Raw genomic sequence first — 72089 nt, forward strand, 5'->3', positions numbered from 1 at the left:
GCTGTATCACCCAAGAGACTTCTGTAAAATCCAGATTTTCTCATCTACAGCACTGCATTTGCACATAAGGAAACTGAAGCTAAGTGTCTTAACTTGTGATCATGTAATCAGTTAAGAGTTGACAGTTAGTTAACAGTATAAAAAGCGGTAGAACTTAGATCTCCTGACATCTATTTATCAATAGAATGGAAGATGTAAAAAAACAAACAGGGATTTTTGGCCTCAGATTTTGCCATGACTCTAAACTTTGTTACTGGTTGTATGCTCTTAAGTACCATGTTTAACAACTCAGATATCAGTATACCTATCTGATAAATCAAAAATAATGTCCGGTACTGTTTGAAAGCAACATAGAAAGAGTTCCAAAATTATTGTAAAAGGCCCCTGAATTTAAACAATCTCTATTCCACATGTGAACACTAACATGACTAAATTTTTCTTAAATGAATGAGGGTATTATATATCAGTTAATAAACACACATTTTCCCATATAATATAAATTCAGTTTGGCAGGGACACAAAACTCTGCACCACAGATGATTTGTGTTATCATTTGAATATTGTGTTAAATCTTGTCATTTTTTTTAAAAGGAAATTGATTAAAGATTGAAGAGAGCTGAAACTAATGACAGTACAATTGGGAGCTGACTTGGGATAATTAGGCATGCTGAAAGTAGTGATTTCCTAGCTGTAATCAAAGACTGACAGATGTAAAGCTGGCCATATGTTCCAATTAAAGAAAATACATGAAATTCCAGAAAGCAATATGAAAGAGAATATCTCGAAGTAATATGAAGTGATAGAAAAATCAAAGAAATCTGTATAAGGATGTGAAAAATGATGATCACAAAAAAATACATTGTCTCCAAATGTAAAGAAAGGTGATCAGGTATACAGAGTGATGGTTCAAGAGAGCGTTACACAGATTTCTCTATGTAAGAAAAAATTAGTTTTCATATTTATCTTGATAAATTTTCCAAAATATAAGTGAGATTCTATCAAATTTCTCCTCAAAATTCTCCTAAAATATTATTTTCAGTCCTTACATGATAAGAATATGCATCTACAAATATCAACATCCATTATGAAATATTACTTTAAGCAAGAAGAACTAAAATTTGAAAATATAGGTTAATTTAGAAACCTAAATAAGCATTCAAATATCTTATTTAATCATATATACATTACTGTCTTGGATTGAACCTGCTTACACACCCACACACGCAGATATACACACTTGCACATGCATTTATACTTACATCCACACTTATAAGATAGGTGTTCCTTTATCAATTTTTATAATTTCAGTATTTATACATATGCCCAGGAAATATTTAAGTATGAAAGTGGAAGATAGCTTCTTTACCTCTCTAAAAATCATGATTAATATGCAATAATTTGGTTCCCCTAAAATGCTACCACAGCAAATCATCTAATGAAGCTAGAAAAGAAATATACCTTGAACATCTTATTCTAGTTATTGAATGGGGACCCACAGAGGATAATTCCATGAAGACAAGTTGAGTGATTTTTTCATTCTGAGAAAGAATTTATTTTGAACATTTGTTGATTCATGCTTTTAGGCAGATGCTCTGCTGCCTGAGAAGAGAGATGACCAAAGGTTCTGGGATATACATAGTATTAGTCTCACCTTCAGCAAGGCTGGACAAATCTTGTAGTGTAATGACTTTAGTTAATCTTTCACCTGTCACTTATATGAAATATAATCATTTCTTCTTGAGGGTACAGCTGAGGAACAGTATCTCTTCACCATCCTGTCTTTACATTTGATGGAAAAGAGATGGAAAAAAAGTCAAAACAACTCAAAACAAAACAAAAGAGTAGCCTGGGACTCAGAAATTTCTAATAGTCTGGTAGTGATTCCTAATTTTTCTCGGTCTAAATTGACCTTTCATTAAAAGGATATGAAGAAGTGCTCAACCCTACTTTAGGGAATTGGCATTAGAATCATGTGAGTTTATATGTGGGGACATTTTGAAGAGTATAAAGTGCCATACAAATGCACTTAATACCTCTAAGTAAGAGATCCAGCACACAATAGGCTACTCCAAGAGAACTGCTTTCTGTTTTAAGAGGTACACAGGCTAGAACATATTCTGAGGTTAAAAACTTGAGGTAGAGAGGATCTACTAACCAAGCCACAAGATAGTGAAGATTTAATGTGTTTAGTGAAAGGTGTTAGAAAGGTTTATGATAGTGGACTATAGAGAGAGATGGAACTAATGAGCAAGGACAGGAAAGAGATCTAAAAGATGAATCAACTGGTTTAACAAGTGGTGAGTTTACTGACATATTTGGAGCTTAAGTAGAGGCTAAATTGCCACCTGATAGTCAATAAGATCTCAGATGGGTAATGAGACTGTATGGCTGCTATGGTCCCTGCCATTCTGATTTTGAAAGGCTGTTATGAAAGACTATTATGATCACTGCATGGTTCAGTATTTTGATTATTTATTGCTATATAACAAACTATCCCCAAACTTAATGGTCTACTATGATAATTTCTTCTCACAATTCTGTGAGTTGACTGCTGCTGGGAAGGCTGATGTTAACACATATCGGCCAGTTGGTGGTGGTCAACAGCTGGGAGGTCAGCTGCAGCTCAGTTCACCTTCATGGATGCCTTTCCACATGACCACTTGGGCTTCCCTACACACTATGATGACCAAGTTTCAAGAAAGTGTGTTCCAACAGGACAAAGTGAAAGTTCAGATCTCTTAAAACTGAGACACCAGAGTTACACAGCACTGCTTCCAGATCATTCTTTGTCAGATGAGTCACAGGGAAAGCCCAGATTCAGTGTGCCAGGAAAATGCACAAGGGCTTAAATGCCTGGAGCAAGGATTATTGGAAACCATCTTGGAAAGTGGCAAAGAGAATGTAGTAACAGACACAATTTTAAACAGAGGTTTTGGAAAGCAAGAAAGGAGCCTAGAAATTATTGAAATTAATTAAAAGATTGAAAGGTAAGTTAAAACATGGATATCAGAGTTTCACTGTGTTAACATCTAGATTTTAGTCAAACATAGGATGTGAGTGAAAGCAGTTTAGTCCAATTTAACAATTAATGAGGATTTATTAGGTGACAAATATGGGACTAGTTACTGAGGTAACAAGATGTGCCTTATATAATCTCTGCATTTGAGACACTTCCTGAATAATTGGGAAGCAGACTGGAAAGTAGGTACCAATAACACAATATAAATGATATTAAAAAAAAAGATTTATACAGTACTGGAGAGAAAACATTTGAAGTGACCACAGAGATGAGAAAAGACATGAACTCTTCTTTGAAAGATTAGTTAATTTATTCCAGCAGTCAAATAGAAGGATAAGCAAAGGAACTAACTTTTATTATGTGCCTACTTTGTGCCAGGTGCTATGCTAGGTGTTATTTGTCAATTACCTATTTTGTTTTTTAAATGATTCCCTTGAAGCAGATATTCCAATGCCCATTTTATACAAAGAAGAAACTGAGGCTCAGAGAGGTTAAATAACTCACCCAAGGTTAAACGTATCAAGGAGCTCTGATTCCAAAATCCATTCTCTGCTTATTGCCCCACACAGCTTTACAGTAACAAAAGGAAACCCAGTCAGTATTGACTTGGGGCACACTGAACTTGAAACATTCTCAGAATGTTAGTACCCATGCCATGAAACTGTCTGGGCACATATCATATAAAAAGTCACAATTGCATCTATACATCATCTCAAGAATTCCTCAGATCACCTCCCATGTGATTCTGTAAAAATTCCCCGTGGAAGGCTAAATTAGTCCTGTCCCTTCCTGGGTTATTTCTTCCACGTGGAAGTATCTACTACATAGGAAGTTGGAAATGCTCAAGATTTTGATATGGGTTAGAGTTAAAAGCAGAAATCATAAGCATTTAGCTAGTAGTAGCAACAGTTGAGGTAGAAAGGGCAGTAGTAGCAATATAATAATAATAGTAATAGTAAAATTAAAAATATCATTATAGTGCACCCGGATGATACAGTGGCATTACACATGCTATTCTATTGCTGGGATATTCTTCTGTACTCCTCTAACCTTTTATCTAAGTTAATTCTATACTATTGAATTCATTTGTATTTTAGCTTATACAAAATATCTGTTCAGTATATCATCCCTAATTTCTCCAGCCTAGGTACAATTCTTTTATATTCTCTTAAAGCATCATATTTCTTTCTTTTATAGAACCAACTATAGTTTACTTGTATGAACACTTGATTTATTCCTGTATCATCTTCTATTGCAAAAGGTTTATTAAGTCATTTGGGGGGGGAGCATTTTATGCCCAGCCTGAATTCAGTACCCAACATATAGTAGATATTTAGACATTTCTGAATGAATGAAGGGTCAACTACACTCTGGGCATGTACAGTGTGAACAGGATGCTGAGCAGTATCAACTTTCAAGTAGTGAATTCAGAAAGAGGTGCCCTTGAAGGAGGAAAAATAAAATATTGTCCCCTATAGTTAGAAACCTTTCTCCACAAATGTGTCAGCTTAATGTATCTGCATTTGCATGCCCATAAATTTACTAAATTGCTCTTAATCATGCACACAGGCATACACACACACACACACACACACACACACACACTCACAAAACTATTACATCATTACCAGTAGTAATCTCAGGTACTTTTTGCTACTAAATATGTTCCTAAGAAAAATTTTTTATTCAAAAGTGTAAAAAGACCATTTCACTAGCCAAAGAGACAGGTGTTAGAAGTTGAAAGAGCCAGATTTAAAAATCCAATTGAAATTGGCATTTTTTTAAGCTATGAGATGCTTTCTATAAGTTTCAAAATCTAGAAGTTGTGATGAATAATTACATGTGTCAAGTTGGGGATTGTTTGGGGATGAGATTAACACTTAAGTTGGTGAACAATGACTAAAGCTGACCATCCCCCCATAAAGTGGGTGGGCTTCATACAGTTAGTTGAAGACTTGGATAGAACAAAAAGGATGGTGTCCCAGAGCAAGAAGGAATTGTCCAGCATACTGCCTTCAGAATTCATCTGTACCATCAGCTCTCCTGAGTCTTTAGCCTTCCAGTCTTCAGACTACAGCTCGATGATTGGCTCTGCAGCGTCTTCAGCCTGCTGGGCCGCATTGTAGATTTTGGAATGCCAGCTTCCATAATGGTGTGAGCCAAGTCTTTATAGTATACATAGTATTTATATATATATATATTTAGTATTTATATATATATATACATATATATAAACTCTTATATATATGTGTGTGTATATATATATATATATATATATATATATATATATATATATATATATATAGTATTGTTCTATTTCTCTGGAAAACTCTAATACAGGTGTTGGTACCAAGAGTGGTTCTAGAGAATGCAATCTTAAGAATAAATTTTCTGAATTGCTTCTGAATTGGTTTCTGCAATTGTCTTTCTAATTTGATTAGATTTAAAGATACTAATGACTCTATTTTCAGTATTAAAAAAGCATTGATAGCCCATGGCACGATCTGGCAAGAGAGTTACATAAAATATTACTAATGGATACTCCTAATCAAACACTTATAAGAAGCAAGGGTTGAGTGATAGTGTTTATGATACTTTAGAACATTTTTGTCAAACAAATGGGTGTAATGAGATTGGTGGGTTACGCCTAGTGTTAATGGAGAAAATGGGGAAAGACAAAAGATGAGCTCAGGGATTGAGATTCTCAGCTCAAATAACACATAAATAATCTAAAAGCTTCTATGTCTGCCCTGAAAGTGACCCTTTTCTCCTGTAGCCGCAGGGCTGAGATTGCTAAAAGCCAAACTCAGAATCTCATCCTGTTAGTAGCTAACAATGCAAACTGAATTCCCAGCCTCACAGGGTGTCTACTATTAAAGTGAGGACATTTATTGGGAAGGAATGGTGATGTGTGGGAAGACACTGATGAAGGTGGGGCAATGTCCAAAGGCAGGAGTAGATGGATGTCCCGGCTCAGAGAGACCAAATTTGCCCTTCCTCCACCTTTTTGTTCTATTCAGCCTTTCAACAAATTCGATGATGCCCACCCACATTGAGGAGAAAAATTTACTTTATTCAGTTCAACAATTCAAATGCTAATCTCTTCCAGAAACAACCTCACAAACACATTCAGAAAAAAATATTTTACCAGCTATGTTAGCATCCCTTAGCTCAGTAAAGCTGACACATAACATTAACCATCACACCAGGAGACTGTGTATGATGGAAAAGGAAATAATCAGACCTCTCAGGGACTACTGGACACTGGCTCTGTACTGACACTAATTTCAGAAGACCCAAAGCATCATTATGGTCCACCACTCAGCATAGAGGCTTATGGAGGTCAGGTGAACAATGGAGTTTTAGCTCAGGTCCATCTGACAGTGGGTCCCAGCCCCAGTGGGTCCCAGTCTCAGTGGGTCCCTGAATCCTTCCTATGGTTATTTCTCCAGTTCCAGAATGCATAATTGGAATAGATATACTTAGCAACTGGCATAATCCTCACACTGATTCCCTGACCTGTGGAGTGAGGGTTATTATGGTGAGAAAGGCCAAGTGGAAGCTACTAGAACTGCAATATATCGATACCATATTCCTGGAGGCATTGCAGAAATTAGCGTCCCCATCAAGAACTTGAAGGATGCAAGGATGGTGATTCCCACCACATCCCTATTCAACTCTCCTATTTGGCCTTTGCAGAAGATAGATGAATCTTGGAGAAGGATAATGGATTATACTAAGCTTAACCAGGTGGTGACTCCAAATGCAGCTGCTATATCAGATGTGGTTTCATTGCTTGATCAATTAATACATCTCCTGGTACCTAGCATGCAGTTTTTGATTTGACAAATGCTCTTTTTCTTAATGCTTGTTAGTAAAGACCACAACAAGCAGTTTGCTTTCAGATAGCAAGGCTATCAGTATACCTTCATTGCCCTACCTTAGGGGTGTATCAACGTTCCAGATCTATGTCATAATTTAGTTCACAGGGATCTTATTCACCTTTCCCTCTACAAGGTATCATACTGGTCCATTACATTGATGACATCATGCTGATTAGAACCAATGAGGAAGAAGTAGAAAATATTCTAGAATTACTGGTAAGATATTTAGGCGTCAGAGGGTAAGAAATAAACTCAACAAATTCAGGAGTCTTTACCTTAGTAAAATTTCTAAGGGTCCAATTGTGTGTGGAGCATGTTGACATATCCCTTGTAAGGTGAAGAATAAGTTGTTGCATCTGGCCCCTTCAGAAAAAGAGGCACAATACCTAGTGGGATTCTTTGGATTTTGGAGGCAACACAATTCTCATTACTCCTAACCAGTTACTAAGTAACCTAAAAAGCTGCTAATTTTGAAAGGAGCCCAGAACAAGAGAAGGCTCTGGAAGAGGTCTGACTGCCATGCAAGATGTTCTGTCACTTGGGTCATATGAACCAGCAGATCCAATGGTGTTTGAAGTGGCAGTGGCAGACAGGGGTACTGTTTGGAGTCTGTGGTTGGCTCCTATAAATGAATCACAGTGTATGCCCTTAGGACTGTGGACCAAAGCCTTGCCATCCTCTGTGGATAATAATCAGTCTTCTGAAAAACAGTGTTTGGGGTGCTAATGGGCCTTAGTAGAGACTGAATGCTTAACCATGGGCCACCAAATTATCATGCCACCTGAGCATCCCTCATGTTTTCTGACTCATCAAGTTATAAAGTTGGCGTGCAAAGCAGAATTCCATCATCAAATGTAAATAATAATTATAAGATCAGTCCCAAATAGGCACTGAAGGCACAAGTAAGTTACATGAAGACTTGGCCCAAATGTCCATGATCTTCCCTCCTGCCATACTCTCTGTCTTTCCCAGCCTGCACCTATGGCCTCATGGGGAGTTCTCTACAATTAATTGATAAAGGAAGAGAAAACTCAGGCCTGGTTTACAGATGATTCTGCATTATATGAAGGCACCTGAAAGTGGACAGCCACAGCACTACAGCCCCTCTCTGGGATACCCCTGAAGGACAGTGGTGAAGGGAATTTCTCTCAATGGGCAGAATATCAAGCAGTGCACCTGGTTGTTCATTTTGCCTGAAAGGATAAATGGCCAGGCATGTAATTATATACTGATTCATGGACTATCTGCAATGGTTTGGCTAGAAGGTCAGAGACTTGGAAGGACCATTCTTGGAAAATTAGTGAGAAAGAAATTTGGGGAAGAGGTTTGTGGGTAGACCTCTCTGAGTGGACAAAGAACATGAAGATATTTGTTTCCCACATGAATGCTCACCAAAGGATGACCTCAGCAGATTAGGATTTTAATAATCAAGGAGATAGGATGGCTCATTCTGCAGTAACAGTCAGATTCTTTCCCCAGACACCCCTGTCATCACCCAATGGGCTCCATGAACAAAGTGACTACGGTGGCAGGGATGAAGGTTGTGCCTTAGCTCAGCTACATGGAAGTCCAACTCCATGCCAACTCCAGCCACTGCTCATGCTCAATCTGCCTGCAGCAGAGACCAACACTGAGTCCCCCATAAGGGACCATTCTCCAGGGTGATCAGCCAGCTAGCTGGTGACAGGTTGGTTACTTTGGACCCCTTAATCATGGAAGAGGCAGAGGTTTGTTCTTATTGGAATAAATATTCATGCTGGATAAGGATTTGCCTCTCATGTATTCATTGCCTCTGACAAAACTACTGTCCACAGACATAATGTTTTAATACCATCAAGATATTCCACACAGTATTGCTTCTGAGCAAGGGCCTCTCTTCACACCAAAGGAAGTGCAGCAATTGGGTTTATGCTAATAGGATTCACTGGTCTTACCGTGTTCACCACCATCCTGAAGCAAGTAGCTTGGTAGAAGAGTAGAATGGCCTTTTGAAGACTCAGCCAGCGAGGTGGCAATATCTTGCAAGGTTGGAGCAACATTCCCAGAAGGATGTGTATGCTTTGAATCAGCATCCGATATATGGTGTTGTTTCTCCCATAGCCAGAATTTATGGATCTAGGAATAAAGGGGTAGAAATGAGAGTAGCACCACTCGTTAATATCCCTAGTGACCCACTAGAAAAAAATTTCCTTCCTATTCTCACAAGCTATGCTCTGTTGCCCTAGAGATCTTAGTTCCAAAGTGAGGAATACTTCATATTAATAATTTATTGAACTGGAAGTTAAGACTGTCACCTGGTCACTTTGGACTCCTCATGCCTCCGAATCAACATACAGGAAGGGAGTTATTGTGCTAGCTGGAGTGATTGATCCTGACTACCAAAGGAAAATTGCACTGGTGCTCTACATTAGAGGTAAGAAATGTAGGAATACAGGAGATCTCGTAGGTCATGTCTTACTGTTACCATGCCCTGTGATTAAAGTTAATGGAAAATTATAACAACTGAATTCAGGCAGAACTACTCTGGCTCAGACCCTTCAGGAATAAAGGTTTGGGTCACTCCACCATGTAAAGAACCACAACCAGCTTAGGCAGTTCCTGAAGGCAAAGGGAATATAGAATGGTTAGTGGAAGGAAGTAGTTATGCATACCAGCTATGACTATTTGACTAGTTATACAAATGAGGACTGTAATTGTCATGAGTATTCCCTTGTTATTTTGTTATGAGTATGCTGTATGTGGAGAATATATACATTTGTTTTCTTCCCTCTCTTACCCCTTTATCATATAGGATAGATGTACTGACTTTATAACACAGTATTTAAGTATTTTATCTTTACATCATAGTATTTAAGTTACAGGATATCAGGAAGAATTTACAACAACCCAGGATTTTGCATTCTTTTCTGGGGAAAGGGTTAGTGCGTTTTCAGTGGTACACATAATAGTTGTATTATGTTAGGTGGAAGTATGACCTTGTTATTGTCTTTATCTGGTAATTAAGTATGATTTAAGGAGATGTGTATGGGTGCCATTTATAAGCAATGGACTCATGATAGCTAATTTTATGTATCAACTTGGAGGGTGTTTTTTGATGTTTATTGGTTTAATATGTACTAAGCCAATAAACTTTGGGTAAAGTATATTGTTCTCCATATGTGGGTGAGCTCACCTAATCAGTCAAAGATTTGAACAGGAAAAAAAAAAAAAGCCTAACTTTCCTGAGCAGGAGAGAATTCTCCAGCTGACCGTCTTCAGACTTCATCTGTACTGTCAGCAACCTGGGTCTTCAGGGTTCTGGGCTTTGGCTTGGAGCCACACTTCATGCTCTTTTGGGTCTCTAGCTTATCAGTGTGTACTGCAGATTTTGAAGTAGTCAGCCTCCATGATTATGTGAGCCAATTCCTTATAGTATATATCTTTCTATATATACACATCCTATTGGTTCTATTTACCTAGAGAACCCTAAGTAACACAAAAGCATACGCTTTTATTTTTTAGTTTATTCATCAAATAAGACAAAGAAGAAATGCTGGAGGAAGTGCCAGGCTTGGACCATAACTATATGTTGGGTTATAATTCTTGCCAACTCTATGATGAATCTATTTACAATATCACTGCTTCACTCACCAAAGCCCAAGAATACATGTTTTTGTTCTGAAATACAAGAAATCTGTTTAGTCTCTTCAAATTCTCAATGTGATTTTTGAAAACTGTGGATAAAAATGGAAGGTTACAGGATAAGAAGCCTCACTGGAACTTTATTCTGATGTATTGTTCCAGAAAGTATAAGGAGCAAGAATTTGATTGCCCATTTCTGGAAAAGAGGTTTCTACATATTGAGAAACTTCTTGCCAAATGTTGGCCTAATTAAGCCTGAGAAAGCCCATTTCTCTGCAGGCCTGGAGCTGCTGGATAAAGGCGAGCAGTGCTGCAGCATCATGAGATTTCATTACTATGTTGGCAAGATTCCTTTATTAGCAGTAGTTGGGAGGACACCTGGCTAACTGGGGCTTACAGGATATATGATTTCTGCAACATTACAGTTGGAATGGTAAAGAGCATAATGCAATTTCTGGAGGAAGATGCTCTGCAGTTGGCCAAGAGCCTTTATATTTCATAAGGATGCCAAAACCAATAACCCTCTTCTTCATGTTTGGAAGCATTCTGCAAAGTACATGAAGCATCTGAGGTGGTGGAGATGGGCTAATTCCTCAAGCTAGTAACAGCAGTTAATAGAATCAAGCCATCAAACTTCCCAGACTGATCTCCATGTATTTACTAAAATAAACAAACAAAAATCTCAAGGTACATACAGCATGATCACACTCTATAAATAACCAAGGCCAATAAAAATCCTTCCTCTCTACTCCAATGCTCAAATTAAATTTGGACCAGTTTCAATTTGAACCTTGAAACTAGCTTTGTTTGTCTCTTTGTAAAACACAATAATAATTTTGTTTCAGCATTCTCTAATCAGAGGATATCATCAGCGTGGCTCCTGGATTATTCACTTACTTACAAAGAATTTCATTTCTACTATGCAGATTATCTGGGTCAGTTTCTTATTTTTTTAAAAAGCGAATTTAAACTTTGTTGTTAACCTAAATGAAAAAAAAACCCCTGAAATTAATTATATGATTGCTATTATTCTAGAACACAAGTTTTATCCTATTTATATTAAATCTTAGCAGTTTTATACACATAAAAATCATAATCTTCTAAGAATCCTGAAAGCAAATCAGTTGTGATTTCTCAGATATTCCTTTGTTTTTCTCTCTATAAATTCTAGTATGTTCTTCTATAATTTTAAACTAAAGGACTTTTTGAAATGTTCATATTTCATAGGTTAGATTGTGTTTTTGCCACTATATATAGCCCATCCAAGTTAGAAAGCAATGGTACTTGAATTTCTCTTTAAAGGATAACTTTTATCTGCATTTCATACATCTACTTCATTCCTTATATATGTTTCCTGATCCATCATACCCAGAGGTCAATGCTTTTCTATGTCTCCATTCAATGTAGCTTTTTAAGTAAGAGCAGTGGATGAGTATATTATTACTCTATTTATAAAATGAAAATCTTTTCAGTGGGAACCTAGCCTCATAAGAGATATTAAGATATGTGTGCTTATAAAAAATATCACTTTGTTCATATATATATAATTACTTTTAGTGTATCCCATATCCACAATTTTAAGAGAAATCACTCGTAATAAATACAGTCCCTTATCATGATAAAGATTGTTTAAAATTTCTTTGCTAGCTCCTCAGTTACTTCTGAACTTTTGACATTTTATCTTTCTCCTTCAATGTTCTTTCTTGCTCATCAATCACTGTTTTCTTTCTGTTCAATGTCAGTGAGAAAAGTAGTGATGCAGTCACAAATAATGAATCTTGTACAAGCTTTTGCCATTTATATCATAAATATGACAGTGCAATACCTGCAGACAACGTTATTTCCGGTCTGCATTCCTATACACTGAAGTCAGTAAAATTGCTACTAGTCATAAAGCATGGACATGAGACATACTTGTGTGCAGTGAATCTTCTGACTGGAGAATGAATTACTGTTTCAAGAAGAGAGAATCAAGGCATCACAGCCTTTGGGTAGTAATCTGATTCTACTATATTTTGAGTTTGTTCCTCACACATCCTCTTCATGATTTCGTCTAACCCCCTAAGATTTGGATTAGTTACTCTATAAATAAAGCTTTGTCTGGATTTTTATACTCCCTTGATTCATAATGGGTTTCCTAGTCAACTTCACCCCTTTGACCACTCTCAGAAGCAAGCATAGCCCATGATCTATTTAATCCTCTTTTAAGTCTTATACTGATGTAATATAAGAAATAGCCAGTGGTTATCACTGACAAAGATTCTCTTCTTGACCAAATTCTACTCAGAGTCCTCTAAGTTATCTTCTCAGTTAGGCCCTAATTTTCAGCTTCTGTGTTTCTCTCTACGTTGTCCAATTCTGGCTAAGTCAAGTAAGCCAGAATCCCCCATCATTAATAACGAATCACCCTCCGTATCTGATTGGGTATCATCTTTCAGCATCCCCTAGGATGAACATCCTGGCCGGCCTTCAGCAAAAATCTTATCAGCCAGAAACCCCACCCCCATCCTTATCACTGATGCTTCTTCTACGAAGTTTTCTAACTACTAATCTCCATTCTGCTCCTTGAATATAAATTCCCACTTTTTCTTGTTGTATTTGAAGTTGAACCCAATCTCTCTCCCTCACTGCAAAACTCCACTGCAGTGCTTCCCTAAACTTATTCTAATAGTCTCCCTGAATAAAGTTTGTCTTACCATCTTTAACACATCATAAATAACTTTAACAGTTAGAATAATATTTTTGCCTTAACAGAACCAATAAACATTGAAAAATCATTATAAAATCATTGAATCTAAAATCCCAGCTTCCCCAAATTTTTACATAGTCTTTTCTCTCAATTCCTTTCTAAAGCTTATTCAATATCTATATTGACTGTACAAATAGAAATAGCGTGTGAAAAAAAAAAATTTTTGAGGCTTACACATTTTTAAGCGATACACTTCATATTTCTCCGCCTAAACTTTTTAGAACGCTGGACAGCAAGAAAGAGTAGGCATTTAGCATGTTTTATGCACCCCAAGATCAAATGGAATTTATTCTTTTATTCTTTCATTCTTGGTTCTCTCTGTATATGTCATTCCATGTGACTGATGTTCTGGTTATCCTTCAGTTGCTCCCACCCTGACTCACTAGCAGGATATTGTAGGGATGTAAGGAGATCCTCACCCTTTCCTCTCTGCCATGCCACAGTTTTTCTGATCCTGTTCAATCAATTATAACTTCTCTCTAGGGCTTTTCCCATGGCTCCAGATACACTGGTTTGGACGATACCTTCACCACTCCGTGTCAGGACAAAAAATTGCAAGGACTTCATGCTTATTCTACTTCCTTTGTGCTTCATCATTACCCTGTTGATTCTTTTAACCCTTGCCTTAAGTTATTTTCAGTTAAATTCTTTTGAATGTGCAATCTGTATCTAAATAGAACCCACATTGAATTATCTGAAGTGTTCCTCTGCCTACCTTGCACCCCTTCATATAATTAAATCTTCTTTTGAGTTTAATTTTAGCCCAATCATTACTTTCTCAGGAAAGTTTTGTCCCACCTCTCAGACTAAATATCTTCACTACTAATGCTCCCATGAAACACAGTAGCTTTTCTTATAAAGTATTATATTCCTTTCCATAATTATGTTACTGTCTACCTCATTTAACTCTGTTCTCTATGAGAGCTGGGTCCAGGTCTGCCTTGCTCATCTTTCTATTTGCAGGGCCTAGCCATGCCTCCTGGCATATTGTGGGTACTCAATATATAAGTTGAAAGATAACCGAATAAGCAAATAAATTGCTATTGTGATTCAAGTTAACACGTACTGTACTGTTTTCTCTCATATCAGCAACTCCCCAGGCATTATTCCTTCTTTTTGAATTAGTTAACTTGGGCCATTTGCTTACTTCCCTTTGATTATGTTTCAGTACAAGATATTTCTCAAAATAAAATAAAATTATTTTGAGGGAAAAAATAGGTTTAGGCGAGCAAAGAAATCTTTAACATGATAACTGTACTCATTTGAGTGTGGTAGTTTTGCTGATCAAAATATTTGTCAATATACAAGCATCATTACTTAAAATGGCTAAGGGCAAGTCTTGACAAGCCTCAAGAAATTTCTGCCACAGGAGACTGATCTGGCTTCCAGATCACTTGACTTTTCCAGATCCTTGTAAAGGTCAGGATGCAATTCCCTTGCAATTCACGCTTAGCTTAGCTCTACCAAAAGTTTTATCTCTGATTTTGAATTTAGCTAGAATGCTTTCTTCCTTTCTCTTTCATTATTCTAACAAGAGGAACCTGTTTTTGTCTTGACCGCTCACTTTGCTAAAATTTAAAAATTCAGTAAATTTCTGAATAGGTATTTACAGTCACAGCAAACATAGGAAATTCTTAGTAATATCAACATGTTGTAGATGCTTACGTATTACATTACTTATTAGCATATTCAAAATCACAGTCCTTATATTGTATTTTATTTCCTCTTCAGTTTCCAAAACACCATTCCTAAATCAATTTTATACCAAAAATAATGAGATGATATTATAGCCTTTCAATAGTTATATATTAACATTAAAATGATATGTTTTTAAGATAGTAACTATGATTACTAATACCAATTTTTATCTTTCCTCAGACTAAATATTGACTAAACAACAAAATTTAAAAAATTAACTTACACACCATCAATATCAGCAACAATAGTTACATACGAGTAATCTCTATATACTAGAACTTATATTCACATTTTTTAAATAAAAATAACAATATCTAGGGCTTATTGTATGTTGGTCATTTTCCATGAATTGAGACAGGTACTTTACATTTTTACTCTCTGTTTTTCATTAAAAAATATATAGGAGGGCTTCCCTGGTGGCACAGTGGTTGAGAGTCCGCCTGTGGATGCAGGGAACACGGGTTCGTACCCCGGTCCGGTAAGATCCCACATGCCGCGGAGCGGCTGGGCCTGTGAGCCATGACCACTGAGCCTGCATGTCTGGAGCTTGTGCTCCGCAACGGGAGAGGCCACAACAGTGAGAGGCCCACGTACCGCAAAAAAAAAAAAAAAAAAAAAAAAAAAAAAAAATATATATATATATATATATATATATATATATATATATATATGTTTATCTCCACTTTATAGATACAGGAGTAGAGCTTAGAAAACTTAACAATTTGTCCAAGACACACAGCCATAATTAAAATACAGGTTTTCCTCAATCCACAGCCTCTTATGCTGCCTTAGAAGAGTTTGAAGAGCAGAACAAAAAGGTGACTAGACAGCATGGAGGCTAAATAGGTCCTACAGGTTATAGGCCTGTGTTTCAATTGCATCTCTATCAATACTTCGTAAAGTGTTCTTGGATACATTGCTTAAGTGTTGAGTCAGATTCTTTTGCTGTGGGGTAGGCACAATATAATTTTTTAAATAGATTGCAATGAAAATGAAATACACACAAAAATGAAAAGGTACCTGGTATGTAGTAGGACCTCAATATGCTAGTTATCATTATTATTGTTATTATTATTTCATACTCCTTTCCCCAACCCATATCATTGAGCTATTAAAAACAGCTGCTGTTCAAATGTCAGAAATTTCCCCCATAAGATATCTTGGCTTTAGACTAGATGGAGTAAGCACACTTCAACCTGATTCTCCTGTTGATTACAACTAAAATTCTCTAGACAAGATATACAAAGCAACTACCTGAAGACTCTGAAAAGTACAAAAAAAAAAAAAAAAAGATGAATTTTGGAAGGGGAAAACTATGAAAAAGCAACTTATACATGGGTGAGTTTTCCATTTTCTCTTTTTTCTCTTGCAAATTTTCCCCCAAGGGTGGGCCCAGTCACAGAGTTAAGCAGCAGTGGTAGTGCCAACGGCTAAAAACTTAGAGAAACCTTGCCTTTTTGGCCAGATTCAGAGAGATACCATTAGAAATATTCTGTTGAGGGTTTTATAATTCATATACACAATGGATACTGTTTTAATTCATTTATTAACTTTGGGATTCCTCAGATTAACACAGTTCATAACCATTTTTGGTTCCTGTTATTTATTTTAAAGCAATTGACTACAGTGTGTGTGAGAATACTGGAGTGTGCAACTGCCCTATAAAGGAATTTCCCATTGTTTTAAGGTTATCAAGAGAAACTATCATCATCATCATAAAATGTGATTGTGTATTATTATTATGTTATAGGCCTTGATCTAAGCACTTCAGAAATTTTAACTCACTGAATTCATACAAAAGGAAGTAAGTTTTATTATTTTCCCCAATTTACAGAAGACAAAACACAGACATAGAGAAGTTAATTTAGTTGCTCAGTGTAACCCAGGTAAGTACATGGTGAATGAAGCCAAGATTCAGAACTGCATTTGGAATCCAGAGTTCATCATCTTATCTACTACACCAGATTGACTTAAGACAAGTCCTGAGGTGAAGTCCAGTGTAGCTAAAATGCATTTGTTCTGCCCCTAACATCAGTGTGATCTCAGACAAATTAAGTGACCACTCTCAGCCAAGTTTCATTTTCTATAAAATGTGAAATTGAACCGCAGCAAAATTGATGGCTTTTTTAGCTATTCCTTTTACTTCTATGATTCAGTTTACTGTGTATTGAAAGTTTCTTATGAGCAGGTCATGATACATATACCTTATCCACTTTATCTTGCAAATGAGTTGTTAAGCACTTAGTAAATATTTCTTTTCTCAGAACCAGGGGGATGAAATATAGGGCAAGTACACAGAAATCTTGATGATCCTCACTTATCCAATGATGAAATTATGTAGTTGATCTGGTGGAATAAGAAAACAGATCTGACTCCCCCTCAATACTATCCTCTCCATCATTCTATCAACTATGATTGGAGAAACCCTCATCATATTTTGCAATACATGTGTATACACACATAGTGAAAACACACATGCATACGAACATAAACATAGAAAACTCTAAAAAAGGCACACAAATTAAATCAATTTATGGAAGATATCTATAGTTAAGGGTATTATATCAACATTTTTTTTTCAGATGGCACCACCTTAGGAGTGTTTACAGGGACAGACCAACTACCAATTAAGAGTGGTTTTAACTGAGGTGGAGTTGGAAACATATGACTCAAAAGTTCCACTTAATGTAGAGAGTATAGTTTATTAGTCTCTTAAGTCCTGTCAATCATGTGTATGAATAAATAAAACCAATCTCAACTTTGTACAAATTAGAAAAAGGTGCTCTTTTGGTAAAATGACTTCACAACATAGTATATGGATTGGCAAACAGATGGTGGTTGACATTTTATTCCCTAAGTCCACTAAGCCAACCACTTTTGTGCAGGGTGAGTACTGTACAACCACATTTGACAGCCCTAATCAATATTAAAAAGCAGGCTGTTACACTGTCCCCAATATCAAAAGTTGTTTTTTTAAAAGTATAAATTCAAAAGTGAATGCAGTAGCAGCAAATGGGTATCCATCTGTGACTTCAATTGATAAAGACCAATTCCTGTGACACACAGGTGACATGCAAAGGTCGGTTAGGTCTTATCAATTTCCCAAAAGAAGTCAAAGCCAAGCAGAGCCATGCATGACCTGACCCATTTGCTACCATTTGAGAAGAATTACAGAATGTTGGAGTGGGAAAATTGCTTAGAGATATTCATATATACTCCTTTGTTAAATAGCAGATGAAGGAAATTGAACCTAAATGTGTTTGGAGACTTTCCTAAGATCAATGATGTCACAAAGGCCTTACAAATGATTGACCCAAGTCTCAGTTATTGTAGAGAATACATGGAGAATATAAACTATAGAAACATGAGTAAATTTAGCATCATAAATTTTTCCCCTTTTGTGTCAGCAGAAATCATTTTTTTCTGCAAACAAAAGATACTCCAAATGTGGCTAATGGCTCCATTCATTGATAGATTCATTCAATACATATTTAGTAAGTGCTTACCAGCCCATTCAAATGGCTTTTAATGGTATAGACGTCACTTTAGGATACAGACATCGCCACTTAAGACTGATCGTGTTGATTATACAATATGTCTTCTGCCAACACAGTAGAGTATCTATTGAGTACAATGGGCTAATAGACGCCTATTCATCTTATGTTCCCATTCTCTTTTCTCTTTCTTCACAATATAGCATCGCAAACTAGAACATCTTGTCTCTCATATATCAGATATTTCACATTCATCATTTTCTGTTCCTCCCTCAGAGTCAAAATTGACAACTATTTTTCTGTATCTAGATCCAGGGAATTCTAACTATTAGTGTCCTTTCTACAACACAATGCCATTTCCTAGGAGTCAGATCTTTTTTATTACAACACTTACATTTTTCTAGTAGCTATGCTAACCTAAAGCATACTTGAAGAGAGACTATAAGTGGAAAAAGGTACTTTGTCCATGATGTTCCTCTTTATTCAGGCTTCATCAAGAGGCTCCTTTCTCTCAGAATACTTTTCATTTCCTATCCTACTTTTCAGTTCCTAAAAATAAAGTGATTATTTTTGAGCTGTGGGTAGAAAAACTAATCTTTAGCATATGGTCTCATCACAGATTGTGACAGTATTACTTCTCAGAAACAACCAAGGCGCAGTAATTACTCCTTCCATGAGTTTGATTATCTCTAGGGAACTAGAATGAAGGAAATTTTGAAATTTCTATTGGCAGTAAGCAAGGTTGCTAGAGTGATCAGAAACTTTAGTTTTTCAAAGTTTAATCCTTAGTTCAATGTTAATCTCTCATTGAGTTACATATTGTCCTGTTCTTTTTATCAGGGTCAGGAAGCTTTGCTGATTAAGTGCTAGACTGACACTCCTGCAGATAGAAAGTCTCCCTGTTTCCTCTTGCCTCTGCCATCTTCAAGTGCCGGTCTGTACTATGTGAGGATATCCAGTAATTGATTGCTAGGGAACTACTTACATGTGCATGATATGCCATTTTTAGAGAAACTGCCATTTCAAATAAATTTATTCAGAAAATAGATCTACTGCTCAACCATACTGTTGACAAATATTAACTGAAATTACAAATTTAAGGAAATACCAGACACAAATTTCATGGTGATATGAAATAGGATTTATTATTTAAAATATTGATTTATAGAAACTGGTCAGTTCAGATGATTCAGTCAGAGGGATTAGCCAGATTATCCATCCTGAGTGAAGCATCCTGAGTTTCATCAGAAGTCATAGTGGTGGGTGATAATGTTGAGGTAAGTGAGGAATATATATAATATATACACTTCTCTAATCATGCCAGTTTCTGTTACGTTCCAGACATTAATCATCCTAAATATATCCAGAGACCACCTCATCTGAGCCTAATATAGCTTATCAACCTTAGAAATGATATATCTATATGATATCATATATGTCAGAATTGAGAGGTACAGAATACAAACACAGTCAAATTCTTGATATTCAGGCTAGTTTCCTATAAGTCCCCATTCATTTGTTTTTTTATTTGTGCTTTCCAGCACTTTGATAGGAAATCCTGACTCTGCTCCAGGTAACTTGGTAAGGGTTATAATATGTCTTCCTTATGATTAACAAGCTAAACATTTACTGGACTTCTAGGAAATTGGTGGTTGTGTCCATTGTTTGGCATTATATTTACCTTAAGCACCAACCAGATTTTCTCCATCACTCTTCATAGTATGTGATTTGCTCACCTCCATAAATTCCTTAGATATTTCCCAGTTTTATTGTCTTTGTTTATTCTTCCTCTGGGTTAAAAGTAGTTGCTTATCACCTCCGTGAATAAACCCCACATTTATCTTCTTCAGATGTACTCTTCTCCAATTCTCACCAAGTAGATAATGATCTTTCTTGCACTCTGAAATATCAGGGAAATTTTGTCTCTCATTTGACTTTTATTACTCTCCTTTTTGATATGTAGCATATTATGAATTTTTCTTTATGACACTTCTCTCTTTCTTCACAATATATTGTATCCTACCCAGGATGTAGCATGATGTCTGCTGTGCTTAATATGTTCTAAATATATACATGAATATATATACATTTATATGTATTTATTCTTTTCATTTATTTATGGATAAATATGATGTCCTTGTGTTTGACAAACCTGGGACTGACTCCTCATAAAATTTCACTATTTTTGTCAGAATGAAATGGAACATTATGAACACCAAGAGACAGACCCAAAGGCTCTTCATATTTACTTCTTATCAAATGCAATGGCCAAAAAATGCACATAGATTACTTGTACTGTTCTCATTCTTGTGACTGAAGATGATCATCATCAACTGTCAGATGAAGAGTCTTGTTCTTGCAAACTGGCTTTGTTTCCTCAGTTAATTGTGTGTGGATGATGGAAGAGACTCAAAATGTATTCTTTAACTCTCTTTAGGCTCCACCAGGAAGCTCTTTCATCCAAGAAAGTTGGTCCCCTACCATAAATGGATTTCCCTATAAAATGGATTTATAGAGAAATTCTCCTTCAATGACATTTTGACTTTTATGGAAAACAATGGGACAGACTATATATATGTATAAGACATACATACAAAAATAGAAAAGAGTTTTCATAAACAAGAAAGACTTTAAAGGAGTTAGTCGGTATTATCCAATTTCTCTCAGTGCAGTCATAAAAAGGACACAACCTTGGTTAAATTCAATAGTAGTTGTCAGTATCTTAGTTTATGAGGACCTGTTGCTAAATGGCATTGCTACGAATTCTCAACGTCCCTTTGTGGATTTTCTGGGTGATCCCCAGTAATAAGTTATAATCCATAAGACTAATATCTACCAATTCACCTTAGAATTTAATAGCTCTAGATAAATTTGTCTAAGAAATTGGTGTTTCTGAGAATATTATAGAGGTATTTGATACCTAATCATCTGAGATATCTATATAAAACACAGCTTTCTAAAATCCATAACAGGTATTGATACAGCATCTCTGGAGTCAAGACTTGGAATTCCACCTCTTTAACAGGCTACCCTCTGATGGTTTGAAGATCACTACTCTAATACCAATTTAATTAAAACAAATTTTGATGCTCAATTAAATTATCATTTACCTGAAATTTGACCACCATTATTAAATGCTTTTCTATATTTTAGCATGCTAATAATCTTACAACCTTAATGGTATAAGACTCTTGCTTTTTTAAGACTTTACTTTTTAGAGCAGTTTTAGGTTTACAATAAAATTAAGAGGAAGGTACAGAGATTTTTCCGTATAACTTCTGCTCCCACACATGCACAGACTCCCTCATTATCAATATCAGTCACCAGAATGGTACATTTTTTTCCAAGGAAAAACCCGAATTGACATATCATAATCACCAAATGTGCATAGTTTACCTTATTGTACACTCTTGGTGTTCTACATTCTACAGATCTGGACAAATGTATAATGACATGTATCCATTATTATGATATAATACATTCCATCACTCATACCATTATTATAGTATCATACATTCACTCCACTAAAAAGCCTTGGTCTGTATCTTTCCCACTTATTACCCTTAGCAACCACTGATCTTTCTATTGTCTTCATAGTTTTGCCTTTTCCAGAATGTCATACAGTTGGAAGCATACAGAATGTAACCTTCTCAGATTGGTTTCTTTCACTTAGTAATACATATCTATGGTTCCTACAAATCTTTCCATGGGATTGATTATTTCTTTTTAGTTCTAAATAATATTCCATTTGTCTAGACATACCAGTTTACCAATTCACCTACTTCAGGACATCTTGGTTGCTTCCAAGGTTTGACAATCATGAATAAAGCTGATATTAACATCCATGTGCAGGTTTTTGTGTGAGCATACATTTCAACTTCTTTGGATAAATACCAAGGAGTGTGATTTCTGGATCTTATGGTAAGGGTATGTTGTTTTCCAAAGTGGCTGTGCCATTTGGCATTTCCACCAGCAACGTATGAGAGTTCTTGTTGCTCCACATCCTCTCCAGCATTTGGTGTTGTCAGTGTTCCAGATTCTGGCCATGATAATAGGTGAGTAGTGTTATCTATTTTTTGTTTTAATTTGCATTTTGCAGACGACATGATGAGGAGCATCTTTTCATATGCTTATTTGCCATCTGTATAACTCTTTTGGTAAGGTGTTTGTTAAGGTCTTTGGCCCATATTTTAATTGATTTCTTTGTTTTATTATTGTTGAGTTTTAAGAGTTATTTGTATATTTTGAATAATAGTTCTTTATCAGATGTGTCTTCTGCAAATATTTTCTCCTAATCTGAAGCTTGTCTTCTCCTTCTCTTGATATTGTCTTTCACAGAGGTTTTTAATTTTAATGAAGTACAACTTATCAATCACTTCTTTCAGGTAGCATGTCTGTGGTGTTGTATCTAAAAAGACAACAGCATACCCAATGTCATCTAGGTTTTCTCCTATGTTATTTTATAAGAGTTTTTCATTTTACATTTAGATCTGTGATCCATTTTGAGTCAGTTTTGTGAAGGGTGTGAGGTCTCTGTCTAGATTCACTTTTTTTGCATGTGGATATCTAGTTGTTCTGGTATCATTTGTTGAACAGATACCCTTTTATCTGTATTGCTCTTGTTCCTTTTTTTAAAGATCAGCTGACTATGTTTGTTGATTCTATTTATGAGTTCTCTATTCTGTTTCATTGATCCATTTGTCTATTCTTTTGCCAACATCACACTGCTTTGATTACTGTAGCTTTAAAGTAAGTCCTGAAGTTGGGGAGCATCCGTCCTCCAACTTTGTTTCTTCTTCAGTACTGTATTGCCTATTCTGAATCTTTTGCTTTTCCATATAAATTTAGAATCAATATGTTGATATCCATAAAATAATTTTCTGGGATTTTGATTGGGATTACACTGAATCTATACATCAAGTTAGGAAGGACAGACATATTGACAGTATTGAGTCTTCCTTCTTATGTATGAATATGGAATATCTCTCCATTTTCTTAGATCTCTTTTGATTTCATTCATCAGAGATTTGAAGTTTTCCTCAACTAAACATTGTACATATTTTGTTAGATTTTTATTTTATTTTGGGGGGTGCTAATGTAAATGGTATTGTGTTTTTAATTTTAAATTCCACTTGTTCATTGTTGCCATATAGCAAAGTAACTGATTTTTGCATATTAACCTTGTATCCTGCACCCTTGCTATAACTGCTTATTAGTCTCAGGAATTTTTTGTCGATTCTTTCAGATATTTTTCTGTAGCTGATCATATCAACTTAGACAGTTTTATTTCTTTCTTCCTAATCTATATACCTTTTGTTTCTTTTTCTTGCCTTATAATGCATTAGAAAAGACTTCCAGTAGGATATTGAAAAGTAGTGGTGAGAGAGGTCATCCTTGTTTAGTACCTGATCTTAGAGGGAAAGTTTCAAATTTCTAACCATTAACTAAGATGTTAGGTATAGGTTTTTCATAGATAGTCTTTGTAAAGTTGAGGAAGTTCTCCTTTATTCCTAGTTTACTGAGTTTTTATCATGAATGGGTGTTGGATTTTGTCAAATACTTTTTCTGCATCTACTGATAATGATCATGTGATTTTTTTTTCTTTTTTGGTCAGCTGATGTGATGGATTACATTAATTGATTTTCAAATGCTGAACTAGCCATGCATACCCAGGATCAATCCCTCTTGGTTGTTGCACATAATCATTTTTATCTTTTGGGGTTCAATTTGCTAATATTTTTTTGAAGATTTTTGCAGCTCTGTTTATGAGAGATACTGATCTATAGTTTTCTTTTCCGGCAAGGTTGTTGTCTGATTTTGTGTTAGTGTAACGCTAGCCTCACAGATGTGTCAGGAAGTATTTCTTTTGTTTCTATCCTCTAAAAATTATTGTAGAGAATTGGTATTATTTATTTCCTAAATATTTGGTAGAATTCATCAGTGAACCCACCTGGGCTTGGTGCTTTCTGTTTGGAAGGCTATTATTTATTTATTCAATTTCTTTAATAGATATAGGCTTATTCAGACTTTCTACTTCTCCCTATGTGAGTTTTGGTAGTTTGTGTATCTCAAGAAATTGGGCCATTTCACCTAGGTTATCAAATTTGTGGTCATAGAGTTTGTTACAGTATCCCTTTATTTATCCTTTTAATTTCCATAGAGCTATAATAATGTCCCTCCTTTTATTTCTGATATTATTAATTTGTGTTCTCTCCTTTTTTTTCTTAGGTTAGCTAGAGGCTTATCAAGTTCACTGATCTTTTCAAAGAATCAGGCTTTGGTTTCATTGATTTTCTGTATTAATTTTCTTTTTTCAATTTCATTGATTTATGTTCAAACTCTTTTTTCAAGCCTCATCTTCCTTATCTCTAAAATAATATAATGCATGAAAAGCACTTAGCAGTGCCTGGCATGTAATAAACAATGATAAATGTTAGTAATTGTTATTATTATCCCGCCTTGTTAAGAAGAACACAGTGCTCTGAGGTATTTCAGAAATTAATTTTCCCTCTTCCTCCTGAGAGAAGCAGGAAGGGATTTTTCTTGGATATTTACTGTGAGAATCTGGTCCAGCTCCTGGAGGTAAATCTCACAATATTGTAAGGACCTCCTAATGATTGCATCCCCCTGGAGTTTTTAACAGAGTGTTAGCACTGAGCCTCCAGCAATTAGTCAATTAGAGTTAGATTTTCCTAGCCCCATACTTGTTCCCATAGGGGATTCAGTTCTGAAGCTCTGCTCTGATAAGCCATGACTCCCTGTATTTGCCTGCTTGTCTTTGCAATCTTAGGGCCAGGAGTTTCACCTGTGTTCTCCTCTCTCTTATGTATCCAAGTAAAAGTTGTTGATTTTTCAATCTGTTCAGCTTTTTTACTTGTTGTTAGGACAGACAGAGTGGCAACTTCCAAGCTTTTTATATGCAAGATAGGGAACCAGAAGTCATTACAAGCATTTTAAATTCATTTTTGAGGTCATTTCTAAAAAAAATACTTCTTTCAAAGTACTTCTACCAAATTATGTGTTACAAGCAATTAATTTAATCAAATTTATAACACTCCTTATAAATTTAAACAACTATTTTACCACTGTTACTTTTTTTCCTAGTGGTTAGAATCCCTTTATCTGACTGTTAATCAAATTTGTACATACCACAGCTGAAGAATTGGTATTTTGGTGAAATGAAAGGTGAGATGAATCAGTCAGAACTCTACTTAAACCTGCTGCATTTAGTTTTCAAAACCTGTAACTGATTAGATAATAGTGAATTTATAGATACAAGATGATCAAACTAATGCTATTAGCAGATGCCACAGAGGCAAAAGATAATCAATAGCAAACATTATCATTTGGTGTCCCAGCCACAGATCATCTCCATATTTTCCTCAAGGTTTTGCTATTTTTTCTGCATCAGAAGATGCCACTACTCTCTCTCTGATTTCTCCATTCACACCTCATTCTGCATTTTTCCTTTTCACTGTGATTGTCACTAAGAGTTTCACAACTGTATGCAACTTACATCGTTAGATCAAAGGCCAGGGCAACAGTATGGTCTTCAGTGTGAAACTGTCATCTCTATAATGTATGACAAATGGGCTAAAAGGTCTGTGGTCTTCAATGAAGATTAAAACAAGTAAGGAAAGAAAAAGACAACCACAGTAATACAAACCAATTCTATCTTGCACAAAATACTGCACATGCATAAATAATTATTAAAATCATAATAATGATGATATAAATAATAATAATGAGAAGAAAGAGTGGGAAGCTTGGCTCCTCAGTGAACCAGATACAAAATGATAAAATGGAGCAAAATCAATCTAATGATAATTAAATTATAAGTGAATTGGTTATGAGGTAAAATAGCCATTCAAAAATTATGTGAGAGTCTAGATCGCATAGATGGAGCAAGCTGTTAAACCAGATTATTATATTGGCTTTGAATTCTGACCCTAGTTCACAATTAGTGGCCCAGGTTAAGAGAGTCTGTAATTATTTATAATGCCTTACATTTGTGTAGTACATTACAGTTTACAAAACATTTTAATTTTTTAAAAATTATATTCTCATTTTACATGTTTAAAGAGAAAGAGAGATGTCGGTTATATTTTGACTTAAGATTCATAGCTAGTGACAGAAGTGGGCCCAGAACTCAGGATTTCAGACTCTCAGCCCAGTATCTGTTACAGTACACCCCATAATCATATGCTTAATTCTTCCCCACCCATCACGGCTAAAACTTCACTAATCTCACCTCCTATAATGGTTGCTGCTTAGAAAGGATCTGGGTTCTTGTAAAGGGATCTGGACCCTGCTTGTCATTTTGTCAAGGAATTCTAATACTATGCAGTCATTGCTTGCTGGTGAGAATTCTGACAGTCTTACTCCTGAGCAGGAAGATTTATTTGAAACTGAGTATCCTGAATAAATTTTTACACTAGTAAATTTTTTACATCCAATAGCTACAAATGTAGAAAAAGTATTTTCCTATTTTTGACAGATTCTAGGTAGATACAAATTTAAATTGAGGTTCAGAGACTAACATATATTTATACATGCATAATTGTTTATCTAGTATAAAGTGTGCATATAAATTCAGCTAAACGTGGAGGAAAGTATCAAATCATTAGACTCTTAAAGAGCATTTTAGCTATTCCTCAAACGTCCCTCTTTAATGAGTAAATAAAATAGTAAACGTCATCACAGCAATTTCTTATTCACCAAGGGCAAAAATTCGTAGAACAATTTGTCTACACCTGTCCTTGATTTTCCAACCAAGTTCACAGAAGCAAAAATATTGAAATTAGTGAAACTCTTCCATTAGTTATTTTTAAGGAATACTTACTTTTAGCATTAAAAATCTTCATTTCCTTTTTTTTTTTTTTTTTTGCGGTACGCAGGCGTCTCACTGTTGTGGCCTCTCCTGCTGCGGAGCACAGGCTCCGGACGCGCAGGCTCCGCGGCATGTGGGATCTTCCCCGACCGGGGCACGGACTCGTGTCCCCTGCATTGGCAGGCGGGCTCCCAACCACTGCGCCACCAGGGAAGCCCCAAAAAATCTTCGTTTCCTTTTTTTTTGCGATACGCGGGCCTCTCACTGTTGTGGTCTCTCGCGTTGTGGAGCACAGGTTCCGGACGCGCAGGCTCAGCGGCCATGGTTCACGGGCAGGCTCCAGACGCGCAGGCGCAGCGGCCATGGCTCACGGGCCCAGCCGCTCGGCGGCACGTGTGATCTTCGCGGACCGGGGCACGAGCCCGTGTCCCCTGCATCGGCAGGCGGACTCTCAACCACTGCGTTACCAGGTAAGCCCTTTCGTTTCCTTTTTAAAACCTTGTTAACTAACTACAGTTTCTAACAAACCACATATGTAACTTCTAGTTTCATGAGTCAGCTAGGGCCACCAAACTATAATTTAGTGACAGATGGTTTTCTAAAGACACAAAAGAGATTCAAATTAAGCATAGCAATGAGAGGGCTCTAAAGTTAGAGGAGGCATAATACACTGCAGACACCAACGCGTTGTTCGAATATACTATAATTAAACCTGAGGTAAGGCAGGGGAAATAAAAAATATAGGGAAAGGATCATACAATAGTTCCCTCTTATCCGTGGTTTACGCTACCCTTGGTTTTAGTTACCTGCGGTCAACCGTGGTCTGCAAATATTAAATGGAAAACTCCAGAAATAAGCAATTCACACGTTTTAAACTGCACCTGCTCTGAGCGCCATGATGAAATCTCGCGGCGTCTCCTAGGACTCCGTCCTGCTACGGGAGTGAACCGTCCTTTTGTCCGGCACTTCCCGCTTTCAGCTTAGTCACTGGGGGTTGTGTAGGTCATGAGATTGACTGTTGCGGTAACACTGTGCATGTGTTCGAGTAACTACTTCAGAAGGGCCCAAAGCACACGAGTAGAGATGCTGGCAATTCAGATACGCCCAAGAGAGGCCGTTGAGTGCTTCCCTTAAGTGAGAAGGTGTAAGTTCGTGACTTAACAAGGAAAGGAACAAAAACCTTATGCTGCAGTTGCTAAAATCTACGGTAAGAACAAATCTTCTATCCATGAAATTGTGAGGAAGGAAAAAGAAATGTGTGCTAGTTTTGCGGTCTTTCAAACTGCAAAAGTTACAGCCACAGTGCATAAGTACTTAAGATAGAAAAGGCAGGATATTTGTACAAGATACATTGAGAGAGAAGGCCAGAGAGGGAGAGAGGGGGAGGCACCACACTCACGTAACTTTTATTATAATATATTATTATAACTGTTCTATTTTATGATTAGTTATTGTTGTTAATCTCTCACTGTGCCTAATTTATAAATTAAACTTTATCAGAGGTGTGTATATATAGGAAAAAAACAGTATATATAGGGTTTTTTACTATCCATGGTTTCAGGCATCCACTGGGCATCTTGGAAAGTATCCCCCTCAGAGAAGGGTGGACTACTGTAGTCACATTATGAATTTTAATAGACAGAAGCATAACTTATATAGAGAAATCACTTTAGAAAAGAAATAGCTTTATGTTTGTCATTTAGTATGTGGTGATTTTTCAGCTATTTATTATGTATTGCATTAAGGGCATCAGGAAAGAAACTGTCACATGCAACTTATCAGTGTATAAAAGAGAAATCAAAATGGTTTTGTGGGATAGGTTTAGTTCATTTAAAATCTCATATAAAGTGTTTACAAATGTCACAGGATTGGAGGCTGCTGAAATAGAAGATAAAATATCATTATTATACTTTGGAAGGAGTAGCTCAATAACATATTATAAATGCTAGTTTCTCTGAGTCCTGAAAATGTTCCCAAGTTTCCCAAAGACTTTTTTTTTGAAATCGCACTATGACTCATCTTTGTATTTAAAGGACTAACTTCAAATAATATGTTATGACAGTAACTCTTAGATGTAGAAACATAAGTGATAAGAAGACAAACTCGTCAAAATATCTAAGATCTAAAGCCAAGAAACATGTGGGAATATATTCTTAACATCCTTATCAGCTGTCTGTTGGGCCTTCCAATTTTGAAAGATCCATTTCCAAGTAAAATGCATTTCTGGTTATTCATTTGGTTATAGTTATAAAAAACTTTCACCTAAAGATGGATTCTTGAGCAGTAAATATTGAGAATTAAATGACTGTGATTATATGATTATGTACCCTGAATATCTAAGAAAAATAACCGAAATTTTTAGAAGAAAAGGGAAAATTCAGAAAAGGTAAATAAATATCTCTTTGTAGAAAAAAAGAGAGTAATATTATTTTATTAAATAACAAACAAAATGTAATAAAAATTATACTAGTGCTAGCAACAAAAACATAAAATACATAAAAATAAACCTTAAAATGTAATATGAAGTTCTTGCATTAGACATTAGAAAATTTGACTGGAAACGAGGTATCTAGATGAAATACAATTATGTAGTGATATATTTCTGGAAAGACTCACTATTGTTTACATGTCTACTCACAGATACATGAAGAATATTTTGAGGGCCACAGGATTTTCTTTCCACTTAAACTGGTGTGTCTGTGATATTATTTATTTATTTACCTGCTGAAGTCCCTGTGGCGTGTTTGTGGATGTAGAATGTCTCAATTTTGTACTTCCAGGAAAGGGTCTTCCCCACTGGAGAGTACAGTCTTAGAAGCTCCTTTAAGGTAAAGAGAGCAAATTTCCAGGCCAAAACAAGACTCATGACTGCAAGATACTCTGGCTATTGGGGAAATTATACTAATTCAAAAAATTTTTTGAGGACTCACTCTTGACAAAGAATGCTTCTACCCAAATTCCTAGTCATATAGGTCTGGTCATTAGGAAGAAAATGAATAAATTTGCATATGGTGACAAACTCCAAGAGAGTAAATAGTTAAAACCCTGGTACCTTCCCTTTGGTGGTTCACTATAATAAGAAATCCTCAGGTTGATTAGAAAAGTTCTGATTGAGGTCCATTGGCAAGAAGTCACCAAGGGCTGCTCACTATGAGAAGATGGACCCTGGTCTAGTAATCCAGACACAACTACAGGATCTCAGGGGTTTGTGGGAAGATGGTTAGCTCCAGGATTATGTCACACTGAATCTGAAAGTTGCTGTGGATTAAGATACCTGATATGGTCTTGTGTTCTGGGGAAAATGTATGAGAAGTTATCTGTGAATTAAAAGAACTGAAACCTTGGAAAATTGCTCAAAAGACAAGGTTTATAACATTTTAAAGCCACTTTGGCTTTGGCTTTAAAAGATCATATCCTACTACCATCGGCAGAACTATTTCTATTGAACTCTAGGATACCTCAAGTTCTATATTGAAATTTCTTTCTATGAAATGAATTAACATTTATTTTAAGGGTACTTTTCAGGATATTATTTATTTATGCTATTCAATAGCTTCTTCATGAGCTTTCATGGGAGAATAGGTATCAATAATATTTATATTTCTCCTTGACAATTAATTAGCCTTTATCTTGTTAGGCTTTGTATATTTCCTGAATGACCAACTTTTTGGTCATTTTACACTTTGGCCCTTGGAAAATTTTTACACTTTGGCCCTTGGAAAATTTATTGCTAAATTTGTAGTCACAAGGCAGATGTTTAGAAGATCATGGTATGTATATTTATGTTTCCCTTTTCCTTTCTCTACCTTTAATATATGCTAGTTGGTGGGGTTTGATGTACCTTTGAAAATCACCTTAAATCCTTCTGTATTTCTGGTTAAATATTAGAAACCAGACACTGGCATTGATCACCACTTCCTCCTAACATTTAATAAAAATGGTGGTAAAGAGTGTAAAGATAGCCCTTGACCTTGGGAGTTTATTCTCTGGTATTTAATGTGATTTTGACAGGACAGAGAGATAAATTCATACATTCAGTTTGCCTCGTTTACACAAGTCAGCACACATTTTAAAAAATGATAGGCTATAACTTATTCATTGAACTTTAATTGCAATAAAGGAATTATCACATAAAATTGGAAATAGCAACCAGTAGTAGTAATTTTAGCAACTATTTGTCTCCTGGGTGCCAAGTACTCTGCTTTGCATTTTAACATATATTGACCCCAATCCCCATAGCAACACGGTATATAGGTAGTAATATTGCTTTCATTATTTGTGTTTGTTATTAGATAAGTCATCTATGAAAACATTTTTAATATAAAAATTATATTAAGACACAGATATACAGGACAGAACTCAAAGGTCACATCAGTGTCTTCATTTCTACCCTCCTCCCTGGAGATGCTGCCACCCCACAGAATCACATTAAAGAAGCAACCTGTTATTAACTACAGTGGTCCAGATGTGCATCTTGATAATTCAACTTGGTGCTGTTCACAGTCTCTGCTGAAGTGCCCTTCATCCCCAAAAGTAATTTTTTATGTTCACATCTGTTGACTGAAACTAAACTTCCCCTAGTGAGTAAGGAATATTCAAGAGGATGCATTAGCAAATTTTTCTTAGGTAGAATCTCTACTATTAGCTGTAGTTCCTTTGTTCATTTGCTGCTTTAACTTTGCTGTTGCTATTTTCCCCTTTAATTATACAGAAGACTGACAGAAAATATATAATATTTCCTATGGATTAGACAGAGCTATAGTAACATGAGTGAGAAAGAACAGAAATTGTCCCTACCAAACACTTACACATGATTAAGTATTGCACATTCGGATAGATGATTGCACATGAAAATTGGTGCTTGCCTGTCCTGGAGGCTGCTTAAGAATATAATTACCCATTCTGCACTCAGGGTTGTGTTTTCTCCACAACTCAGACATTACTAAATGCATATTTCCACTTCACAAACTTATTTAAGTGTCCTGTTTTAGCACCTGCATTAGAAAACATTCCTGCTCATGTAAACTCCTATTTATGATAACTTTTCTCTTAGTCTTAAAATTGCAAGGACTTACCTGAGTAATTTTTTAAATAAAATTTTATTCCAAAAAACGCTAAGAAACCTTATCTTTTCTCTACAGTTAAGCACGTTAAATTTTACAGATATAATGCATGTTTGTAAATAAGAAAACAGTACACCTGACCCTTCTATACTAGAACCAAGTATTTCAAGGAGGATGGTGCAAATTACATTACCTCTCTAATTTCATTTAGAACCTTAACAGAAACTCTATGTGCTCTGCCAGTACACTGAGGAAAGCAATGTAGATAGCTTTGTTCCGGAGTGCCATTTGAAATTTGATGTAAAATATTCTTCAGCAACAGTAAGAAAATAAATAAATATGTTAGGTGTTATGGGCTGAATTGTTTTCCTCCCCAAATTCTTATGTTGAAGTTCTTAACCCCTGGTACCTCAGAATGTGTCTGTATTTGGAGATAGGGTCTTATAGAGTTAATTAAGGTAAAATCAGGTGATATGGATGAGGCCTAATCCAATATGACTGGTGTCCTGATAGTAAGAGGAGATTAGGACACAGAAAGAAAGGAAGACCATATGAAGACACAAGCCAACGAGAGAGACCCACAGAAGAAACCAACCCTGCTGACCCCTTGATATTGGAATTCTAGCCTCCAAAACTGTGAGGAAATAAATTTTTGTTGCTTAAGCTACCCAGTTCATGGTATCTTGTTATGACTGCCCTAGCAAACTAATATACTAGGCATTAAGGTAAACATGAGTACGAGTTACTAGAGAGAAAACAAAAACTAAAAATAATGCAAAGGTCACTGTTCAGTAATTGGGTATATGTTTGTAATCAGATGAATTAATATATAGGGAATAAAATGGTAATGAATTTGAGACAGAGACTGTGCAATTGATGTGGAATTCCTTATTTGTTATGTCTATATTTCAAATCTACAGAGATTTCCAGGGCCCAATTTATCGATGCACTAGCTTTGTTTAATTACTTATGTGATGCACAACATAATAAGGGACTTCTTGGATAAATAAATCTTATTTGTATAATTATAGGGTTAGAAGAGACTTTGAGTCAATTTGGAGCTTTTTCCTTTGACCGAAACTGACTGGAGTATGCTTTCCAATTCACTCATGTGAAAATGGTTGTCTGTAACTTGTGGACATGATTGCCTGTCTTCCCAATAGTAAGCCTCCTCTATTTTCCTTGATTTTATAACACTGATTTCTGCCAAACCATGTCAAATTGGCAACATTTGGGAGCATGTATCATCTGTATCTTGTTAAATATGCTGGTTAGTTCTCTGAGCTTGAAACCTAAAGTGAAGATAATATAAAATGAAAAGTAGTCTTAAAAACACAAATTCCTTTATAGAATCAGTATGTAGATTGCAGAATGATCAATGGGTTTTTTAACAGATGCTTTTAGTTGGATGTCCTTGGGAAACATACTTAATCTGTAATCTGTAATGAATATCAAAAATGCAAAATGGAGGGCTTCCCTGGTGGCGCAGGGGTTGAGAGTCCGCCTGCCGATGCAGGGGACGCGGGTTCGTGCCCCGGTCCAGGAGGATCCCACATGCCACGGAGCAGCTGGGCCCGTGAGCCATGGCCGTTGAGCCTGTGCGTCTGGAGCCTGTGCTCTGCAACGGGAGGGGCCACAGCAGTGAGAGGCCTGCGTACCACAAAAAAAAAAAAAAAAAAAAAAAATGGAGATGCTAATGTTTATTTCATAAGTATCTTTGTGCAGATTCCATTAGATAATGCTTGTAAAGTGCTTGCTATGGTATGTTTACATTGCTTGTTAGAATTAATACCTTGCAAGTTTGTTTTTAGAATGCAATAAGGTGACAAGTGCCCATCCAAAACATAATGGACACCTGACAGATAATAGCTTATCCTCCTTTTTCAGTTATAAAGAAAAGAAAAACAGGAAGTCTGAGTTTGCGATTTGAGATAGAAAGAGAAGAGGGAGATAGGGATGTTTTTTGGATCTTCATATTCAAACCATCTTTCTTCCATAAAACATTTTGAATTGATTTTTTTTCTCATATTTTGGTGTATTTCAGTGTTTTGCATTTAGACAATATGACTAAGCCATCCCTGACTGATTATTTTTTTATTCTTATTTAGGGGAAGTTTGCCAAGTATTTAAAAATCAGTTAAAGATAAACTTATAATTTCCCTTCATAATTAATTGGAGTCATTTATTATTTCTATACTTAATTATCCAGAAATGCATGTTCACATATAAGCCACAAATATGAAACACTTCTCTGGTATAGTTGCCATTTACCTGTATATTTCCATGTATCCTCTTATATCTTTTTTCCCTGGGGGATATTTTCTGTTATTGTCCAGTTCAAGAGAGGTTTTTTTTTTCTTTCTTTGATTATATGTTTGCAAAAAAGCCAGAAATCTCCCTGATCATGGCCTGAAAGACTCTTTAATTATACAAGGAAGCAGAGGTAGAAAATATGTATGATCCCATTGTTGCAAGATATGATCAAGATAAAAATACATCTCTCAACTCAGCCACCTCTCAACTCAACTCAACTCAAGATTACTCTGATTTTTATTACCCTTATCACTAAAATTAAAGAGCTGAGAGTAATTTTTTCCGTGAGTGTAAAGGAGGAGCTAGGGAGGAATCCATGTTGGATCTAAACCCCCCACCGCAGGTAAAGGGTAGATTTCATTGATTTCAAAAGTCACTGTCCAAACCTATTGTCATCAATAAAGCAACTTTTTCCATTCTAAACTTTCAGTAAGCTGAGCAGCAAGCAGCTAACTGGAGCAAATTTCTCATCTAGAGACTGCTGCTTTTTCTGTCTTATCATGTACTCTACTTAGGCAGGTTGCTAATTAGGTAGTTTTGTGACTGCAAGTTCAAAATAATTCGAGAAAATGACAGCTATTTATCAAATCTAAAGTAGGAAGTAAAAATAGCTTCTACACAGTTTATACACTGCAAAATAAAATTCGCTTCTAAGAAAAGAGGCAATTTCTGGCTTTTAAGATGTAAAAATAATTGAGAGGTCCCAATTTCCTTAAGAGGCAGACTAGTTATTGTTGAATGCTAGTTGTGGTTGCAACTCTAATAGAAAGGGAAATAGTGTAAACATATAATGCAAAAAGTGCCTTTGGAAAGTGTTCACTGAATTTAGTATAATCGTTACTATGTTATATAATGCACTTAAATGCAACTGAGTACAAAACAGGCATGCAATAGATACCCCATTGTGAATCCTGACAATTACAGTTAGCTTTATTTTAAAATAGACGTTTATGTTTCAAAAGGAAAAAAGTTATTTGAGAGGCACTAAAATAGTCTTCCTACAATTTTTGTTACACTGAAAAGTAGAATTGTTTGTTTTGCTTAAGTTGAGGTCTATTTAGGGTTTAAAAAACAAAACAGGAATCATCACAAACCAGTTGAAACTCTTTTTTCTGCCTCTATTTCTGAACAACCTTATCTGGAATATCTATTCCATTAAATAATCTTCAAATATATCTTTGTAAATGTGGTATCATCTGTATAAGAAAATTATAACTACTCAAGATTAGGAAATGTGTTGCTTTTCTGGGTGACATAGTATATATTTTGAGTAGGGGTATGCTCATGCATTGGAGTGCTGTGTCTTGAATGAATTCTTGATGTTGCAGAAGTTGTGGCTGCAATAGCCTCACTTCCTTCCAGCATCTGCCTTAGCTTACTGGTTTTACTAAAATCTAGGATACAAAGTGGTCCTGTGGAAAACAATATTCCTAGACCTAGGTGAGGAATAGGGCTTCTCTAAGAATTGTAAAGGTTTTGAATTTTAGGGCAATAAGGAAAAAATAATAATGATTTCTCAGTTGCAGATCATGGACCAATATCATTAAGCTGGAATCATTCATTATGCCATATAAAAAAATGAGTGATCAATTAGTCTTGTTTTAATCATTTTAATACCTGCCTATTTTTGATAAACCTTGCCATTTTGTGACCTCATTTAATTTGAAATTTCAAAAAACATCAAATAGGATATCTAAGCCTTAATCAGAAAATGAAATAGTAAACTATATATTTAATATTCAAATTACAGTACCTCTTACCCAGGACATTCTGATATATGCATCAAATAACTCCAGCAGAGTGTCACTTATTAAAAGTGAAGAGAAAATCAATATCTGGTATATAACTACCTTATGCATTTAAAAATATAATTTCATATAACATATATGCCATGTTTTATGAAACACACTGTTTAATTAATGCCTTGATATGTTTTAACTATATCATACATATGTTAAAGTTAAAAGAACAGTTTCTAAGACATAAAACTACACAATTCTACCTTTGTAATAAGTACAAGTGGGTTTTAATTAAATAACAAAAATGATAAGAATCAAAATTATTAGCAGTAAGATATTTCTTTAGATATCAAGGGAAATGAAGAGAAAAGAAATTCTGTACATGGAAGATAGGGAATTTATAAAGATGCATTAAAAATAAAATGAGTAAGAGAAGGGACAATGAAAGAGTTGAGTGTGGTGACCAACATCAGTCCCCATGCATCCTACCTTCTTTGTAGCACAAAGTTTATTCATATCTGAGCAGAACAGCCGTGTCTTCTCAGTCACTCTTAGTTTACATTAAGCAATGCATGAAAGAAACCATTCTGTAAAACCACATTCCTACAGAGTCATGCATGTTTTTACTGGTTAGACAATACTATCTGTAAGATTTCAATTGTATGCTATAATATTTAGATAGATATTGGATTGTAAAGATACTTAAACCAAAATTAAGCAGGACTTCAGAATCAGCTCAGAAAATAATTACTAATTAATCTTCTTTTCCCTAAAACCACAGAAGACCTTTAGTAAAGACTATAAATAGAATGGAATAATATTTTAGAATATGTAGCACTGGGAAGCACATTAGTGGCTCTATTGCTTAGAAATCCTCAGGCTCTTCCTGAATGACACTACTCTTTATTTCCATAATCTTATCAGCAAATTAGGGTGAAAGATTGGGAAATGCCAGTATTCCTATTACATCACACTCTGATACTCCTTTGCATCCTCACCCTGAACAGAAGCTGGAAAGTACCACTGTATCTCTTCTTTTCCCATTTAACCAGCTTCTAATGCAAGATTGAGTAGTGAGGGTTCCCTCTTATGCAATCCTCTTTTTACAGATAATTAACTTAAGGTCCAGAGTACTTACTTCACATTCATCTAGCTGGGGTCAAGGCCAATATTAAAGCTCAGTTCAGTCAATAATTTCATTTCCATGTCAAGTTGCCTCAAGCAACCAAGTAATCAGGCAATGCATTTCACACAGAACTCATTAATAACCATTTTGTGTATTGTCTGAAGACCATCATGCTATTTTGAGAATTTCTACCCAACAGCTATTCAGATTTTTTAACATTAGAAAATTTACTCTATAATTAAAGCCATAAAAAGCATGCATTTATGACTTTTAACAGGTCATTAAAATACATGTAAGTACCACTATTAAAAAATGCTGAATCTTAGAGATACTTTTCTGGGAGTAATGTATTTTTATAAAGTATAATCAAAAATTTGCGCTTGCTCTGCCAATTTTTGCTGCACACTTCACTGCACGGGCAGAAGGCATTCTTTCCACCATCAAATCCCTAAAAAAAAAAAAAAAATCCTTGCTTCATTCTTTCCATGGCATTTGCTCCCATATGAAATTATCTTGTCTGTTTGTTACTCCCTACAAAAATAGAAACTCTATAAAAGCAGAAATACTGTTTTATATTTTTCAAAGTAGTAAGTGTTATAAATGAACGAACCAGTGAATGAATGTAGGGCCACATGAGAAGAAAGAGGGACATAGCCCTCTAATTTCCTAATAAATTTCTTATGAAACTTTTATAAGATTTTGGATTGTCTTCACAGACACAGTAGAAAAATGAGTAGTAACTAGTATCTACTGGCCCTTTCCTGGAAGGTAAACCTCAGAAAACTAATCACAACTTAGCTGCCTTATTATATGTATTTGGAAAATCCATTTAACTTAACTTTCCCTGAGCTCCAGACTTGAAAAGATTGACACTTTTCTGAATTAATGACAAGATTATTACATAGATGTCTGGTTCCCTAGCGTTCGGTTCTCTTATTCTCTCCTTTCTCCTCCTGGGATCATAACCATAGCCAATTTTGACTTGGCTGCCACCATTTTGCATCTGGTCAGTACTGGGTGCCTAGGAAACATATTGTGATTTCAGATCATCTCAGTAAAAACTTGAATTGGAAATGTATAAGTTCTGTACCCTTTCAGCTTGTCCTGCTTCCAATTATATGGAATTCCCGTACCTCATAGAAACTATTCTGAGGATAGTCCATTCTAGGTTGAAAGAAGCGAGAGATCTCTTTTTTTATGCACAGATGTCCAAATTAGAATCTGAGAAGTTTATTTACACTGAATTTGTAGTTAAAAACTAAACCAAAACCAAACAAGAAGTCCTCCTAAAAAGAAATAAACATGCCCTTAATAGAGTTGGCATTCACTTTGATCTTACATAATTTTACCCCCAGATTGACTGATATTAGTTAGAATCAAAATTAATTTTTAGGCAATTGAAATACCACGTCGCCTCTCACTTTTCCTTAATCTTTGAAGACTTTTCAATATACCTATGAAACTGAGAAAGAGTGAGACAAAAAATTCTCCAAAATAAATATTAATTTACTTTAGCTTTTTTTCATAATTAAATGTGTATGTAACTATGTCTCTAAATAGATTATAATTTTAAGGCTAGGAACAACTTTAATTTTTTCTTGACATTTCCCAAATCTTAACATCAGTACAATTATTAAAAAATAAGAAAATTATATTTTTAGTTATAAAAATAGTTATTAATGTTTTCAGAGAGATTTCATGGACAGTAAGACAATAAAACTCTCCTAAATCCAAAAGTTCTTATAATAATTTAATGCTGCCAAGAAGAGAGTATGAAAAATAGTGTTTCTCAAGGAAACAAATCCTATTTTGTTTAAACTTGAATTCTTAGTTTGATTCATAGCAGGTTGGTCAGGAGATGAGTTCTGAATAATTTTTTTAAATTTTAAAATAACTTATAAGGAATTATATGTATTTTAAGTTGGCATGTTTAGACTCCCTTAATAAGTGACCTTTTAAAATTCCTGAAATATTTAAGGTTATATACAGCATCAACCATCTCTGGTAGTAGATAATTTTTTTAAACAAAAGTCAAATGAAAAAAAATTATGAAGTTCTTATCCATTTAGGTATTCACTTCTAAGTGGATACAATATATATATAACATGTTTTTGTAAGTCAGAATGAGCAGAGAAGTCAGTGGGAAAAGAAAGCAAAAGAGATTTTAGAAACTTATTTTGGGAACATTCTTTTCTGGTTTAAAAAATCAGGTTGATGAAATTCAGGAAGAAATTCAATTTTTAAATATTTTTAGACTTTAAACACCCACACAGAGCACCCTCAGACTCTTTAAATCAGATAAAACTAAAGTGTCCTGTCAAATATGGACCTAAAATTAAAGCATTCTCTCATATCTGTAGCAATAGCAATAAAATCAATACTGTGAGTAATTTAATTTAAACGGCTATTTTACTGTTTTATCTTGACCTGGGATGATGATACGTCAATATTAATGTGATAATTAAAATATATTGTGTCTACAGGAACAGTACTCATTTCAGCAGAGTATTATCACTTTTTAAATATGCAGAGCTTGTGCAGATGTCAACACTGATAAAGCTGCATCTCTGTATGTAATCTTAATTGAACATTGAAATAGACTCTGTTTTTTTTCTGCCAATAACAAGACAATTATGGTTCTTTTTCAGCCGAATGAGTTAATAAAATTTTGAATGAATACAGGTTTTCAAATGCCAGCATAAGAGAGAAGGAAAGAAATAATATGTTTATGATCCTTCTCAAGTTATTAAAAGGCTTAAGAAAAGTATGACATTTTGCTTCATTTGTATATTTTTTCCTATAGATACTTAAATGTTTCCCTGGGATAAGTTATAGGCAGTATATTTAGACAAAACTTCTTAAAAGTTATAAAATATTGACTTTATAAGTGGATAAATGCTATTTTTGTATGTGTAAACTGAGTCTAATTTTAAAAGCAGAGAAAATAACTACCACATTTTAATACTATCATCAAATGATAGTATCATTAAATACTATCATTAAAAATTGATATTCAAATTATTTGCCCCCCAATTTATTGAGGTGTAATTGACATAGAACATTGTGTAACTTTAATGTGTGCATCGTGTTGGTTTGATACACTTAAATATTGCAATATGATTACCACCTTAGTGTTAGTTAACACCTCTGTTACATAACATAATGACCATTTCTTTTTTTTGTGATGAGAACATTTAATATGTATTCTATTAGCAACTTTTAATTATATAATACAGAATTGTTATCTGTAGTCACAGTGCTGTGCATTGGATCTCCAAAACTTATTCATTTTCTCACTGGAAGTTTGAGCTCTTTGACCAAGATCTCTCCATTTTCTCCACCCCCCGGCTCTGTTACCCATTATTCTACTCTCTGTTTCTATGAGGTTAGCTTTTTTCGATTCCACATACAAGTGATGTCATACAGTATTTGCTTTCTCTGTCTGACTTATTTTATTTAGTGTAATGTCCTCAGGACCATCTGTGTTGTTGCAAATGGAAGAATTCTGTTCTTTCTCATGGCTGTAAAATCTCCCATTGTATATATAGACCACAATTTTTTTACCCATTTTTCAGTTGATGGACTCTTAGGCTCTTTCCACATCTGGGCTATGGTGAATAATGCAGTAAACACAGAGTGCAGATATTGCTCTGAGATACTGATTTCAATTCCTTTGGATACATACCCAGAAGTGGGATTACTGGATCATATGGTAGTTCTACTTTTAACTTTTTGAGAATCCTCCATACTGTTTTCCATAGTGGCTGCACCAACTTACATTCCCACCAACAGTGCACAAGAGTTCCCTTTGCTCCACGTCTTTGCCAACACTTATTATCTAGTGATTTTTTGAAGATAGCCATTCTAACAGGTGTGAGGTGATATCTCATTGAAGTTTTGATTTACATTTCCTTGATGATCAGTTAAGCATCCTTTTATGTATCTTCTGGCAGTTTGTATGTCTTTTTTTGAAAAATGTCTAACAATGTTTATTTACTTCTACCTATTTTTAATCAGAGTGCTTGTGGTTTTTTTTTGTTTGTTGTTATTTTGTATGAGTTTTTAAAAAATATACTTTGGATATTAACCCATTAAAATTAAATACAAAGTGGAGACTGGACTTGAGAATTCCCTGAGCAGACAACACCATTTAAGCCATGTAAGCAAAACTAAATCTAGCATATTTTATGAACATAAGCAAAACTTAGGTTATTTCTTATAAATGCCTCTGACAATCATAAAAAAACAAACAAACCAAAAAATAAAACTTAAGTCATCTTTCTTAAAATGGTGTGAGATAAACACTTTTAGCCAATGCCCTGCTGTCTGGAAATTCCCACTGTAATAACTAATCATCGTAAAGGTTAAGAATTTCCTTGTTTTCACTTCATAAGCCATCCTGTAAGTTCATACCCTTGAGCTACATATCAGTCTTTGAATTTGGAAACTCCCAGTTTGCAAACTGTTCTTATATGCACAAACTCTTACTAAATGCTATTTATTGATTTAGTGGTTTTAGTTTTGCTGTGTCTGGATTTTTGACAACCCTTTATCAGATGCAATATTTGCAAATATTGTCTCCCATTCTATAGATTTCCTTTTCATTTTGTTGATTGTTTCTTTTGCTGTGCAGAAAGTTTATAGTTCAATGTAGCCCATCTTATTTATTTTTGCCTTTTTTGTTTGTGCTTTTGGTATCACCAAAAAAAAAAAAATACCAAGACCAATGTCAAGGAGTTTTTCCCTACGTTTTCTTCTAGGATTTTACAGTTTCAGGTCTTATATTTAAGTCTTTAATCTGTTTCAGCTCATTTTTTGTTAGTGATGTAAGATAGGAGTCCAGTTCACTTTTTTGCATGTGGTTATCCAGTTTTCCCAACATTTATTGAAGAGACTATCCTTTCCATGTTGAGTATCCTTGCTCCCTTGTCAAATATTAGTTGACTGTATATGCAGCAGTTTATTTCTGGATTCTCAATTCTGTTTCATTGGTCTCTGTGTCTATTTTTATGCCAATACCACATTGCTTTGATTACCATAGCTTTGTAGTATAGTTTGAAAGCAGGAAGATTGATGCTTCCAGCTCTGTTCTTTCCTGCTGTACATTATGAGGCTTTCTCAGACCTTATAAGGATATACCTGCTCTATGACTCTTGTTCCCTCTTGTGGCAGAATTCTTAAGCTTATATGTCTTCTCTAGACTCTACAACACCCCAGGCTGGCTGGTGATAGCCTCTCTTTTGTTTTCCTGAAGGTGGCACTACAGCTCAAGTTTGTGGTTTCCCCCTTGCCAACGGACCCTGGCTGGCATGTCTTCTGTGCTTGCTCCCTGTCTACCAGAGCTCTGGCTCCTGCCTTACGGAGTTCTCACAGGAAGCCAGCCACAGAGTAAAGGGAGGTGTTCTTTGGCATATGGCACTCTGTGGGCATATACTCCTCTCCTGATCTGCTCCCTCCCCTCAGTTATGGAGCCCTCACAACAAGGTTCTGAATGCTGTGACAGAGAAAGGAGTCTCTTCAGCAGCATCCCACACAGTTGGGGAAGCCAGACATTCACTCACTGGCTTTCTCTTTCCCCTCCAGGAGAAGCCATGGGCTGTGCCATCTCAGGGGTGGTATGATGCTGGCAAAGTCAAGTTGTTCCTCTTACCCACTCCAATGCATTCAAACCTTTTTTACTCCAGTGGAATGTTTTTTTTCTCCAGTGGAAACCTGAACTTTCATGAAGGCTCTCTTGTTCTTAAGTGATTCCCCAAGTTAGTGTTTTGCAGGCACTCCCATATCACAGCCAAGAGGAGCTAGAGGTGGTTCATAGTCTCCTGTAGTTTCTACAACTAATACTGAAGTCTGTCTGCTTATTACCCAATGCACAGGTGGGTGACTTCTAATTGGTCCCTTGGAATATGGTGCTGGATCCCACAACTTCCACAAAAGCACTTCGGTTCATGGATGGATACCTAATTTTTGTTATTGAAGGGAGGGACAAAAATAAGTGATGGCTTTTGCTGCTGTGCTGTTGACATCATTTCCAAATTAATTTTTGTTTTGTCTTATACAATTTAATCTCTATTTTTTCAGATGAAGAAATTGAAGTTTAGTTAGTAACCTCACATAGCTAGCAAATTGACAAGCTTGGATTTAACCCAGATCACCATGATTACTCAGCTAAATGAGAAAACTATAAAGTTTAAGCTCAAGAAAATATTTTCTCAAATTTGATTTGTGGCCCACCCTTGATGTCAAAACCATACCCATATAATGTGTTTAGATATAAAATCAGGAGTATTAAGGAAGGTGAATATAGAACTCAAACCCTTCCTTTAGCTGTTTCTTTAGAACTATTCATGTTAGGGTGTCTTACTAGAAATAAAGAACAGATATCACATAGGTATTATGAACACAACTAGATATTCTATATTACCATTATCATTGTATCAATATATTATTATATTTAATGCTTTAACTACATTTTGTTAAACCCTATTATGTTTAAGCATATTGCTAAATGCTTTACTTGTGTTATATAATCATAGCAGCAAAGCTAGGAGGTTGTAATTATTAACAGCCTGATTTACAAAATGAGAAAACTGTCATAGAAAAGTGAGGCAAATTGTTTAAACTGTAAAATGAACGTACCAGTAACTGATAAAATCAGAGTAACACCAAGGGGAGCTATGCTCTAGAACCTCAACTCTTAAAAACAGCCAATATTTTTTTTTTTTTTTTTTTTTTTTTGTGGTATGTGGGCCTCTCACTGTTGTGGCCTCTCCCGTTGAGGAACACAGGCTCCGGACACGTAGGCTCAATGGCCATGGCTCACGGGCCCAGCCGCTCCGCGGCATGTGGGATCTTCCCAGACCGGGGCACGAACCCGTGTCCCCTGCATCGGCAGGCAGACTCTCAACCACTGCGCCACCAGGGAAGCCCCAGCCAATAATTAATGGCTTAAAAATTAGATCAATACAACTTGTTATCAACAGAATAATACAATTTGAGGGAAAAGTAATGGACAAGAATTAATTTATAACTAGGGGATAGAAACATGTTTGGCTTTTCTTAAACTTTGACTTAAAAATATTAAATACATTAAACTCAAGCATTTTGGCCCTCTTTTCTCCCCAAATAAGGACAAGAAAATGTGAGATATAACATTCACCTTACTGATAAATGCATTAAAATGACATAGAGGGCTTTTTCTTGACTATTGAATTGGCAAGCTGATGAAACTACTTGTTGAAATATACTATCTTTTCACACAGCAATTTGATAATATCCATCAAAATACTTTATTATTATTAATTTAGCATTATTAAATGCATTCAAGTATGTACATACATATGTATTCCTATTTGTATAAACACAAGAAGAATGTTATGGAAACAATTGTCCAATGTTTGATGATAATTATTTCACTTGAGATAATTAGAAAAAATTTTGCCTTTTCTATAGTTTTTTTATAATGTTAAATTGTCTACAGTGGGTTTGTAGCTCTTTGTAAACAAAATACAAAATACAGAAATGTATTTAAAATACGTTTTGATATTTTCTGTGTACAATAATTATTTTCTTATATGTTGACATTGGTATTGTTAGGAACTAATAACAAATAGAGGAACATAAAATAACAAAAATTTTTATAGAATAACAAAAAAAAGTGTCTTCATATGTTTTTCAGTTCTTAAATGTATCTTTATAGAACCTATCTTAGCAATGCTAGTTTTTCAAAAGAATTAGTGTAATTGTATTCATACCATAAAGCCTGAAATGTGTACAAATTTTAGGTTGTTTCATACACAGAAAGATTGTGTCTATAAGTACTCTGAATTCTCAGCTTTTTATTTACTTAAAGAAATGCCAATCCATTAATTCTCTGTGTCTGACCATATTAGATGGTTTTAAAGAAAAGTTGGAAAGTATTTTTATTCACGTTCTTAAGTGCTAGGTCATCTTGTACCTTGTAAATGAGGTACAGTTATTGTACCTTTATCTTGTATGAGGACATGGAATTAGTCATAAAGTTTTCCAATGTTAGCAATTATCTTATTTACTTCTTGATATTATAACTTTATGTTCCCTTTCTTCAAAATGCTGTTACCTTTTATTTTCATGAAGAGTTTGGCCTTTGGCTTGATGAAATCAGTAATAATGTTTACTGAGTATCTAATTTGTTGAGGAAGCATAGACTATGGATGTTGTGTGGGCAGCATTAATGTACCAAAGAACAACCTGTGAGGTAACGTGGATTTCACTTCTTTTGTTACCAGTCTCTAGCTACCAAACCTTAAATATATCTTTTCACATATAATATCCTGTTTCTTCATCCATTAAGTAAATTGAATCAGAATTCTTCCCTCTCTCTGATTTCTGTAAGAAGTGAAGCACAAAACAAATAAGGGGAAAGAAAGCATTTCAGACATGCTTTCTCGACTCAGCCTGTTGAACAGTGGGTTGCTGTTTCAAACATTATCTGATTTCAACAGAAAGTATGGCATTATTTCACTCTTATGTCCAGTGCATATTTGAATACCTAACAGTGATCTAGTGTGGAAATGGTCTTTGTGCTACCTATTTAAGAAGGTAGCTACGTCAGCATATTGCAACTTTAGTGTAGAAGGGAAATGGTGTATTCTCTGTTTGAATCTCCTTTTTAATTGCTTTTATCCCCACACGGTGTGTCTGGATAAACTATTTCTTTTTATTGTCTCCCTAATATTACTTCAAAATATTCTACTATTAGTTTTCTCTAAAACCAGAACACCATAGAAATCTGTCTTCCAGGTGCCACTGGGGCACTAGTTCAAGAGTTTGAAAAGAAGAAATAGTTTTATTGTGGCTAGAGTTCTTTATATAAACACTCCTCAGCGTTTTTTCTTTTCTCATATAGAGGACCTACTTCTCAAGAAAGAAAAATTTAAGCTCCTTTAAGAAAGTTTGTCCTATTGTAATAGCATTTAACATTTATTAACCAGAAATTAATGTTTTTCCATATATTAACTTACTTTTTCCTTCCAATGATTCTCAGAGACTAAGATGTAGAAATTTGAATAATTTGCCCAAAATCACAGCTATTTAATGGCAAAGTCAGGATTTGAACCTAAGCAGTCTGACCTGAGAGCACTTGTACTTATCAAATCCACTCAACTGTATTCATATCTTATATTTTTGTTTCTGAAGTGAATTCATAATCTACTCATCAAACTTAATGTTAATATGATAATATTATGTTGGCAGAATCTCAGAGAAATAGGATTCCTTCCAATTAATTCTAAGTAGATGTGTGTTTATTTTGTTTGGTGGTAGCAATTTGAAAAGGAAGAAAAAATATATTTCAAGATACTTTTAGACCCACTAAAGTGGTTAATGGACTAAATATTTTTGAAAATCACTAATGTAAACTGACCAGAATGAAAACACAGTTGTGTACTGATAAACTAGAACTACAGTAAGATTAAGGAAACTCAAGAATGAATCAGGAAATTTATTCCCATTTTTTTCTTACTCTCTAGAATGTTTTTGTTGCTTTTAACAAATAAGTCTATAAAATGTCTTTTACTGTGTGCATACATGTGTGTGTGCTTTGTGTGTGTGTGTCTGGGTGTGTGCTTGAACTTGTCAAAATGTTTTCACCATGCAGTTTAATAATATCAGTACAGAATTAGAAGATGGGCAAGAATTTCTGTTCTGGTTCTGCTAGACAGTTTGGATAATGCTACATCAAGTAAACTTGTCTAAAACATAAAACGAATGAAAAATAAGCCAAGCAAGCAAATAAATGAAAAAACTTCATTGATATAGCATCTTAAACTGTATGAATTTGTTACACTTTAGACAATTCATACCAGTGTAGTTGGCTAATTTTCAGGTCTTCACATATTTGGGTAACAAAAAATAAGAGATTGTAGAAAGTGGGGAGAGTGTTTTAGCTATAGAAATAATGAAATGCTATGTTGATCATCATAATATCTTCCCTAAGCACTATTATCACTATTTGATTTTTATTATAATATTTTTTGTGACCTTGTGCTATTCTAAATTATATTTTTTCCAAGGTTGAATGTGCAAAATAATTCAGAAGAGTACAGGAAGAAAATATCAAAACATCTATTTATATTGTTATTTTATCTAAATAAGAAAATGATGTTAATATTGATTAATAATACCTTCTTCAGGAAAAATATGAATTCACTTCCATCATATACATTGATGAGTAACTGGTGTGGTTTAAGATAGCAATGGTTAAGAATCATAGACTGGATCATAGTTTGGTTTAAAATGAAAAATATCATCTAAAGAAACTTTTTTAAAAGATAAACTATACTATATGAATGGATTTCACCAGTATATTTAAACCTTCCATAATAGTTTCTTTAAAAGGTTTTTAGGAGTCTTTTTATCCTGAACAATATAAAATTTAGAAAGATATTTATTCATGGAATTATATGTGTCATTCAAGTAAGGTTGGTTACTGAGTACAGAAGAAACCTTTGAATCTCCATCCCAGAATGTTTTTATTCAACTGATTTATGTTTGTATTTAAAATGATATTTATATTCAGGAAGAAGAAGCTTATAAACTGTCATTCTTATTTCTCAACAGACTGATGATTTCAGTTAAATTAATTTCCAGCTAAGTCACTGTAAAACCATTGAACATGGTGATTTGCTTCTACTTGGTGGAATAGACTTCTGTTTTTCTTATGCTGATTGTAATAAAAAAAAAATCTGTAAGTTTTAAGGACATAAGTCACTCCCATGGTGTTTCACATAATAGAATGTGTCAAACTGCCCCTCGTGATGATGACAGGTTTGGTACAATTTACACCATTTTAATGGCAGGATAAGATCTATATGTTTACTTGAGTATGAAAAAGCAGAGGAAAAAAGTGTTCCAAATGTAAAAAGCAATAAAAGAAATCACTTTTTTTTAATGAAACAGTATATAAAATTTGTTACTCATGATGGATTTATAGTCAACTAATTTGTAAAATAAATGAAGTGTAGAGATTGTGCTTGAAGTATTAAAACTTACCTTGCATTACCTGTTGTGATTACTGGTAACTCTTGGTGCTTACAGAGGATTGAAATTGCCTTTGCTATGAAAGCACTGTGGTTGTTAGGTTTCATCATACTTTGGGGACTTCATTCATTCATTCAACGTTTTTATTTGCTATGCGGTAATACTTCTTAATGAAGAGGCCCTTTCCTTGAAACATATATTTCTCAGAAACTTCCTATTTAGAGGAAGAATAAAACTAGATTTCCAGAGGCACATTATAGAATTTCATAAAGAGAAGGCTATAATTTTAAAAATCCCAGTAGAAGTGTCAATAAATATCTTAGAATTAATAAGATATGTCCCCGTTTAACTACAGAGAAAATCATATCGGGGGGGTCACATTAGAGATATTTAGGGAATAATAGAAATTAGGCTCTGCTAAGAAAAAAAGTTCTGGTGAAAAATCTGGCAACAGAACTGCCAAACAGAGACATGGATCCAGATCTCATCATGAAAGTCCTCGTGATGAAGTCCTCTTGCGCAGTCAAAAGCTCCTGAGATTTTATTTTATGCAGCTCCTGTGACACCACAGCTGCTTCCCCAGTTCCTCTGGAGATCTGGAGGCTGTTTGTAGAGAACAGATTTTAGATTTCCTGACCAGCTCTGTCTTTCCTTGAGTCACCCTCTCGACGTGTGCTGTCCACTGTGATAGCCACTAGACAGTATGGTAGCCTCTGTAGGCACCGAACACTTAAAATGTGGCTAATCTGAGTTGAGATGCATCATATGTATGAAACATACACTGGATTTCAAAGACTTAGTACAATAAAAAATGCACAGTATCTCCTTAATAGTTTTGATAATGATAATGTTTTGAATATATGTAGTTAAGTAAAATACATTATTAAAATTAGTTTTACTGTCTATTTTTTTACTGTGGCTACTAGAATATTTAAAACTACCTACAAGTCTTGTGTCATGTTTCTGTTGGACAAGTACCATAGTAGACAGTGAATACTGTAGGGTTCTCCTCTTTGGCAACTCTTATCTCCCTAGCTGACGTCGTCTGAAATCCCACTGGGCCTACAATAGTGAGAGGAAAGCAATTATAATAGAGAAGCCTTGAAGCTAATGTCTGACTGAAGTAAACATTGTAATGTGAATATTTAAAAAGCACATAAAGTCAACCACCCATCTAAAAGGGGTGCAATTGATAATTCATGAGATCCTTTACTGTTCTGGCTCAAGGAGGGTCATCTGGAGTGAAGGGAAGGAAAGTAGATTATGAAGGTAAGAGGGTTTGGGATGGACTAAAGGAAAGGAGTTGATTGCAGTATAGGATGAAGAGGAAGCCTGCAGGACAGGATGCCTATGGAAGCAGATAATTTTTATTATTTCATAAATTTGGATATTTGGATATCACCTCCCTTCAGTTAGGCCCTAACAGTTGGTTGCCATGCAGGGAGGTATTCTCATCATGAAACTGCAGATCCAGCCATTTCTTCAAAGTCTTAAAATTCTGTTTAAAGACAAAATGATTTAAACCAGAGTTCTCAGGGAACTTCTTCATCTGACAATTTCTCTTCTAGCAAATGTAAACTGTAACATGATATTAAATACAAAACTATTTTACTACACTACATTACAATCAGTATTTTATCAAAAAGAGTGATTTTTCAAGTAAATTGCTACAGAGAAGTAAAGCTCTCTAGCCCCATACAACATGGCTGTGCTTATGCAAAGCAGATATTTCACAAATGCCAACATTTTTTCCTTCTTTATCACTGGGTAATAGGGGCTTACCAAAAGTGAGAAACAACAAACAGAAACAACAGAGCAAAAGGTCGCTTCGCTTGTATGGCATATCCATGCTATGTAAGCATTTAGAGTGAAGTATAGTGAAGAAGCTGGGCTCAAAACTTCATGATTCTTTTCCTTCCTACATATGATTATACTTATCAACTTTTTGAAATTAAAAATCAGTGGTTAAAAAGAAGTGTTGTAATAAGCTGACATTAAGGTAGGATAATAGATGTTTACTAGAGCAATATATACTAAAATACACATTTGCTACTCTTTGTGTAAATATGTCTTTTTGTATCATTGCCCAAAAAAGACATACCTGCAAAAGAAAAAAAAAACTGAATATTTATAATAATATGAAGCTCTTATGGATGTGAGGTAGAATAGTAGGAGCTCAAATCAGTTCTGATGTGGAAAGCTTTTTGAGATATATTAGGTAAGGAAAAGAAAAATGTATGTTCACATCTACATAAAATATATTGTTATATATATGTAATACTTATACATAATATACATATATTACATATATACTCTATACTTATTCATACATAAAAGTCTGGAACAATACTCCAAAATTAAGAGTATTTTCCTATGAAGAAGGGGCTCTGAGATGAAGTCTTGCTTTCCATTTTATAATTTATATAGTGTAGGTTTCTTTTAACCATGTGTATTTTTAAATTTCAAAACATCGTCATCAGTAAGACTAGGTAGAAATACAGTAATATTTGTGAGAGAATGTGTAATGAGCATAGAATATAAACAAGAACAAAATTCCATCTCTGAAACTCTAATATAAAGATTTGCATAAAAATGTAAATATATTGATGTTAGGATGGTTGGATTTGGGACATTTATTTCTGTAGTCATGTTAAAAATGCTTTGCTAAACTAAATTATAGTAACCAAATCACAACAAGATCAATATGACAGTGTTCTTACAAAAAAGGGGAAATTTTGGACAGACATACACTAAGGGAAGACAATATGAAAATGGCCACGTGATGAATAAGCAGAAATTGAAATGATTCGTCCTCAAGCCAAGGTATGTCAAAGATCGCTGGCCATACAGGAAGACAAAAAGAGGCAAGAAAAGATTTTATCCAGAGTTTAAGAGGAAGAATGGCCCTGCTGACAGCTTGATTTTAGAATTTTAGAGAACAGTGAAAGAATGAATTTCTGATCCTTTAACCACTAAGTTTGTGGTACTTTGTTACAGTAGTCCTAGAAAAATAACATAGTAGTTCTTTTCTTTTATTATATATTTCACGCCACTGTCTTCTTGCTTACATGATTTCTAAAGAGAAGTCCCATGTAATTCTTATCCTTGCTTCTCTCTAGGTAAAGTGTTTTTGTTTTTCCTTCTGGCTTCTTTGAAGATTTTCTATTTGTCTTTGATTTTCTGCAGTTTGGATATGATATGTCTAAATGTAGATTTTTTTTTCTTCTGTGTTTATCTTCCTCAGTGTTCTTTGAACTTCCTGAATCTGTGGTTTGGTATTATTAATTTTGTGAAATTTGCAGCCATTATTGTTTCAGATATTTCTTCTTTTCTTTTCTCTCTTTGTTCTCCTTCTGGTATGCCCATTAGGTGTATTTTTTTTTTTCCTGTCTATTTGGATTTGTTTTGGAAGTTTCTATTGACATTTCTTCGGGCTCAGTGATTCTTCTTCCCTATCCAGTCTATGATTAGCTTATCAAAGACATTCTTCATTTATGTTAGTGTTTATTTCTAACATTTCTTTTTAGTTTTTTAAAAAAATATTCATCTCTTTGCTTACATTATCCATCTGTTCTTGCATGTTGTCCTTTTGTTCCATTAGAGCCTTTAGCATATTAATTATAGATGTTTAAATTCCCAGTTTAATAATTAGAACATTACTGCCATATCTGAATCTGTTTCTGATTCTTGCTCTCTATTCAAACTGAGTTTGTGACATTTAGTATGCTTTGTAATCTTTTGTTGAAACCCAGACATGATATAAGGTAGAAAAAACTCAGATAAGTAGGTTTTTAGTGTGAGGTTTTGTTTACTTAGCTTGGTGTCAGGCTGTGTTAACCATTTGCTGTAGCTGTAGGTGTCAAGATAAACATGTTCTTGATGTCTGTGTTTTTTTTTCTCCTCCCATTCTATTTGGGTTTCTCTAGAAACGTCTTAAATGAGATCTGAGATGTGCAGGTTTTTTCTCAGTTATATTCTCGTTATTATGTAATATAATCATTGTATAGTCCTATGATTAGGTTTCAGTGTTTTAGTAATTTTATGCCTCTAAACTGTGACCTTATCAAATGATTTGCAGTGTTTTTCCCCCTTAGATGAAACAGGAAGGCTAGAGGGACTGAAGATGGGTATTCCCTTCCCCCACATCATTTAGGCTATGGTAAAATCCCTGTTAGTTAGACTCTGGTAAAAAGTTTCCCATTAGAAGATGCCTTGTTAGTAGAAACAGAGTGCTCTGGACATATATCAAAATGGCTGCTCTTCCCGCATTGATGTCAAAATGTATCAGATCAAATGGGTGTTGGTTGCAGAAAAAGAACCAAGATATTTTTAAATTTTGAAAATGTGTATATAATTCTATCTCCTATCTCAATACACTTTTGTTTTTCTGTTTGAGAACTCAACTCAAAAAGTCTACGTATACACTACCAAACATAAAATAGATAGCTAGTGGGAAGCAGCCGCATAGCACAGGGAGATCAGCTCGGTGCTCTGTGACCACCTAGAAGGGTGGGATAGGGAGGGTGGGAGGGAGGGAGATGCAAGAGGGAAGAGATAGGGGGACATATGTACATGTATAACTGATTCACTTCGTTATAAAGAAGAAGCTAACACACCATTGTAAAGCAATTATACTCCAATAAAGATGTTAAAAAGAAAAAAGTCTATATAACCTTGTTTACAAGTAGTACACATTATGTACCTATGAGAATTATAGCTAGCTAGCTAGATTAGCTTGAATATTTATTTAGTCAACCAGCATATTTATTTTGAACCTCTCTTTAGTAACCTAGTTTGGCATATTCATTTGGCGATACATTATCTTTGTTTAACCTACAATTCATTTAAGTTAACGTACTTAAAACTAGAGTAAATTTGTTACCAGAAGTAAACTTTGAGTTTTAAATGTCTCCAATTGTGAGACTACTAATGTAAAACTCTCATCACAGTTGTTGTTATGGGACATTGTTAAATAGCAATGACAAAATTATTATCCTTACATTTTCTACAAATAGAGGAAAAGGGGGCAATTTACCCATGAAATTCAGTTATAAATAAACAATATTTATAAACACTACACTAAGAACTACAATTCTATTGAGCCTCCATTTTGGCAATTGTGTAATCACAACTACAGCAATCAAGCTGGATGCAAAAAATTCAGATTTATTTTAGAGGTGAGAAACAAGTTGTTGTTTCTGGATCAATACATTATATTGTTAAGTAGCAATAACAAAAATGCCACACTGTTTTACTATGAAAAACTCAATTTTTTTTAGTATTTCAGAGAGAATTTTTGGTTGTATTTTATATAAGATCAGCTCTTCACTTGAATGGTTGATTGTGTCATGTGCTTTGGAAAGATTTTCCTCTCTCACTGCAGAATAAATTCTCTCTAAATTGGATGTTTGGCAAAAATTTCATTTATTTTTCTTGATTTATCATAGGAAGGACTTGAAGTTTCTACCAGAGCTGTTGCTTCTCCTTTTCTCATGTGTGTGGGGTTTTTGGTTCTTCCTCGCCCAACTAGATTGAAGCTTTCTCAGCTTGGTGACTTGTCATACAACCTTTAAGTGCATCTATTATTTCATCTTCTTCAGTTATTTTAGTGTGCATTTGTTTCTTTCTTCCTCGAGAGTTTTCACGTAAATATTTAACTCAACTCTATCAATTTCTTCAATACATTTATTCATCTCCTAAATGGTCTCCATTTACTAATACATTTTGTTACACCCAAACCCAAGATCCCAGCACCTATTAATATTTCTCCAACATGTGCAGCCTAATCTTCTATAACTGTCTACCCAGAGGCTTCATAAAACTTTCTTTAGAGCTTTCTTATATTTTTTTTCCTGTATAAGTTTACTTCCCTTTCCATTCTTTAGTCTCTTTTAAAAGCACTTTTAGGCTTCTTTAATGCTAAAAAAAAAGTATCCAAAACATTTTTTTTCAGATTCCTGAAGCTGTTTTTCATTCTTCTAATGGGTTAAGAAAGATGTTTTGGTGACAGCTACTTGAAACTGCACATATTCTGTTGCATTTTGTAAAGACCAATTCTCTCTTGCAGTGTCAGACATAGACCCAACTTGTTCTAAATGGTGAGATTTGTCTTCTCTTAGTCCTTTTGAAAAGTGGTAATTTTCAACCCAAGTAAAAAGCTACACTCTTGGGATAAATTTCATTTAGTGTAATTGTTTTTATATTTTGTTTAATTCAGTTTGCTAGTATTTTGCTGAGGATTTTGTGTCTATAATTCATAGGAGATATTGGGCTATAGTTTTCTTTGCTTTTGATGTCTTTGTCTGGTTTTGGTATAAGATTAATACTGTCCTTCATAGAATAACTTTGGACATGTTCCTCCTCTTCTACTTTTGGGAGGCTTTATGAAGTATAGATGTTAATTCTTCTTTAAATGTTTAGTAGAAATCACCAGTGAAGACATCTTGGCCTAAGATTCCCTTAGGGTTTTTTTTTTGTTGTTGTTTATTGCTTTTTAAATACTAATTCAGTCTCTTGATTTGTAATAGGTTTTCTGTTTATTCTTGAGTCAGTTCTGTAATTTGTATCTTTCTGAGCTTTGTCCATTTCATCAATGTTATCTAATTTGTTGGCATATAGTTGTTCATAGTGTTCCTTTACAATCATTTTTATTTCTCTAGTCACGTAGTAATATCTCTTTTTCATGCTTGTTTTTAATGACTTGAATCTTTTTTTATTTGTTTATTAATCTAGGTAATGAGCTGTCAATCTTGTTGATCTTTTGAAAGTACCAACTTTTGGTTTTATTGATTTTATTTTTTTCTTTTAAAATATTACTTGGCACAGCAAATGTTGCAACCATACAAAAAGTATATCCTTTTTTCCCCCAGTGATTCTTATGCATCTTTCAGAATCGCTGTGCTATTAAAAAAGATTGCCATTTTGCCTTTTCATTTGATGTTATCTTTAAAAACATCAATACATCAACTTCTTCATTACATGTGGACATACTATAATTATATTTTAAATTCTCCCATTGGTAGATATTTACATTTTATTCAAATTTTTGGCTATAAACTAATGATACTGTGAACATTATTAATCACATATTTTGCTTAGATGTGCTAATATATCACTAGGATAAATTAATAGAAGTGATTTTGCCATGTCATTAAAGAACATATATTTTACATTTTGAAACGTGTTGGAAAACTGGTTTCCAAACTTTTTCCCAAATGTATATCCATGGTGTTAGAATACCTTATTCTCCACATCCTCAGCAACACTGAATAATATCAGTTTTAAAAATATTTTCTATTCTACCACAGAAAATTATGTATATTATTGCTCATCAAATATGCATTTCTATAATTAGGGGAAAGGTTGATTTGTTTATGTACTTGATGGATATTTCTATTGCTTTCCTGTGATGTCCTTTGACTATTTTTCTATAAAGTTGTACACCTTTGTATTATTGATTAATAAGAATCTTTCTCATGAAAGAATATTCATTCAGCAATGTGTATCAATATATACCATAATTTAGACAGTGTTCTGGTGGTCAGTCAGAGTTGATTCAAATCTAGTCCTTTTTCTCATCTTATTTGTTATAATTTTTATGTTGTCAAGCAGTAACCTTTTCCTATATGACTGCTGGATGTTATGTCATGCTTAAAAAGACTTTCAACCACAATATTCTTAAAACAATTTACTATTTTTTTCTAGCTCTTTTAAAGTTTTAATTTTAATAATTATTTGGTCCAAGATATTTTGGTTGGTATATAGGAAGTGACATATAGATATGTAACGTATTTATATTTTTATTCAGATGTGATCATTCAATTGATCTAATTGTCACTTCATGGTTTATTGTCTGGTAAACATGGACAATTCCATATTCTAAATAACTATACCAATATGGAATAAATTAATATATTTGTGCTGTTTATTTAGGGACTAGCTTTACCATACTAGCTTAGTGTGATTTAAGACAATGCTGAGTAAAATTTGTGGCACATATCCCATCATGAAGACCCCACCTTCATAATCTCATCTAAATCTAATTAACTCCTAAAGGCCTCATCTCCAACTATCCTCACATTGGGGGTTAAGACTTTAATATATGAATTTTAGGAAGACACAATTCAGTCCATAGCAGAAAGTGTGCCTCTTTATTTCATTTCTGAATTCAGTAAGGATTCATCTAGTCTTTTCCTATTAAATATAATTCTAACCATTTGATTTTTAATCACATACTCATTAAATAAGTATTTATAAAGGTAATGCCCAAAATTCTGTTAGGGAGCTGAAATACACAATTTTCAAACAGCGACTTTGGTCTCTAAAAACGCAATCCCCCAAAATGTAAACCCTACGTTCAAGATAGTATTTATATGATAATGGTAAGTTCTTAGTTATTTAGTAGCCATAATATTGTAGGAAGACACAGGGGATAAGAGTTCAGTGCAACTTATCAGGACAGCCTTCTAGGAGAAATGGCATTTCATCACAAATTTGATAATCTGGGGTATTTGGGTAGTTGAATGCAAGGAAAATGAAGTCAGAGTCCAGATGAAGCTGGCAGTTAAAGTTCAAAAGCATTTTGCTAATTGTAATATTTTACAATTCTTTCTTTTATTCAGAAGTTTTTTTTTTTAAAAACCTAATTAAAAGCAGTATAATATTTGATTTATACATAACTAAAGTAATGAAAATTGTTAAAAATGATGAAGAAAAATTCATGTTCATATAAGAGGAATCTTGAAATTTTTGAAGGTGGAGTCAACAAATTGAAAAAAGGCATGTCTTGAACAAACATGATTGTTCTCCCAGATTGTGTCTTAGAACCCCCTGAACAGCTGCAGGTATTTGAGGTGTTTATTCTACCATTGAGTTGAAGCTGTTCAGCTTTAGTAGATAAAATAATTGACACATTTCTAGGAAAGTGTTTTACAACAATATTAAGAAATAACTTCATTTATAAGAAAATTTATTTCTTATTAAACATGTACATTTGTATTTTATACTCAAAGAATAAGTGGCATTGCTAAATAGGACTTGTTTTCCAACCAAAGGTTTTCCATCACATACATACACACACGAATATAAAAGAGCAGTGAAGAATATAAAATACTGTGCAGTTCGGTTTTCAAGGAATCAGATAGTTATCAGCATTGTGAGAAAGACTCAGTAAAATTTAATTTCAGGAATAATGCCTATTTACCTAAACCTCAAAGTTGAATATTGTTTTCTTCTTCTCAAAATACATACAAATTGGGTTTTTAAAAATACTTCTATTTTTATTATTAACTGCTTAAATTTTACCTCATCTTTCTGTAGTTAATGTAATAATACAACTCTTGTTGGTTTATTTCTTATTTGTCTAATCTCTTTGCTTATATTTTCATTTAATTTTTATAAGTAATACATTTTAATGGCTATATTCTTTCCAATTGCTCAAAAGTATTTTTTAAATATACTTTGAAATTATTTTTATATACTTACCCTCATTTTGTTTTTTGTTTTGTTTTGGTTTTGGCCACACCACATGGCGTGGGGGATCTTAGTTCTCCCACCAGAGATCAAACCCATACCCCCTGCAGTGGAAGCACAGAGTCTTAACCTAGTTACCTTCATTTTATTATATTTTTCTTTTGCTTGTGCTTTTTTTTTTGCTATTACAATGCTGCCATACATTTCTATTTTTAATTACTTTAATTTTATTTTTATTATTTTATTTCATTTTATATATTTATGTATATAAAGTGTTTATAAGAAGTACTTATAAGAGTGTTAGCAAGAATTCCCAAGGGTTACATTTCTAGAACTGGATTGTGCATTTTAAAGGTTGAATGTTGATAAACATGGCAGACACATATCATGGATAGAAGGCCTCTCAAGTTTGGTATCACCTTATGCTCTCCCCAGTGCATTTAATTTTATGAAAATTCTCTCTCTCTCCCTTTATATATATATATATATATATATATATATATATATATATATATATATATGAAGAAATATATATATATAGATGTATATAGATATGCACACACACATATCCTCCTATATACTAACATATATTCATATATATTCCACATATATAATCGTATGTGTGACATATATATGTTCCAATTATATTCCAAATATATAATTTATATATTGTAGAATGTATATGTAAACAAAAAAGCATGAATATGATTATATCATACATAGTTGTATTTTTACAAGCTATTTTCATTCCCCTTCATTTCCCTTTTGCTTATTTTTTTCAATGCTTCTTTCTCTCTAATAAATTACTATTAAGCACCCAAGTATCTCATATTACCAAAGCAATGTTTTCCATAGTTTCCTGTATACTCATGTAATTATATACTACATGATATATGATATATGCTTGTGTGCAAATAAATATATACAGTTTGCTTTTGCTTTTATACAAACAATATCAAATTATACAAGTTTAGTGTCCTGGTCTTTCTACTCAAATATACAACATGAGGATCACTTTAAATCACCTGATATGCTCTAATTAATTCTTCTTAAAGACTTTCTGATATTTCTAAATATGAATATAGTAAAATCCATCGAACCATTTAGCTACTAGTAGGTATTAACTGTGTTTTGAGTATTTGGGGCCAACATAAATAATACTGTAATAAATATCCATATACTTATGTGCTATACTTTCTGTGAAACAGATTATTAGAAATGGAATTGCTGAATACTTTTTGTATTTTAATAGACATTGCCATATCATTTTAATTTAACTTGTGATATCAATTACCATGTATTTTATTAAAAACATATGTGTATACTTAAGTGTATTTATTTGTGATTTAAAACTTCTGAGCTTTTAGTTTTAGTTAATAACTTTTCTCTTTTTCTAATAGTATAAGTAGCATTCTAAGATTTCTTATGAAAATTTCTTTTATTTTTTTATGTTTAGGTTTTAACCAGCTTTATTTTTACATCCTCATTTTAAGATAAGGGTGTAAATTCAGTTTCTTCCAGATAGATACCAGCATCATTTATTCAACAGTCAATAATTTTCTCCATTTATTAAAATATCATCTTCATTCTTTGTTAAAATCTCATATATAAACTGGGATTTATATTTTTATTATTCTCTATTTTGTTCCACTTAACTATTTTTTATTCCCATAACAATCTATTTGATGTGATTACAGTAGCTTTATATTTTGCTTTGTTTTGTTTTTCTGGGATATGATAAGGCAGTTCACTTATATTTGATTATTTTTTCTTCTTCTTGGGCACTTATTCATTCTTGAAAACATAAAGATTGCTTTAACAAATTCAGAACAAGAGAAAAAAAGAACTGCTGAGGCAGTTTAAATCACATTATATTAATTTATTAATTAAATCACATATTAATTTAGTAATTTCAGATAATCAGCACTTTTCTAATATGATATAAAATACCTTAAACTAAATCCAAGCCTGCCTTTTCATTTTTGCACAGAGAAGTTTGATGGAGTATAATATAAAACTGTATCAATAACTCATGGTACTTGATGGTGTCCACAATTATATTGATTAATACATAAATCAATAAACCAACTGTACTGAGAATGTAATAAAAGCAAAGCACTAGACTTCAGTAACACATCACTAATGTAGAGGAGGTAAAGGTACACATGAAAACTTTAACTGACATTATAAAGTCACACATAAGACGCTGAATATATGACTAATGGCAAGCAAAGGTCAGACATAGGCAATTTAAAGCTAAGTTCTTGGGGATCAGAAAAGAAAGAGACTTCTTTGGATTAGGTATTTTCACAAAGAATTCAGTTAAGTGATGACTGTAAAGTAGATTTTGAAAAAGATAAAATTTAAATAGGTAGGCCAAAATGGGAGATACATACAGTTGGGAAGAGTATAAGTAACACTGTGGAGGTAAGACCTTAAAAGTTATTTACATCAGCGGGAAACCATTTAAACTAGGTTGGAGATTGTGTTCATGTGAAGATAAGAAATTGAGATTAAGATGGTATATAAGTGACTGATTATAGAAGTTTCTGAATCCAAGTTTACCTTGAGTAATTAATAGTTTATTTTAAACATTTTTTTAAAAATAAACTGAACAAAGGTATTATTTTGAATAGACTATTCTGGAGGCAGTGTGAGGAATTAATTGGATAAAACTTAAACTTGAGGTGTAGAGATCAGTATTATTTATTCAAGCTACAGTTGTTAAGAGAATAGATTAAAGTGTTGGAAATGGGAACTGAAAGGAACAGATGTGATACTTTCTGAAAGAAACATCAGGCTTTAGTATTTTTATTAGAAATGTGTTCCTTTATTATGTACTCAGACGTGTGAAAAATTTATGACTATGTCTGATGCCAAAACTTTAAATTTAAAACTGGCTAAACAGCCAGATATCATAAAATTCTTTTATATTACAGGTGTTAGAAATTATAACACCAGCCATGTTTTAGATTTTTCTAGATTTATCATATCCAGACAGCACAGTTTTCTCTAACCCATGCCTCTGTCCTCGGAGATTTCTATGGTATGTATATCCAGGCCCAATATGTGCTTCAGTCTTTGTTGGGAAATAAGAAGGTCACTCTTCAATGGAAACTTTGTCTACTCTGAATAATAGTTTTTACATGAATATTAACAGTATGATATACTTTCTTGATAGATTAGGGGAAGACAAAAAATGTTATGCCATTGATTTCTGTCCTAGGTGACCAATAATAATCTCAAAAGATGTATTTGTTCCTTGAATGCACCAGTGCAGCTTCAAACCTCAGTTTTAGGGTAACTTTATAATCAGCTCTTGGTTCTTCATGCTGCCAGTTTCTCTAAGTCTCAATCTTTTTCCAATCCAAGAGCTGTCCGACTGGAAATAGAGGAAATAGGGTGGGTCTTGTTACCCATCTAAATTCTAGTAAAATATACTGCACAGAAAGAAGCTAGGAAGGAAGGAAAGAAGGAAGAATGGAAGAAAGGAAAGAAGAAAAGAAGGAAGGGAGGAAGGGAAGAAGCTGGTCTAACTTCAAGTCAGTATTAAACATCACAATTAGTATGCACACAAAACTTATCTATAAAGAGGAAAATTTGCATTGGGGGAGTGGCAGTGGGTCTTTTTTCCTTGGATTAGCTGATTAACATTTCCCAAAGAATATAGTTATACCAGAAGATTATATACTTTATAAGACGGCTGTTGGAAGTTTCTTGATATCAAGATGCATAAGACCCCAAAACCTTCAGTTGTCAAGGGATGTGTAATCCATTGTACTCCTGTGATTTTTCTAAGTTTAGGAGACATTTTTGCTGCAAGAATTACATGGAAATTATCCATGTGAATTCCAGTCACAAATCTAGCCAGTACATTCTGATTTCTTAGAAGGCTTTATGTAAACATGTTGGCAAGAGACAACCTGAACAGCTAAAACTTAGAGAAGAGAATCTAAAATGTAAAGAACATGAGATCTCCTTAGCTCCTTTTCCAAAGAATACATTCTACTTATGTGATGCAATGTGAAATTGAAAATTAGAAGGTGTTCCCATTTCATACAGAGCATTGACATCTCATTAGATGTTAAATATATTTCCCCAGAATAATGTAGTTGAGACATCCAACATAACTTGTTCATTCCTATATGAGGAGAAAGTTATAATTATTTCTGAAGTCTAGTGAAATTTTTCCATTTCTTTTAAATGTATAGTATATATGAAACTCTTACTTTTCTGTAATACCTCTTAATTTTAGTGGGACACTTGAAAATATACTTTTGTATTAAAAATATACCTTAAAATTAATATTAAGGTAACTTTTTATTTCAATGAGAAAAATCTATTTCCAGAAAATTCTTTTTTTTTTTTTTTAATCTACTGCTTTTTTTTTTTTTTTTGGCTGTGTTGGGTCTTTGTTTCTGTGTGAGGGCTTTCTCTGGTTGTGGCAAGTGGAGGCCATTCTTCATCGCGGTGCACGGGCCTGTCACTATCGCGGCCTCTCTTGTTGCGGAGCACAGGCTCCAGATGCGCAGGCTTAGTAGTTGTGGCTCACGGGCCTAGTTGCTCCGCGGCATGTGGGATCTTCCCAGACCAGGGCTGGAACCCATGTCCCCTGCATTAGCAGACAGACTCTCAACCACTGTGCCACCAGGGAAGCCCCAGAAAATTCTTAATATGTAGCAGGTGCAGGACATTTTCTCCTCATCTATGTAGTGGATATCTTAGGTATTAAAAGCCGTATTTCCAAGAGGTATTTATTTCATTGAAAATAATGAAAGAAATGATTCAGTCTTTAATAAGTAAAATCATATAAATAAAATCGATAAAATAAATTTTCATAAACTGTATATGCAAGAAATATTTGTTTCATGGACTACTGTGAATTTTATTCCTAAAAACACTATGTGTTCAATAGTTAAAATTATACTAAATAATTAAAATAATGATCTTATATTAGAGAAAGAAAGAAGAATGAATACAATTGTAATCATTCAAGTGATAAAATAAGGGAGGGTAAATTAAATGGTACTATATGTTTTTCTAGCTTAAGGTCATATATGTTGATTATTTCAACTAAAACATTCATTAAACGTTGAATCATAACAGGACAAACTAGACATTGTAATTTCAGGAAGGAAACATTTACAGTTACCAAGAATACATGGAGATGTAGCCTGGAATGGGCCCATTGGTTTCCTTCATAGGTACCCACAGTCAGACATCATGTTGGTATATTTACCTGATCAGCCAGCATCCCGGGTGGTGGGGGGGTGTCTCTGCATTCCTTAAAGATGGTTCACATTGACTGAGCTTCTGAGGCTAACAAATAACATTAGAATGCCAGTTTATTAATTTACGACTCAGAGTCTCTCTGTCACAGAGACTGTGTATTCTCTCCTTGTAGATACATGAACACAGGAAACCACATATTTTTTCAGAAGGTTGTTTCATGAGCATGAGATTAGAACAAGAGACTTTATTTTTATTGAAGTATAGCTGATTTACAATGTGAGTTTCATGTGTACAGCAAAGTGATTCAGATATACACATATGTACATGTGTGTGTGTATATATATATATTCTTTTTCAGATTATTTTTCTCTCATAGGTTATTACAAAATATTGAGTATAGGTCCCTGTGCTATACAATAGGTTCTTGTTGGTTACATATTTTATACATAGTAGTGTGTACATGTTAATCCCAATCTCCTAATTTATCCCTCTCCACCTCCTTTCTCCTGGTAACCATAAGTTGTTTTCTGTGTCTGTGGGTCTATTCTGTTTTGTATGTAAGTTCATTTGTAGCTTTTTTTTTCCTTTTTTTTCTTTTTTTTTAGATTCCACATGTAAGTGGTATCATATGATACTTGTCTTTCTCTGTCTGGCTTACTTCACTTAGTATAATAATCCCTAGGTCCATCCATGTTGCTGCAAGGGCCATTATTTCATTCTTCTTTATGGCTGAGTAGTATTCCATTGTATATATGTACCACATCGTCTTTATCCATTCCTTTGTCAATGGACATTTAGGTTGCTTCCATATCTTGGCTATTGTAAACAGTGTTGCAAGGAACATTGGAGTGCATGTATCTTTTCAAATTATGGTTTTCTCCGGATATATGCCCAGGAGTGGGATTTCAGGGTCATATGGTACTCTATTTTTAGTTTTTTAAGGAACTACCATACTGCTCTCCATAGTGGCTGTACCAATTTACATTCCCACCAACAGTGTAGGAGGGTTCCTTTTTCTCCACATGCTCTATACCAGAAAATTACTAGCACTCATTGATGAATTCAGTAAAGTTGCAGGATACAAAATTAATACACAAAAATCTGTTACATTTCTATACACTAACAATGAAAGATCAGAAAGAGACATTAAGGAAACCGTCCCTTTTACCATCACATCAAAAAAGAATAAAACACCTGGGAACAAAGCTACCTCAAGGGACAAAAGACCTGTCCTCCAATAACTATAAGATGCTGATGAAAGAAATCGAAGGTGACACAAACAGATGGAAAGATATACTGTGTTCTTGGATTGAAGAATGATTGTTAAAATGACTATACTACCCAAAGCAATCTACAGTTTCAATGCAATCCCTATCAAAATACCAATGGCATTTTTTACAGAACTAGAATAAAACGTTAAAAAAAATTGTATTGAAATACAAAAGACCCCGAATAGTCAAAGCAATCTTGAGAAAGCAAAATGGAGCTGGAGGAATCAGACTCCCTGACTTCAGACCATACTACAAAACTACAGTCATCAAAACAGTATGTACTGGCACAAAAACAGACTTACAGATCAATCAAACAGGTTGGAAAGCTCAGAAATAAACCCACAAACCTATGGTCAATTGATCTATGATGAAGGAGGCAAGAATATACAATGGAGAAAAGATAGTCTTTTCCATATGTGATGCTGGGAAAACTGGACAGCTACATATTAAAAATATGAAATTAGAACATTCTCTAGCACCATACACAAAGATAAGCTCAAAATGGATCAAGGACCTAAATGTACAACCAGATATGCTAAAGCTCCTAGAGGAAAACATAGACAAAACACTCTTGGACAAAAATCACAGCAATATCTTTTTAGATCTGTCTCTTAGAGTAATGGAAATAAAAAAACAAAAATAAACAGATGGGACCTAATTAAACTTAAAAGCTTTTGCATAACAAAAGACCTACAGAATGTAAGAAAATACTTGCAAATGATGCAATAGACAAAGGATTAATCTCCCAAATACACAAATAGCATATACAGCTCAATATAAAAAAAACAAATAACCCAATTGAAAAATGGGTAGAAGATCTAAACAGATTTCTCCAAAGATGACATACCGATGGCCAAAAGGCACATGAAAAGATGCTCAGCATCACTGATTATTAGAGAAATGCAAATCAAAGGTACAATGAGGTGTCACCTCACACCGGTCAGAATGGCCATCATCAAAAAGTCTAGAACGAGAGACTGCAGTTGTATGATTCAAGTGTTTAAGGTCATTACTTATCCGTTCCAAAATAAAGCCACCTGCCAAATGCCCTGAATCATGAATTTGCTTGGCAAGAACTTGAACTTATATGTAAAATGTTTAATTCTCACTATGATAGTCCTGCTTTCTGTTTGTTTTGTTGGCTGAAAAACCCCCCACACACACACACTTTTGGAGTGACACTATTTTTAAAGAGAGCTAGTATCTTCAGGCTACAGTCTTATTATGTACTAGGTATAAATCTGTGTCCAAATTTCCATGGGATAATTTACTTCCAGTTTACTAAGGAAAATGTCAGTGCAGTACCATTATCCTAATAATAGCATAAATGATGAGAAATTCATATGGTAATGAGAACCAGAATACAGGTATGTAGCAAATAGACTTTAATAATTCAACTATTCTACAATAGAATATTATTTGAAATTATGTGTGAATGTAAATTTGTTAAATTAAAAAAAAAAACATGTTTTCCATGTGACAGAATTTTAAAAATTTGATGAGGACCAAGAGAAACAACACAAAATAGCAAACATCTTAAGTTTAAATATTAATATCACTGCTCCTAACATTCTTAACCTTCTATGGTTTCCTTCTTAGCTGTCACCCTCTTACTCCAGGCCACACAACAGTATCTAGGGATTAATCTCACCCTTAATGTATAAAAATATAAGTTTATATCTTAAATTAACAAAGATAATGAACAGTGGAAATGTGTCCTGAATCTGCTTTCTGACTAAACAACAGTTACTTCGTTAGGCTGTGAGTAACTCAGGAATTATTCTTTTCCTAACTCCCTCATGCCTTTCCTCCCTCCCTCCTCCTTCCATCCTTCCCACCCTTCCTCCCTCCCTCCCTTCCTCCCTCCCTTCTTTCCTTCTTTCCTTCCTCCCTCCCTTCCTTCTTTCCTTCCTCCCTTTCTCCATCCCTCCCTCCCTCCCTCACTCCTCCCTCCCTTCCTCCCTTCCTCCCTTCCTCCCTTCCTTCCTTCCTTCCTTCCTTCCCAGCCTTACTCGCTTCCTCCCTTCCTTCCTTCTTTCCTTCCTCCCTCCCTCCCTTCCTGCCTTCCTCCCTTCCTCCCTCCCTTCCTCCCTCCTTTACTCCCTCCCTCACTCCCTTCCTCCCTCCTTTACTCCCTCCCTTCCTCCCTTCCTTCCTCCCTCCCTTCCTCCCTTCCTTCCTTCTTTCCTCCCTCCATCCCTCCCTCCCTCCCTTCCTCCCTCCTTTACTCCCTCCCTTCCTCCCTCCCTCCCTCACTCCTCCCTCCCTTCCTCCCTCCCTTCCTTCCTTCCTTCCTTCCTCCCTCCCTCCCTTCCTCCCTCCCTTCCTTCCTTCCTTCCTTCCTCCCTCCCTCCCTTCCTCCCTCCTTTACTCCCTCCCTTCTTCCCTTTCTCCCTTCCTTCCTTCCTTCCTTCCTTCCTTTCTCCCTTCCTTTCTCGCTTCCTCCCTCCCTCCCTTCCTCCCTCCCTCCCTTCCTCCCTCCTTTCCTCCCTCCCTTCTCCCTCCCTCACTCCTCCCTGCCTTCCTCCCTTCTTTCCTCCCTCCCTCACTCCCTCCATCCCTTTTTCCCTCCCACCCTTCCTCCCTTCTTCCTTTCTTCCTCCCTTCTTCCTTTCTTCCTTCCATCCTCCTTCCTTTCCTTCCTCCCTCCCTTCCTTCCTCCCTCCCTCCCCCACTTCCTCCCTCCCTTCCTCCCTACCCCCTCCCTCCCTTCCTCCCTCCCTCCCTCCCTTCCTTCCTTCCTTCCTTCCTCCCTTTCTTTCTTCTTTCCTTCCTTTCTTTTTCTTATTTATAGTGGACCACAAAAAGTATGTAAAATGCATATGATTTACAAAGAAAGATGAAAAACCAAGATCTAGGTCAAATTTATTTAAAAAGCATACATTTTAAAATGGTATTATAAATAACTTTCTTAACTATCATTTAAAGAAATAATAAAATAAATGGTTATATATATATGTACAAACTTGTTCTTAAAGTTTAGTTTTTAAACATATATATATATATATATATATATATATATATATATATATACACACACACACACATATATACACAGCCAGAGGTTTTTGTTTGTATATTCATTAAAATCCTCAATGAAATACTTTGGAATGAGTTTTTGCAGTATGTAAAAAGGATCATATAGCATGCCCAAATATATTCATCGTATCAACAAGCTAAAAATGTTATGAAATTTTTATTGATGCACACAAAGAATTTGACAAAATTTCATGGTAATATGTTTCAGTAAAGTAGGAAGAGAAGTATGTTTCCTCAAACTGATAAAGGCATTTATTTTTCTTTTGGAAACTTTATTTTATTTTATTATTATTGTTTTTTTAACATCTTTATTGGAGTATAATTGCTTTACAATGGTGAGTTAGTTTCTGCTTTATAACAAAGTGAATCAGCTATACATATACATATACATATATCCCCATATCCCCTCCCTCTTGCGTCTCCCTCCCACCCTAAAGACGTAGAGATAAAGGCATTTTTAAGAAACAACTACAGCTAGCATCATACTTAATGGTGAAACTGAAATTTTTCCCTCTAAGATTGTGAAAAAGGCAAGGATTCTGTTCTCACCACTTCTTCTTTTTAACATTCTACTAAACATTCTAGCTGGTGGATTAATGAGACAGAGATTGTTTAGGTATAATATACCAAATAATATATTTCAAAGACTAATGGAATTAATAAGTGGGTTTACCATGGTTATGGGCTACGAGAACAAAACACAATTGTATTTCCATATAAAATTTGTTCCCCAAACTCCTATGAAAGCTACCCTAATTTTGACTACAGTCTTTTGATTCTGCTCTACAGAATGTTGCTAGATTTTTCACGTGTTTAAGAATATGTAAATGTTAAAATAAAAATACAGAAAATAATAAATATAATTAACATTTATTTACTATACATATAAATTGAAAGTACATAAATTGTTCAAGTATTTATGTTGTCTTCATTAGGAGGGTTAGTTCTAATTATCTGATTCATCATTCCTGGAAGAAGTCCAGAGGTCCTAATATTTCACCCATTAGATTGGCAAAAATTGCAATGTTGATAATAGCACATGTTGGGATTGTGTGGAGAATTTATTTAATATTAGATATGCATTTTATTTAATAGAGGTACAACAATTGATAATTTCACATATGGCTGAATTCCATTAATGGAGAGGAGCAGAAATAACATAACGTCATCGTTTGTCACAATGGGACAAAATACTTTATACCACCATATACATAGAAACATGACGAGACTTAATACATCCAATCAGTGATATAATTATGTCTGATTTTAATGAAATGTAATATGTGACCACAAAACAGTTCAAAATATGTCAGGCATTCTTGTTTTATAAATAAATTTATCAAAAAATTCCTTTAAAGAAATGTGCTCTCTAATACATTGTCTATTTATTTATTTTTTAAAATTGAGGTAACATTGATTTATAACATTATAGGTTACATGTGTATAACCTTATATTTCTACTTCTTTGTACCCTATAACATGCTCACCACCAAAAATTTAGTTTCCAATATGAAAAGTCAATTTTTCAGTACCTGTTAAAATATAAAATGTGACTCATGTATCTACCCTAAAGCAACAACATAAACTAGTACATTTGGCATATATGAGTTTTTTCACTGCAGATTTTTTGTGATTTATAAAAGTTAGAATTAACCTAAATGTCTATCAAGAGAGGAATGGCTAAATCTGTGAATTATATTTGTAGGTGTTAAATTGAAAAGACCTCCAAAAATATAATTTTTTTAAAGGAAAGTTTTAAAATACTTGTAGTCTGATACAGTACATATAAAATATTGCATATTTTGAGGTACTTATTTTTGCTTCCTAGAATCACAGCATTTTCTCAAATAATGTGTCTTTTATTTAATTTTTGAAAATGATTACCTTTGAGTAAAGGACAACATTATTTACTCCATCCTATTTTGTGTAACATTTTATTAAAATGGTATCTTACTATTCTATATACTATTTTAAAAATTTCACCAAATTAAGTTTACTTAAGGACTCAAGGTACCTTATTTTATTTACTTGATATTATGCACTAGTTTTGATAAGCTCCCATTCTTATTTGTAAAAGGTGAGAAAAGTAATATTTTATTAATCTAAGATTTTAATACATTATATAAATCTTTAAAAAAAGTTTGTAAATGGAAACTTTTATAAGCAAAGAAAATGATTGCAACAAATTATAGCGAGTCATCATTCAGTAAGGACTCAAGAAATTGGCATTTGGTTCATATTAAAACAATGTAAAATGTATAATCTGTGTATATAGCTCATTGACAAACTGATGTATTAAAATATTAGAGAAACTATTTCAGTTAATGTTGTATCACAGCTTTGAAGTTCCTTCAGTGATTAAATGTTTACTCAAAAGAAATTTAAGATAAGTGTGTCATGCCTCCATTGAGTGATCAAAATATATCACAAGCATAAATATTTTGATTCCTTAAGAAATGAAGTTGAACTAGCTTTATTACTTGCATTGTATATAAAATGTGAATATATTTTTTAAAATGTATGTCTTTTACTATGTGGGATTTAAACTGAAAAATGTGACAATTCAACAAAAGAATCATTAGATGTAGCTCTATATTAAGATATGTAGTTGTTTAAATTCTTCTGGTAAATCATGTTTACCAGCATGTTAAATTAAACCCTCATGTTTAATATTAATATGAAGTATCTCAAGAGTAATCCCTAGGGGGAAGTGGCATAGGAAAAAGAAAGTCCAATTAGTTTTAATACTACAGAGGATAATATATCTTATTTTCTTCAAAATAAAGGATATTTGAAATACTGGTGCAAAGGTAAATTTACTGAGCTTCCTATCATTTACTTTTATATTTAAAAATATGGAGAGTGCTGGAAAAAATACTCTTGGTGAATATACAGGAATAAATGATGCAATATAGAACACTGTCCTATTTACCTTTGAAATTAAAAAGAAGTTATATCACTGAACAAAACCAGTTGTCATAAATTCATCTTAGAAATACCTGAAAGCTCAAATGTCGATGACCAAATTCAAACCAAAACTAATAAATATAGTATTATAGATTGTTGTAAGCTGAGTGCTCCATGACTGTGAAGATTTTAAAGGTAGTTCTTAGGGACTCAGGGTTGCAGAATGATCTCCAATTGATCTTAATTTCCTTGAGCAACCCACATAAATCTTCTCTACAGAAAATACTTTTAAGGAAAGAGCAGCAGGTACCAGCAGAAATATCAACAGAATGAGAACTGGGAGGCTGAAAGTTTTTATGTCCGTGACCTTCTTTCCTTGTCTGCAGAGGCAATTCTGCTTCAGTGCTGGAGTGCTGGAGGTAATTTCTCTAAAGCGCTGTCTCTGTATCAGTTAAGCACTTTTTTTTTTTTTTTTTTTTTTTTTTGCGGTACGTGGACCTCTCACTGTTGTGGCCTCTCCCGTTGCGGAGCACAGGCTCCGGACGCGCAGGCTCAGCGGCCATGGCCCACTGCCCTAGCCGCTCCGCGGCATGTGGGATCTTCCTGGACCGGGGCATGAGCCCGTGTCCCCTGCATCGGCAGGCGGACTCTCAACCACTGCGCCACCAGGGAAGCCCGAGCACTTTTAAATGGAGTAATGATATCTTAAAGATCCAAAGTACCACGGAGTTTCTGCCATAAAAACAACAGGATTTAGGTGACATCTAAATGCTAAACGTTCCAGCAGAAGACAGTGGCTTCCTGTGAATTCAAGGAGCTTTTGATCTCACTTTTTCTTGTACAACTTCACAATTTACCGTGTTTTAGGGTCACTGTGTGCATGCCATTTCTTTTTTTTTTATTATTAGTTTCTGCTTTATAACAAAGTGAATCAGTTATACATATACATCTGTTCCCATATCCCTTCCCTCTGGCGTGCCATTTCTTGACAAATGCATTATTCTTACTTATCTCACCCAAAAGAGTGCCTTACTTATAGTTGGTGTTGAGCAGAAGTTCATTGCATGGATGAATAAAAGAATACGTGAATGAATAAGCACAACTTAGAGTCTGGCAAAAAACAGATATTTTGAAATAGATATATGACATAAAGACTTAAAAAGTATTATAACATGTATGAAGTACTCAACAGATTAGAAGAGCTCATTTTAATTTTAAGAGAACAATTTCCATTCTATGTCGGTTTCATAGAAGACAGCCAATTTTTTTTTAACTAAGTGAACCAGAGAATGAATGATTGTATGAGTAGATACAATCATTTTCATAATACATAGAAAGCTTAGACTTTGATCTCTTTTATAATATGATCTGTAGTAATTGACTGCTGTATCCCACAATCAGTTTATAAATGTTACTTTAATAAGCTGTATAGCATTTGGCTTAGATGTTTGCCTTAATTGAAATTTAAATCCCATATCATTTCCCTAATATAACAGTGGAATATTGTACACAAATTATTGAAGAAATAAGTTTGTGTTTAAGAATCAAATATAGAAAGCTGGAAAAAGGAACTTCAAAACATGTAATATGGTGGGGAAATGTTGGAAGCACATCTTT

This window comes from Hyperoodon ampullatus (genome assembly GCF_949752795.1).
Source record: "Hyperoodon ampullatus genome assembly, chromosome: 1".
In the NCBI taxonomy this organism is placed as follows: domain Eukaryota; kingdom Metazoa; phylum Chordata; class Mammalia; order Artiodactyla; family Ziphiidae; genus Hyperoodon; species Hyperoodon ampullatus.